The sequence below is a fragment of the Telmatherina bonti genome (genome assembly GCF_933228915.1).
Source record: "Telmatherina bonti genome assembly, chromosome: 6".
Taxonomy (NCBI): domain Eukaryota; kingdom Metazoa; phylum Chordata; class Actinopteri; order Atheriniformes; family Telmatherinidae; genus Telmatherina; species Telmatherina bonti.
The window spans coordinates 22,203,136-22,275,224 of NC_136624.1; the positions used below are offsets into that span (position 1 = coordinate 22,203,136).

At 39.8% G+C, this 72,089-nt stretch overlaps 2 protein-coding genes across 4 annotated transcripts in view; both read right to left on the reverse strand.

Annotated features, from left to right (window-relative positions):
- Positions 1–2,370, reverse strand: part of mybphb (myosin binding protein Hb) — a 19,541-nt gene extending 17,171 nt beyond the window's left edge. For 2 of the 3 annotated variants that reach the window (XM_079242298.1, XM_079242299.1), the window contains exons 1-4: positions 2,103–2,370; positions 383–448; positions 108–170; positions 1–8 (exon numbers count right to left, since the gene is read on the reverse strand). The exon at positions 1–8 is cut by the window's left edge and continues 127 nt beyond it. In XM_079242298.1, the coding sequence (XP_079098424.1) occupies positions 1–8; positions 108–170; positions 383–448; positions 2,103–2,298 (333 nt within the window). In that variant the 5' untranslated portion in view covers positions 2,299–2,370. The remainder of the gene's footprint in view (positions 9–107; positions 171–382; positions 449–2,102) is intronic. The other variant, XM_079242300.1, reaches the window with a different exon arrangement.
- A 3,200-nt stretch (positions 2,371–5,570) lies between these two features.
- On the reverse strand, positions 5,571–54,621 carry LOC306756909 (neuron navigator 1-like). Its single transcript, XM_079241842.1, is given in 30 exon segments — positions 5,571–5,958; positions 6,086–6,283; positions 6,429–6,547; positions 6,631–6,827; positions 7,009–7,080; positions 7,183–7,337; positions 7,443–7,678; positions 8,513–8,681; positions 9,010–9,105; positions 9,204–9,304; positions 9,550–9,748; positions 10,048–10,204; positions 10,334–10,503; positions 16,543–16,664; positions 16,765–16,876; positions 17,291–17,374; positions 19,501–19,578; positions 20,072–20,095; positions 20,512–20,564; positions 21,220–21,393; positions 21,902–22,062; positions 22,154–22,195; positions 22,792–23,205; positions 23,406–24,156; positions 26,445–26,745; positions 28,038–28,182; positions 45,582–45,941; positions 47,915–48,017; positions 53,639–54,335; positions 54,337–54,621. Coding segments are annotated over 30 exon segments (5,610 nt in total). The 5' UTR covers positions 54,373–54,621; the 3' UTR covers positions 5,571–5,874.
- Positions 54,622–72,089: the final 17,468 nt, after the last annotated feature.

Below are 72,089 nucleotides of genomic sequence, written 5' to 3' on the forward strand. Positions count from 1 at the left end.
TGTTGGCTCTAGAGATGTAAAAAAAAAGCCAGTAAATGAATTTAATCCACCAGAAAACATGTCACACTGATGTGTTCATTTAGAAAAATGCAATTTTTCTAATTTACCTTTAGGTGGAGGAGGTGTAGGTGGTTTCGGCTCCTCTGGTGCAGGTGCCTCAGCTGCTTCGCCTGATGCACAGATATTATAATTAAAGTTGGCACAATAATGAGCTTCAGCAACAATAATCCGGTTTTGTACCCCACAGGTCTCCCTTTCTGGGAACTCAGAATTTATACACATAACTGTAACTTCTGCCTTGTACCCAAATGAGAAAATCACTTCTGCTATCAGAGGGAGACAAGCGAACAGGAGAATGTTGTGCATATGCAGGTTCGTTTACCCTCAGCAGCAGGTGCTTCGCCGTCTGCAGCGGGAGCAGCTTCTTCTGTGGCTGGAGCAGCAGCAGCTATTATCAAATATTAGATGTTAATAAGTTATGCATTAAGCAGGTGGAACTAGTTCTGACAGATGATAATGTCTATGTTGACACTGCAGAATGTGTAATGTCACAAGAGTCAGCCGTGCTACTAGTTTTACCAAAAGATTATGGTTCAAATCTTAAAATATAAGGAAAGCAAATGACATTGCTTGGGAGAATTCTTTTTTACCATCAGCGGGAGCAGCTGGTGTTTCTTCTGCAGCAGGAGCAGCAGCTGATATTAAAGGTTAGAAAATATATATTAGCATAGCTAGCTTTAGTTTAAGAGGTGGATGGTTAAAGAGGTATTAATCCATTTGTTTGTTTGTTTTTAGGTGGTGGGGGTTTATACCATCAGCGGAGGCTTCAGCAGCAGCTGGTGTTTCTTCTGAAGCAGGAGCGACGGCTAGTTATTAGAAGTTAGACATTTATTAGTATTGCTAGCTTTTCCTTCAGTGGCAGGTACGTTAATATGTATACAAGGACTTTATTTTATACCATCAGCAGCAGCAGCAGCTGGTGCTTCTTCTCAGCCGCTGATATTAGAAGTCACATATGCATTAGTATAGCTGGCTTTCCCTCCAGAGACTAATAGCTTATTATTTATTCATGCATAGTATTATTTTATACCATCAGCAGTGACCTCAGCAGCAGCTGATGTCAGAGGTTAGAAGTTATTACTTATTAGTATAGCTAGCTTTCTGGAAGACATAATCAGCATACATGTTCATCTTTCATACCCTCAGCAGCTGATGTTAGACATTAGAATGTATTAATTATTAGTAGCTTTTGTTTTTTTGCTAGATATGAAGGGTTTAAAACGCATTCATTCACCCAGTAGTTGTTACTCATCGTACCCTCAGCAGGGCCCTCAGCAGCAGCAGCTGGTGTTTCCTCAGCAGCAGGTGCAGCAGCTAATGTTAAAGGTTAGAACATATTACAGAAGTTTAGCACATCTTGAAAATCTGCCAAACATTTTAAAAAATAAGTATAAGCAGTTAAATATGAAATGAAAAGTCAGACTAAGCGTGAGGAGGAGAGGTAGCTGTAAGATGTGCTGCGACACGAACAGCACCTCCATCAGAGCAGCTTATGCGTTAGAAACTGAAAACATGATTAAACATTAGAACAGCATGTAGTCTAGTCATTAGACAGCTTTAACAGCTGTTATAGGAGCTGGGCACCAGTTAATAGTGGGAGCACATTATCACAGTGAAGGCGTTTCAGGTGTGGTGATGTTTGCTTGGTATGCGTTAGTAGCCAGAAGTGCGTTCACACGTGGGTTTAAACCGCGTTAGTGGAAACTTGACAGATTATGATGGCAGCGCGTGAATCTCGGAGGTAAACTCGTGTTTCACCAAGTGTCTAAAGCACAAATCATGCCGTTTCAAGTTTGGCTTTATTGGCTAAGTATTCACACCGAGTGCGCACGTGCGTTAAGGTGGCCGCGTGCGTGACACGAACCAACCGAGATTTAATTAAGACTTTAAAATAAAATAAGATAAAATAAAATAAAATAAAATAAATAAATAAATAAAAATCCAAAATTCGTCCATCCCAAAATAAAATGAAAATGGACTTTAATGCCGGAATTAATCGATAGCAATTGACAGTGCACGCGCCGCTGCGCACGGGGCATTACCCTCTGCGGGTGCGGGGGCCTCTCCCTCAGCTGGGGCCGCTTCGCCCTCCGCCGGGGCGGCGGCGGCTTCGGCTGGGGGAGCTTCAGCGGGCGCCTCCTCAGCAGGAGTGGCCTCTACGGCGGGCTCAGCAGCCGGCTCCTCCTTGGCTGGTTCTTTCTTAGCCGCCTTCTTGATTGGGGCAGGTTTGGACGGCATGTTGGAGGTCGCAGCTAATTCCCAACTTAGTTAAAGTCCTTCAAACTGTATCCAATGCCATCATTCCTGTGGAGGAGTCAGGCTTATATACGGCTCAGCAGGCTCAGACACCGCCCCTAATGAAGTGAATGTAACAGATACTAAGCGCCATGGATGACTCGCACCACCGCGTCTGCTTCGCTCATTAACAGTGACTGTAAAATATTACCTTATCCACTGGATAAGATGGTCAGATTAAACAGTTAGCACGTTAACACATCAACGCTGTTAGGCAAGAAACAACAGAATAAATAGAACATGTATTTTATTAATTCCAACAAACAGTGATAAGTGGAGGAAAGCCTTCAGAGGCATGCCTTATCCAGGTATTGGACTGAACTCTGAAGAACTAAACCTTTATCCCAAGGATATATTTTCTTTCTCTCATGATTGTTGTCGCATCAAGAATGCTGACCTACAGTATTTACAGTCTTTACAATGATGCTCTGTACAAAATAGAGAAATTAAGTTTTACAAGGGATTCTTTACAAAGAAAGAAATATCAAATATTGAGTATTAAAAAGGAAAACATAATCTAGAATGATTTCCCCAAACAATATGTCAATGTTAACATTTTTTTGTCTCATCACACAAAGTTTACATGCATTTACAACACTGAAACCCTTAACATCTGCACATCAGTGACATTAGATACGGCATTATCTTTTTTTTTTTTCTTCGAAATCTTAGTTTAGTCCACAACAAGCTTTGCAAAAATATGACTACTCAGCAACTTGTATTGGCCTAAAACATCAGATTTAACTCTGCTTTGTTTATTAGATCACACAAAACAGCCAAGAACTGACTTCTGTGGAAATCATGCTGATTGAATTTGAAATCATCCTTTTCTGTAGTACCACTTACAGCTGGAGTAAAACTGCTTCTGTGGCCATTAATGTGGAAAAATAAATCAAACAGCTTATGTAATTTAACATTTATGAACCCTGTTTTCTATGCCGCACCAACTAAATCCCCTCTCTTTAAGGCCAAGTCCCGCCTGCTGAAACATGCTTCTACTTGTCTCGTGGTTTAGTTTGATCCAAATTGGGAACTCTGTTCAGATATCTGTTGATTGTTGACACCAGTAGAAGTTGCTGCATAGTCCTGATACACTAGTAAGCAAACACAGACCACAGCTACTACAGAGCAACAGGCACAACAACCAGGGAATGAGATGAAAAGCTGGAGCTGATGTCTTTAGTTAACCTGCGGAAACCGATGAGTGTGGCTAGTGATACAGTCCAATACCTGTAATATTTACAGTAATGAAGCCATTTGGCATTATATATTTTTTGCACTTGATGTCTTTTATCTACTATTCTTTTTAGTTTGTGGGTTATCACTCAGAGCTGCAGATCAGTCATGCGCATGAAGAACAATAACATCTGCAGCACTGATTACACGTTCTCATCAAGCTGTCATCAAAGTGGTCCAACATTCATTTACATGATTAACTTCATGTGAATTTTTGTCTGAACACGGAAATATTCAGATTTCTGGGATGATGAATTACTTCAACACCACTTGCACGACAACATACCATGTCTTTCATTTACTCTACAAAAATCTACAGAGCACCTTACACACTTTCAATGTATCTTAGGTTTTTTTAAAGTCTGTTCTTTAAAAACACTGTGTCTGCGTCATTTGCCTAAAAACGAATACTGTATGACACCGACATTGGTGTACGCGGCACAATGTCTCACGTGACTTTACTGTCTCTCAATCATGTCCTCATCACTTGAAAAACACCTCAGAACAAACTAACATACTATCTAAAACTGTCCTATTCCTGACAGAAATTACAAAACTTTTTGCTAAACCTACCCTGCACGACTAAATAACTCATTTTTCAGTCTTAAAACTTTTTTCTGTTTTTTTTTTTCTAAAGAGCACCATATATACCTAAATGATGATTAAAAAGCATGAGTGGCGAGAGACTGTTGAGTTTGTTTAGGAAGTGTGAACATTAGAGTCACTTTGCTCAGCCATTTCCAAAAGTGATTTGCAGTGGAACTTTGATAAGGCTTTTTTTAAAAGCACCAACTACACTCTGTAATATGGTTAAGTGTTTTATATACATTCATAGGTGAAATTAAACGCCTAACTTGACAGTCAATATGCATGATAAAAGTAAAGTATTTGGTTCAGTATATTAGATATTTGCACCAACCTATGCAACTGTAACATGGTCTGATCATCATACATACAGAATCAACACTGTTAAGAATACATACATCATATATACAGAATGTTAGGGGGAAAGATCTGAAACATATGTGCTCTATTTTAAATAGTGTTAGAGAGGAGCAATCTGAATCTGAATTTGATTCAGATTAGAGTCTGTTTAAATCAGATTGTGTTTTTGTTTAATTATCCCTGTGTAATAAGCATCTAATACCTGATTTGTGAGGCAACTATGGCGCCACTGTCTGTGTTAAAAGAAATAAAACTGAATCAAGTGCTTGGAAAAAGCGCAGCAAATAGTCATTAGCTCATGTCGCTGCCAAATAAGTTGTTTTAATCAAAAGAGTATGACAGCAAGTATAATTTTTCAACCAATAAACCATTAAAATAAAAAAGGAAATGGGAAAATACGAAAAAACATTTAAATCAAAATAGGTCTGCTCAGAAAAATCCTAGATACTGAAGTAAATAATCATGAAAGGTGGTGAATACTTAATTTCTGACTGAACAGTTTGGATGATTTTTATGAAAGCACCAGTAAAGTCTGCTTAAGTTGAGGTGATACTGACGTCTTTGTTCTTAAGGCATATTTGTTTTACCTGCTGGGGCTGTAAAGTTCAGGTTTGCATATGTGTAGGATGTAGCCTTCAAAGACTTTTACAGTAGCAATGTACCAAGAACATTACAATAAACAGTAGGGTCTGTTATGCTGTCATACTCTTTTCAAAGCAAGTTTAAAGTTAATTAAGAATAGCGCCATTTGATGGGGACTCAACATCCCATGATGCACTTGAGGAGAAAACAGGATGGACGGTGTGTGTTGTTGCAGAAATCCCCTGAAGTCAAAGTGCTGAGAGTATGGATTTTCATAGTAATCTGCTAGCACCAATCTAAGAGTACTGAGGGCTAAATGGTGGTATGTATATATATATATATATATATATATATATATATATATATATATATATATATATATATATATATATATATATATATATATATATATATATATATATATATATATATATATCTGTATATGACAGAATATAGGTTTATATTTCATCCTTGTGCAGAGACTTTGAAAGACTGACTCCATACATGTGCCATTCATTTTGGAGATGATTCTCTGCAAGGTCTATGGCTGAATGTGGCAGAGCTTTGACTGAAGGAGGCAATAATTTAAGTGGCTGCATCTGCATGTGTTCCAATAATTTGGAATTCATAGGGCATGCTTTCAACATCCAACAATATAAACTCCCCATAACCGTTTATGAGGGTCCATTTGCACCTGATTGTGCACTGCTTCAGCACAGTGAACAAAAAGAAAGGATGAAGTGCTAAGCTTTGTGTTCAAAGTTTGGGCAGGCTGGGATCCTCTTTGTCTGGAGACTCAATGTAATTGGCGGCCTCTTGCAGTTTTAAAAGCATTGCCATCTACAACAAAGAGGAAAGAGTTGAGAAATCAGTTGAGGTTTAGATAATGAATGACAGTAAAAAAATAGAAAAAAAATCTATATAAAAAAAAAAAAAGAAGCATAAATATCCTGATTGTCTCTCCTACCAGAGGATCTGATTCCATGGAGCTGGATGGGGTCTCCTTGTGAGGCCTTTCCTCACTGGGCTGACATGGGCTGCTGGAGCTGATGCTGGGAGGAGGTAGGTGGAACAGCTTTGCCTGGTCTTGCTGGGCAGATGGCCAAGGCAGGGTGCCCCTTACCCACTCCACTGGATCCTCCCAAACTGCCTTCTGGCCATGAACCTGAATAACATAACATTACTGCATTGCTGTAGTTCAACATGTTTTTGGTTGAATCATTGCTTACATGTCAAAATAATCTACAAAACCTTTGCTCAGAACTCATAAAACACTGAATGTCCTGATTACGGTTCGCCATGGATCTTACCTTGATGCCATCTTTGGCGCCTTCTTGCAGATATGGAATAATAGAGTGGTTCCAAAGATCAATGAACCATGACCGAAACTCATCCACTGTGACTGGACAGGACAGGAAAAAGCAAGGGCCTGAGGAGGAAGAGAAAAAAAGAGGAAAACACATCAGCCACACATTGGCCCTATAATTCAGCTTCATTCTGAAGTTTTCATACCAATGAGGAAGTCTGATGTGCTGTGCTTCTCAAGGAAGGTGTGCAAATGATACCACAGCTTGGGCACCCAGTCTAACACCCTGATGAGGTCTTCATTGGTCAAGTTCCTTTCATCCTCTGACTCCATCAGTTTCCTGTGCAAATACCGTACAAGGAAGCCATTGGCAGGTTCCACGTTGTTGGAGAATGTCACCATCCTGAAAAGAAAAAGAAGAAAATGGAGTCAAAACAGCCAGATGATTCTGCAAATCAGTGGACTCACATGGCTATGATGATTCTCTTCCTTTGTTAATGTGACAGTATATAGTAAAAGTCTAACAATATCCTTTAAATTTTACTGCAGCCATTTCACAGTCAAATGTTAGACTCACAACCAACCTGAAGCTAAGATGAAGGCTGTGGTTTGATGTCATCTTTACTGGTTGATTGCTTGTTCCAATAATGTAAGGACTGAATACAGAAACAAAACAACACAGTTTCAGTCAAATTTAACATTTATAGAGAGTACATGCATCTCTGTGGGTGGTTTCAGTTTGTCTTCAGCAGTTTTACCATTTGTGATATTTGCAGGTGAGAGCCCCATTAACCAGTTCACTGATGGAAACAGGATCATGAATGTCATCCAGAATAACTACCAGTGGGATTTCGGATGTACTGGTTTCCCGATCGATTTGATTGGCCAAATTAGAAAGATAAAGCTGCAGGTCCTGATGAATAATGGAAACAGTAACAGAAGTCAACAGAAGAAGACTGACACCATGTCAGGCCACCCTGATTTTATGTGATTTTTAATGAACTCCAGTTAGAATTACCTTGCATGACTGGCGGTGCATGTTGAAGGTGACCATGATGCCATCGGTGACTTCACGAGCGCTGCGGTCCACCAGGTACTCAGCCAGTCGGGAGGCAAGGTAAGACTTACCTGTCCCACTTGGCCCAGACAAGATGATACGACGGTGTTTGAGTAAAAGGCTGATGTAGTGCTGCATCATGGTTTTAGGAATGAGAGTTTCAAACACCAAGCTATCCACACACTTCTCTTTCAAACCTGAAAATAGTGAGTAGAAATGAAGAACAACTAGATGAAGAACTGCTAAATTAAACTAAGTTGATGGCTACTTGCTAACTAATTGTGCGAGACATATCAGTAATGGTGATAAAGTAAAGTTTTATACATAAGTTTTAAGCACCAAAAAGGAATGCTCTAAATATCTACACAGCAAAGAAGAGATAATACAAGCACGATGAACTTTGTTAAGATGTTTTGGAAACATCTTTCTGTCACCTCGCATGTCCTTCATAAGCCACACTGAGCTCAAGGTTCTCACTCTGCAAATAACTTTGCAACAAGTGTGGGAAATCTGTGCACTCCCCACCCCCCAGCTGCATAACTGCAATATGCTTAAACGTCTATGGGGCCCATGTGTCTGAGGCTGGCTGACCATCAGGGTCTGACAGCACTGAGATCATGTTACCTAGAGTCCTGCCTGGGCTGCCGCTGATTTCCCAGCTCTCCTAGCACTTCGCTCCATGCATTCCTCCATACAAAGTTGCAGGGGGAGAGACCAACAAACAACCCAAACGTACTTGTCGCACTGATTAGCTGACAAATATGAGGATTTGTTCTTGAGTTTTACAGTTACCACGGTTCAGCTGATCAAATGCAAAAAACTGACTTGGCTAATAACGGAATCAAAAGCATTCATACATGTGGACTGACATTTCCATTAAAATATTTGTGGTTTAGAACTGAATGATTTAAAAAATGCATCATACATTACTTAACTGACTGGAATAAAACAGGGTCTTTTGCGGACATTTTTATCATTAAAATAAATATATAAGACATTTTAATTGCACTAGGAAGAAAAGCTGTGCAGACCTTTCAGAGCCACTGTGATGCCGGTGGGACCTCGGGACATGCAGCGAGAGGGCTGTGTCTCAGGAGCTTCTCCTCCAAGCACTCTCTTAATGTGGCCCATACTGTAACTGTAAATAGAGTCTGCAGAAAGGCCCAGACTGGAAGTGGGGTCCACCTTGGCTATGTAGACCTGGGTTGAAATGGGGAAAAAAAAAAAACAAGTGATTTGGGTGCTTAAACAGACTTTTGCATTTGCATGTAGAACGTATTTTACAAGAATGAAGAAAAATAGTAAAATGATAATAAATGCTTCTTGTGGTGATTCTGAGCAAGTCACCGGCACAAATCCCCCTTAAAGACCTGTGTTTATTTACAAACTTCACATGCTGAACTAGGTACTGAACTCTGAATACCTGGAAAGTTTTGTTTAATGATTTTATAAAGGATCTACAAGCTAACTCAATGTTACAACTTAATCACACATGTGAGCTTGGAGTTGTCAGAAAGATATGTCTTACCTTGAAAGCCTGACTGACAGCTGAATCTAGCATCACCCAGTCCATCCTGCCATTTACCCTCACAGTCCCAATGAAAAAATCCTGCTGTTTAACCTCCTGTTGGAGCAAATTTATGAAGATAACAAGTGATACAGAAAAGCCAGGTATAAATGTTAAAAAAGACAAAGACAAAGGAAAAAAAACAGCATACTCACATCTTTGAAGACACGTAAATCTGTAACACAAACCACCACTCTAACACGATGATCATCTCGCTGTAATGAAAGGCTGAGTGACTCTGCAGGGTGGACTTCTGCTGAGGAGTAAATAAGAGATTATAGAAACAAAACAAAAGATGAAGGAGTATTGGTGACAAATATTGGATAAAGCAGGTATTTAGGTTTGATTTGATGATTTTTAGAAAAAGATGCTGAGAAAATGGTCATAAAAGTTCATTATTAAGAAGGCTTCAGCTGTAAATGAACACATTTCCATTCACATCTTACTTCCTGTCAACTATAATGTTATATTCACACCTCAATGTAAGAGAGTAAACTGTACCCGAGTTGCTCCCTTCACTCAGCCCTCTGCTGTAGCTTTTGGGCATGTGCATGGCTACTGACTGCCGGGGGGATGAACTTCCCAGAGCTGTGAGACCTGAGGACTGGGAGACAGAGCTGGAAGGTCCAGGGGATGGACATGGTGACAGACTTCCTGTCTTCAGCTGGTCATTCTCGGCCTTCAGGCTCTCTACTGTCTTCTGTGAGCAAAACCACAAACATCACTGCACTCTTGATTTGTCAAAAAGCTGTTGATATAACACAAGTGCATCCATTGTATTTAGAGATGCATGTTTGTGTTTTATTGCACCTAAGTCCATAAATGTAGGTAAAATTTGATGAAAAAGTCATTCAAATTAAAGAGAAATACAAGATCTCCTGGACTAAAATGAAACCATGTATCATAAATAAAAGTCATAAAAAAGACATTATAACCAAATAACCAAAACTACAGAAACTGAAGACCAGTTCCTTTCGTCTCAGCAGCAAAGACACATACCTGCATATTGGTCATGGCCTCCTGCAGCAGCTCCAGCTGATGTGCAGAGTTTAGAGCCTCCAGGCGGATGTCTGTCAGTTTGAGCTCCTTCTGCCAAAGTTCTGTACGCAGCTCTGTTACAACTTTATCATCTGCCATCTCATCCCCTTCACATAGACTGGAGACAATCAGTTAAAAAGACAATATCAGGAAACTAGAACAGGCACAGGGACATCTCATGTTATAAAGCCAATAGTGTGGTTCTGTAACTTGGTAGTGGAATGGGGATTGTTGAGGTGAGGTTTACCCCGATGATGATGCTGAGGATTTCATGGGCTGTTGAGGGTTCTCTCCAACAACATGGACCTTGGGGGAGGAGGGTGCTGAGGATTCTGGGGTGGCAATCTCCTCAATGTCAGCATACGGTCCAGACTTGGAGCCCTTCTTACTGAAAGCTTTGTTGAACGAGCTGCGAAGCTGTTCAAAGAAAATGAGTGAGGAACAGATTAAAGAAATGCATAAGTTAAAAAAAAAAAAAACACCTCCTCTATAAGATGAGCAATTCATTTTTGTTCGCTGACAAACTTATGGTAAGCAATGCAATGTGAAAGCTCTGTGAAGACACTTATTAAATTCTTAGTGCAAAGCATGCAGCCAGCATTATGAAGGTCCACTTATTTATAAGTACAGGCATAAAGTTTTTGAGGACGAACTCAGCTATGCCAAAAGCAAATCTTATATAATGCGGAGTTGGAATTTATTTAATCCAACAAAATTATCCTTAAAATGTACAAACTTTCTCTAAATTAATTTTCATGCAATATTAATTCATATACTGCAAAAATCTGTTATTATACATACAGAGTATTACATCATATTATATGTATAAAATAAGTATGACAATATGATCATACCATGGTACATGAGGTTTAATGAGTTTGGTAAACATGTGAAACAGAATGGGTCCCAAGTATGACTCATTAATTGCATGCATGGTGAAGAGTCAGGAGAGGATTTAGGTTTTGTTTACTGGGTTGACTGTTACTCACCTCAAAGACCTAAAAGAAAAGGGAGGGCAGCATGAGGGAAAACCCAGAGTCATACTTCATGAGAAACATGGAAATAGATAGTGGGACAGTAATTTACATGCAGGAAGATAAAGTAGGATGATGCAGATTTAACTCTAGACTTTTACACTGTATAGTACACAGTTATGTGTACTACCCTATCAGAATTTTAGGTACTTTTTTGACTAACGTCTAGAATTTGGGCCTTTAAAATCATTAATTTTCTCACTTTTTAAGCACCTTTTCTTAATCATCATTCTTCCTCTTTATTTCACACCAGCCTCGCAATCATCATTTCATTTTATACATTCTAAAATAGTGTTGCAATGGTACCAGTAGCCGACAGTACAGTGCATACATCAGTTTTAGGGCCACAGTACTGGTAAGTTTATTATTATCTTATCTGAAGAAGTCCGGTAGGTTGCATTTTTCCTGCTGCTATCTGTTCTCTTGACTATAATAGTGCTCAAGAAGAATTTTATCAAAATGTTTATGCTGGAAATGTTTGGGCATATCACTTGTTTCCTTTAGTGTAGGGGGCCATGTTTCAAAACATGTTTGCTGAAATAAATAAAACCGAAACAATCACAGATTAAAGATCTGAATGAAGTCGTGCATCTTCAAACCTCTGACTCTCAATCCCATAAAAGTCGTTCTCTTTCATAATATTTCGCTCGGTGTCTCACTATGGGATGCACGCCTCTGTGCAGCTCTCAGAAGCATTAATCTCATTATGCCAATCCTGATTGGCTGGTGAACGTGTCCGTCCGCATCAGGTAGTGCTATCTACCTTAAATAGACGGCACCGCCTCATTCAAACACCTCTTCTCACTCAGAGCATATCTCGCGCCTGGGCTAGCTAGCTAAACTGTCCGCAGATTCACCTTTTAGCTTCGGTCGCCGGGCGCTACCTTGCCTTTAGGCACATTTTATTGCTTCATTTGGTCACACCAGACCTTCTCCTGTGCTTCCTTGCCCCACCACAGCTCGGTCGTCACCATTTTTCAGCCTCACCACGGCGAAAAATAAAATTTACTGTTGAGCATTAGCACACCAGTTAACCACCTCAGTTCCCCGCTCGCTCAACAGCTCGCTGGGAATGGAGGCGAAGAACCCTCACACCAGAGGTGATGGAGACTCTGGGGCCCGTTCCTGCCGATGCGGGAATAAAATTTCGAGCAGAGACCCACACCGGTCTGCTCGTGCTGCCTGGGGCTGGAACACGCCCGGCTGGCAATAGATGTTCCGGGCTCGTGTCAACACTGTGCGGTGTTCACGGTAAAAAGTCTCCGCAGACGGCTAGCTCGCCAAGCTAGCCTCGCTGGACATGACCCTTATTTCACCTCCACCGACATTGCCATCGAAAGGGGAGGGTATGGCGGGTCCACTGTGGTAGGCCAGCGTCAGCTGGGGTTCCCAGCTCGACCTGGCCACAGACCCCCCGCAGGAGGAAGACGTCCTGGACCTCGACTATGGAGAAGATGAAGATGTCGCCTCGAGTCTCCTCATATCAGAGGACGAGGAGGAGGACGACAAGAGGAAATTTCCTCCCTGTTAAACAAAGGAGCGATCTGTGCTGTCAGTCCCGCACAATGTCAAAGCGGTTTTTACTCCAGGTATTTCCTGGTCCCCAAACGGGAGGGGACCAGAATTCGCCCGATCCTGGATCTACGCGCTCTGAACAGACACCTGAGGAAATACAAATTCTGGATGCTGACACATGCATCTCTGCTGCGCCTTGTTCGACAGAACGATTGGTTCACTTCTGTCGACCTAAAAGACGCGTATTTCCACATCCCAATTTATCCTCCCCACAGGAAGTACCTGAGGTTTGCCTTCCAGGGGATCTGTTACGAGTACCTGGTACTCCCTTTTGGCCTGTCTCTGAGTCCGCGAGTGTTCGTGCGACGCACAGAGGCGGCAATAGCCCCGCTCAGGCGGCAGGGCGTCCGCTTGGATACATACCTGGATGATTGGCTGCTTTTGGCACAATCAGAACAGGAAGCCAGGGCTCACACACAGATACTGGTGTGACACCTGTCGGACTTGGGTTTCAGGATAAACACGGAAAAGAGCATGCTGTCTCTGGTGCATAATCTTTCGGGGATTATCCCTAGACTCGGTGACTTTCACAGTGCGCCTCTCGACAGAGGCGGTGAGAGCTTTCAGGGCGTGCCTCGCGCTTTTTCGTCTAGACAAATCTGTTCAATTCAGATTATGTCTTCGATTACTCAGACTGATGGCATCTGCAATTCTTGTAGTCCGACTTGGCCGCCTCCACATGAGGGAGTTTCAGCTTTGGGTGGCCTCGTCCGGCCTAGACCCCGTGCGTCATGGCGCACGGAAAGTGCTGGTCACTCCGAGTTGCGTCAGGACTCTGCACCACTGGCGGGCTCCGTCGCTCCTGACCCGGGGAATGACTATGGGTCCAGTTCTGTCCAGGAAGGTGATCACCACTGACGCAAGCCTGACAGGCTGGGGAGGAATCCACGAAGGCCAGCCCGTGAGGGGGCTGTGGAGTGCGAACCTCCAGAAAACTCACATCAATTTTCTGGAGCTTTTGGCGGTGTTCCTCTCCCTGAAACACTTTCTTTGGTCGGACATCATGTTCTGGTCAGGACAGACAATACTATGGCGATAGCGTACATCTACATCTGACGCTCCCGTCAGCTACACATGCAAACTGATCCTCTGGAGCTGCGGCCGGTTTCTCTCCTTGAGAGCGACGCATGTACCGGGAGCTCTGAACACGGGCGGGGACCAGTTGTCCAGGGGCGCGCCGGTTTACGGGGAATGGACTCTGCACTCAGAGGTTGTGCAACAGATCTGGGTCCGTTACGGTCGGGCCACTGTGGATCTGTTCGCTTCCAGGGACAACGCGCAGTGCGCGATGTTTTTCTCCCTGCGCAGCATGGATGCTCCCCTGGGCATCGACGCGTTAGTGCACACCTGGCCGCCTGGTCTTCTTTATGCGTTCCCTCCCCTGGCACTGATACCTCCCACTCTGTCCAGAGTGAGAGAACAGGGTCACGACCTGATATTGATAGCTCCGCATTGGCCTGCGATACATTGGCTGGCAGAGATATATCAGCTGCTGCGCTTGCAGCCCTGGTAGCCCTGCTGCGCAGGGACCTGCTGCTGCAGGGGGGAGGGTCGGTCTTTCACCCACACCCAGAATGCCTGTGGGCTTGGCCCCTGAGTGGCACAACTTGTCAGCCGCGGGGCTCCCACAGCGCGTATTTTCCACTATACAGAGTGCGCGGGCCCCCTCCACTAGGTCATTGTATGACTGTAAATGGAGGGTGTTTGAGGAATGGTGCCGCAAGTACGGCCACATTCCTTTTCAGTGCTCGGTGGGGACGATCTTGTCATTTTTACAGGATCTGATTGACAAACGGAAAGCCTTCTCCACGGTTAAAGTGTATTTGGCAGCTATTGCTGCCTGCCACGTGGGGTTTGGAAAGCTGATGGCAAGCCAACATCCGCTGGTCTGCCGTTCAATGAAAGGAGCACGTAGGCTTCTTCCTGTGTCCAGACCAATGGTCCCGCCATGTGAATTGGCCGTGGTCTTGGATGGGCTGAAGGGTCCCCCTTTTGAGCCTCTGGAAGGAGCGGATTTGAAACACGTGTCTCTCAAGACAGTGTTGTTGCTGGCTTTGGCTTCAGCGAAACGGGTTAGCGACATCCATGCCCTTTCAGTGCATCCTTCGTGCGCTCAGTTTTTCCCAGGCGATGTGAGGGTAATTTTGAGACCCAACCCGGCCTTTGTGCCCAAGGTGGTGGGCTCCTGTTCCCCTATAGACTTGGTCGCCTTTGGTCTCTCCTCAGGAGAACAGAGGTCGTTATGTCCAGTTCGTGCAGTCCGCACTTACATGGATAAGACTAAGAGTTTCAGAAGGAGCGATCAATTGTTCGTGTCCTGGGTTAATCCTCATAAGGGACAGCCCGTCACGAAACAGCGCCTGTCCCACTGGATGGTTGAGGCAATCGCTCTGGCCTATACGAGTCAGGGTTTGCAGCCTCCTGGGGGCATGCGAGCACACTTGACTCGGGGCTTGGCCGCATCATGGGCCTTATTCAGGGGAGTTTCGGTTCAGGACATCTGTGCTGCAGCGAGTTGGTCCTCGCCTCTCACTTTTGTCTGCTTCTACATGTTGGATGTCTCCGCCCCGTGCTTAGCACACGCGGTTTTGACGTCCTGAGGACTCTTTCCTGTAGGTTGGTGGACACTGGATAAGCTTGTGTGGCAATACGGGAGCTACCACATCCCATAGTGAGACATCGAGCGAAATCTTATGAAAGAGAACTTTAGGTTATGTACATAACCCCGGTTCTCTGAGTATTTTGAGTGAGATGTCTCACCAGACAACCCTTCTTGCTTGGGCGAGTAAGAAGAGGTACTTATCTTGAATGAGGCGGTGCCGTCCGCATGAGCTATTTAAGGTAGATGGCACTACCTGATGCGGACGGACACGTTCACCAGCCAATCAGGATTGGCGTAATGAGATTAATGCTTCTGAGAGCTGCACAGAGGCGTGCATCCCATAGTGAGACATCTCACTCATATTACTCAGAGAACCGCTGTTATGTAAATAACCTAAAGTTTTCAGGTGTGTGCGATGCTGCTGCATCAAGAAAGAGGACCAAGCCTCTTCTGAGTGCTTTTGGATGCGAGAGGGGCATATGCTGCACAGGTGCAAATATAAAGTAAATAAAAGAGACCTGCTTTCATGTCAGTCTCCAAAACATCTCCAATAACATCAGAAAGAGTAGCTATATTTATAACTAGTCACTTTTGGGGAAAGAAGTCACTAGAGGGGTCTGAAGACTCGCAATATAGGATCTATAATTTGGCAACAGTGTATGAGCAACAACTCGCTGAAGCAATTATGCAGACCGCACCAGTGGGCGCACCATATCTGTCACACTCCCAATATGAATTGCCGTGCTGCGGAGGTTGGAAGCAACTGCGGTTCAGCTGGAATATGACGAACATGCACCTGTAGAAATTGGGTGCGATTCCCAGTGAGAGGAGCAAGGGGCTGGGGGCACAACAGTGATTGGAAAATGACAGAGGCGAGCTTTTGCCTGTGTGGAAAGGTGCACACACAGTAGCTTGTGGAGTAGTAAATAAAGCAGCTCCATAAAATCTATTGCAAAGCGGAAAACCTGCGGGACAGAAGGGTTGACTGTCCGAAATGACTGTGGCGAAATGAAAGTATTTTACAGTTGCATCTCTATTCTAAAAATATATGAAAAAACTTGATGATTTGAATTTTGACGTTAAAGTAACAACTTTTTCATTGCTGAAAAAGATGTAAGGAATAATTATTCCAGGCAAGTTTGATTTCCAGAAAAAACTTCTAAAGTTCACATTTCTTTAGGACATATTTATTACTTGTTTATGAATCTGTGTGGTCAGTATTTCTTTTTGCCCATGTTTCCTCACCCAGCCTTTCTTTTTCTTCTTCTTGGCATCCTGTTCCTTCAGACTTCCCATACTTGAATGGCTTGTGGTGCTGGTGAGGCTGGAAATGCTTTCTGAGGAGTTCTGGCGATTAATCAGCAGCTCTGAATACCAAAAGAGAAACAGGATAGCTATAATTACTGAGAGAAAATCTATTGCAAGTATCAATTACATTCCACAGTACATCCATAACACATTCTGTACCTTTAGGCGTGATGTCTGGATTACTGAGAGCACCTTGAATTATTTCCTGGGCTTCTGTATTTTTGGCTTTCAGATTATCAATGGTCTCCTTCAGTTCGGTGAGTTCAGAGTCCTGAAGAAGGGACACAATGTGCTTCCGTGTTAGTGCACAGAGTGAAACAAGATTCTCCTGAGCACTGGATTGTAGAGTGTCTAGAAAATTTCACTAAGGATGTCAGGTTGTGTTGAGTGGCTGACGACAACATGGATAATCTGGCTATGCAAACCTTTGACCCACGTATCATCTCCAGCATAACTATGTCAGCTCCAAGCCTCCATTTAACTGACAAATCTAACACAGAGCAGTTGAAATAATAGTTTATCACTGTCATACAAATGCTGTGTATGAAGCAGCACAGTTTTATTTAGAGTTTGCTTTATCAGTACGATACTGTTTTTGTGTCTGTTCATGTAAACAAGCGGACCTCAATGATGCTTTAAGTGAAAAAAAAAAAATCATTCAACCAAAATATCATCACCAAACTACCTTTTGTTCTGAGGAAACTGATAGTGTCTGCAGGCGTGCTGTCATCAGTGCCAGACTCTGCTCAAATGCTGCCACCAGATTGGCCTATAAAACAACAGAAACAGAGGTAAACAACCAAAAAGAGTGTGAGTCTGTCGTTTGAGCAAGGGACAGCAGACAGATATGAGTCATCTCAAACTGGTCTGCAGCCTCATTCACTTGCAGCATATCGACTTAATAGCTTTCTGCGTCAGCTGGAAGATGAAGGAAGGGTTGGAATAGTGAACAGCTGCGAATGATGTCAGAGTTGAAAGTGGACGTTTGTGTAATGGTGAGGCAGAGCAGTGGTGTGAAACTACCCTTGTCCCATCATGTTGCATGTTTTACTTATAGGTTAGACTTATTGCTGCTGACAACAGAAAGCAAAGGTTGTGTTTGTTTTTATTTACCACTAAAAGCATAACCACTAGATAATATGACTTAGATAATCATGCTGCCTAAGTGAAGGAAGTGAAATGTTCATATAAGAAAAAGGGATTTTGTTTTAATAATCCTTAATTATTCCAGTTAATTTTCTTTTGCAGATACTTTGTAAACCAAAACTGGGCTCAAACCTACCTATAAATTGGTGTCATATAAAATGACAATGTTTGTCCGATTATGACAAAAGTACAAGGACCCAAAATGTCTAAATGAAAATGCACTCAGCTATTTATCAAGAGCAGCAGACCTTAACTACAGTGATCCATTTTAACTTTTCTCTCTGTGTGCACAAATAACAGCTATAAGACATAGTCAGAAAATAGGGAAAAATTACAGGTTTTTTCTTACAATAACATATAAACACAGTTGTGTGTTATAATAGTGAATTAGTGGTCTTCATCAGGTCATACATCTCATCTAAAACATCTGTAGACAGCTTATGAGTCACTTCATTCTTCTACTTTTGTCAATGAAAGATCTTTTTGTTGGATCTTTTTCTTCATTATTTAATTGACAAATGTTTAAATCATGATACCACACAAAGACAAGTGAAAGAGAATATTTGCTTTCAGTACTGTTCTTGTATTAAATATTTTTGAGTAACTATGTGATCTTTTAGAGTTTAAAAATATTTATCTAAAATGAAAACATTACATTCCATACTTGGAACAGAAAACCACCACTTAGACGTGCTTTAGTGACAACCCAACTAATCATTTAATATTTCTGGGGAAGAAGGGAGAATGACTAGGAATTGTGATGAAAACTGAGTCTTGTAGGTATTTACGACATATCAGGGCCCAAATCAAATCAATTAAGTCTGATAACTTAAGTCTGATTTTGTTTGCTGATACAAAGGAAACATTACTATGACCTGAAGAAAATTGTACTAAAAATTGCTAAAATATTAATACATTATTAAAGTTATTGATAGTTTCAGCTCTGTTTCCTGTGATTTGGTTATGCAGCACCACATCACACCCCAAAACAAATGTTAGTGCTCATCACAGAATACTCTGAAGATAACACTAACAAACCTGTCCTAGCTGTTACGCCCAGCATCCAAGGGTGTAGGTCAGTGGGAGGCAGGCAGGGGGCAGCGGTGAGTCCAGCAGCCAATACAGCCAAAAGTGCAGAAGAGAGGGACAGTTGCGTTAGGTGGAGAGACAATCTCTTATCAAAGAAACAAACACACTCAAAGTTGGGTTTCATACACAGACTTAATATCATGAAAACACCTGGGCTATTGACAGCGAAAGCAGCAAGAAATTGTGCAAAAGACGACTGGTTGTCTATTAGATCAGGATCCATGGTTGTTACTGTTGCTACAGTCAAAAGTTGTGAAAGAGTGCCAATTCAAGCTGCTAGATTCATGCATCACAAGCTGCTCAGAAGCAGGGACAAAACGTTGGTAGGCAGAGCTGGTAGGAAGAGATGTGCAAGCTAGTAATTAGGTTTAACAGGAACATTGAGTTTTAAGCAAATACGAGAATACGTGTGTGAGAGAGTGACAACAGTTTTACACAGCCTGGAAAATTATTTCCACCACAAACAATTCCTAAAAGATTGTGCAGTTCATATAACAGACACAACATTTATAGATGGGCTTTTATCGTTGGTCAACAGCTTCATGACTTGCAAGTTCAAGTTGAAGTTGGCAAGGATTGCAGCAGACAAAATATATATTACTTCTCCAACTTAATAATAAATACAGAGAGAAAACTAAAGAAATTAAGATTCATACGCACATTGGCGGAAAGCTGCATGGTCAAGTTGGCCACCTTTTCCTGGGAGGATTCTAACTCATGCCTCAGTTTACGAATTTGCTGCAGAAAAATGGAAAAATAAGTCTAGTCAATATAAACATCCTTCTCTAAGTAGAAAAAAAAGGAAGAAGTATCAGATATTTATATAGATTTTGATGGTTAAAATGCAGTGATGGTCTGTGTTAAATGTATTCCTATGTTTTATTAATGGCAAGAAGTAGCAAGCAACAAAATATGAAGGTTACTGTACCATAACAGAAACAACAACAAGAAACAGTACATACATGTCTTATTCTTATTTTTGGGCATTTTACTCATGCACGGATTTCAATGCGGTCTGATGGCCTTTTTTAAATGTTAGACAGTGATGCTGAAGAACATAAGATATTAGAAATAAAATTATCCGAGTTATGAGGTCTGACAATAAAGACAAATGGTCCCTCTGGAGCACTGAAAATACCATCTAATGACTGGACACATTCCAACAGGTCTTACAGATGACACACAGGGTAGCCCAAAGGTGAGAATGAGACTAGTGGCGCAGCAGCCTTACCTCCCCTTGTATCCGTTCCTCATTCTTATGAAGGCATGGTGACAGTAAGAGGAATATGGTAGAAGATTAACGCTTTTGGCAGTCATAAAAACTACTCATCCACAACAAAGGTGGCATCACTGACATTTTACCCAAGTCTTTAGATGGAAACTTTGTAATAAAACAGCTGTCCAGATGTAATCTGAAAATTACAAATGGTTACCCAGTCTGTAATCCTGGGTCATAATGTGATTGTCGAATTAAACAGTGGGGGATCTTCACTGTTAAAAAAAAAAAAAAAAAAGCAGAACTGACTACAATTATATTAATCTGCTCTCTTTAAATGTATAGTAAAAATATCTTGATACAATGAAAGAAATAAACTGTATGTGAATGCTGGCACAAAGCTCTTAATGTATTCAAAAAGTCCTGCTCCACTGATTATAGATGTATTGACTCACTGAGGAGTAGTTGGATGAAGCGTTGGATGCCAAAGACAGCACAGAGCCATGTACTGAAACAGATGAAGAAACAATAAGACATCATTTTAAAGAAGTATTCAAGTTTGTCTGAGATATGTTGGAGACTTCAAAATAAAAACACAATACTTCAAAAATAGTTGCCCTCAAACAACAGTCATTTCTGCTCTGGCATCTAACTAATGAATGCTAAAAAAAAAAAACAAAAAAAAAAAAAACAAAAAACGGTGCAAACCTGGTAATGGTTTTTGGAAAAAACTTACTCCCTTAAATTAGTCAAATAATTAATAGCAAAAATACTCAGAGACATGACGGAAATGACTTTCTACACATGAAGCGAAATGCTGGATGTTTTGTTTTTTGTGCTTGTGAAAACAATACTGAAGGAAAAAATATATCAAAGTGTGCAATAAACAGGTGAATATTCATGTAATGTCGTTCATGGTGTAAAACATGTTAAAATGTTTGCCTTTCATCCGGACTAGTTTTATCTAAGCTTTAAATCCTAACTCAGCTCACTATCATTTTAAAATGGACACAGCAAGACTTCATCCGACTTTGAGCATGAGTAGAAATGTCTTTTTGACATTTTGCTACACTGATCGCGTGCTTTATTAGCAGGCTGCGATGTCTCATTCGAGGTCATGTTGGGATACTGTCCCTGCAGGGAGATGAAGCTAAAATGCTCACCGTCATCCCCCGTTTCACGGAAAGACCCTGACCGCATCATGGTTTTTGGCCGATCAGCCAGAGACATACTGCTCCCCAGGGGGGAAGATCCATAGAGATCGCAGGCTGTTTCACCAGCTGGGCCTGTGCTGTTAGAGCGGGATATCCGCGGGCTGCCACAGGAAATTGGGGCAACTATAATAAATAGAGGCAAAACTGTACGTTTCAGTGTCACACACCCTTCTATGAATACACAGAGCAAGCCTACAATCAGATATGCCAACTTTATTCTGATGACTGCGTGTAAGGCAACACTACGGTTCCACAACAGTCAAAGTGATAAATATAGCTGGACTTGTCCTCCTATTACCTCCATATTCTACATATTTCAGCCTTGAACTCAGGTCTAAATGAGTGCAGATGTGAGATTATCATATTCACAAGAAGTAGTCTGATACTCCACTATCTGGACATCATTTCATCACTCACTTGGCATAATCTATTTCTTGACAGGTTGTGTTTAAATTATTTAAACGTAAACACTTTGCTAGTATTTCCCCTCAGTATGAACTTAATATCTATGTGCACAGTAAAACTCAATGACAGGGATGGCTCATGACAGATCCCAAGTATAATAATTACTTCTAAAGATTAGACAGTGTTATTTTAGAACCTGGCTGCCAAGTAGCACAAGCACACTCACCCACATTGGTGAGAGGAGCTTTGCTGGAGGAGGGGTAAAGAGGGCGGGTGGGAGAAGGCAGCTGAGGGGGGGTATTGCTCTCTGTCATGCTCACTATAGTGTGAGAGTGGCGCCTTCCCGGTTTGCTACCATCACTGTCTGACAGACTTGATCCATACCGTCTGAAAATGAAAGGTCATTTAAAGGGATAACAGCAAGATTCCACTGAATGGTAACATCTTTAATAAACGCAGTAAATATACGGAGACTCACTCCAAGCCTTTCTTCGGTAAAGTATTCCGGTCTGTTTGTAAGCTGCAGAGAAGAGAGCAAAAACAAAATTACTGGAGAATAAACTTGGGTACATTTAAATCCTTTTCCTCATTCAGCCTGCTTTGTATACTTGGCACCTGACAAACCAGAGTGTGGGATTGCCTAACTAAACATTTATTTGGCAGGAAATAGTTTGGAGCACCTCCACCTCAACAAATAGCAATTCTGGGATGGATCCAGGCCTCTGTCTTAAAAAAGATCGCTCATGCTTTCTGTTACCAAAAAAATCCAAATAAAGTGGATGTTCAGTTGGCTGCAAACAGACCAAATATTTATGCTGATTCAGTCGGACATCATGTTCTATAAACAACTAATATTAGTTCATGAAAAGATAGGAGGTTATTTCTTTAATTTCTCATTTGTTGAGAAATGCACATTATTTGTTTCAGTATTGCTCTTCATCTTGTGAAAGCAGGAAGCACTCATGACCTACTTTTTTCTTTGCTGTTTTTTGTTATAAACAAAAAGTAGAGATGCAAGTAAATTTCCCTTAAAAAACAATTTTTCAAAAAATAATGTAACAGAAAAAATAACTTGTTAAACTTTCACACATTTTGGAAAATACTTTGGACACTTGCTTATCTGAGAGATTGAGAGAAGTCCGACTCCCGGACCCCCAGGTTCCTGTCCCCCTCTCTTCCTTGTCTTGAATGTCTGATGGGAGAAACTTTGAAGTGGAGGGTACGCTCATCTGGAGGGGTAAGGACTCCATGCTACGGTGCATGCCAGACCGCTTGGGATAGAGCACTGGTGAGCCGCTCAAACTCAGGCTCTCGCTGGCGTAGCTGGGGGAATCAATGTGGAGGACTGGCGCTGGGCTTGGAGTGAGGCGGGCGGCCGTGTGGGAGCCAGCCAAGTCTTGAAGCTTGGAATATGGTGGGACTTTGGGTGGAAGGTCATGGATGGTCACACAGGAATCAAGACTGTTTGAATTGACCTTGTCTAAGTGAGCCAAGCTTGGTGGGCGACCAAGAGATTTAGTGTTCAGCATCCTGGAAATAAGGCAACAAGATGTCAGAAAAACTGAAGCAGAACAATCCAAAAACATAATGTGAACAGGTACTTGTCGTTGAGGCAAGGAGGACATTAACATTGTATTTAACAACATATGTTAGCTACAGGCACAACTTCAAGTCAAAGAGATTTTATAGCTGTATTTGTAATTTGGGTGAGAACTACTGAAATGAGAGACCTTGGTGTTGTTGGAGAGGACAGCTCGGGGTATTTGCTGCTGCTGGTCCGTCTCAGGCCATGCAGTTTCACAGCAGACTCTCCTGTGGACTCACACTGACTGTTCTCTCTCTTCAGAGATGCACAGTCAGCACCCACAGCCTTGGCCTTGGCTCTTTCTTTTTCCTTCTCTCTGTCTGTCTGGTTCACCGGACCTGTACTTGGTCGATTAGTCATCTTACCACTGCCACTACAAGGCTCTTTAACCCTGGGGCCTGTGGAGGCTATAGATACTGGTTTCAAACTCATCAAACTTGAGTCGATAGTACTGCTGACAGGCCGAGTTGTTGGGCGACCAATCACACTGAGAGTGCTTGATTTGGCCGGCCGAGGCAAGCTGCGGTACTGAATGCTGTTTCGAGCGTTTGGCCCAAGAAAGCTCTGTTCACTGCTGGCATCAAAACTGTTCTTCCTGCCTAGGGGTGCTCCTCCTCCCACAGGCTTCACAGGGATGCCAGATGACTTGGGAGTTTTCCCCACAGTAGCAGAGCCACTGGAGATGGTGGTGCCCCCTGCTGTCAAAACAGTTGCAGTACCAGTGGCTGTTGGCTTCTTGTAGCCAAAGGAACCTCCAGCGGTGGGTTTGACTAAACCTGACGGGGGTCTGCGATGCTCTCCATGATGATCCCTGCCAGCATCTGAACGAGATCGCTGTAGACCAGCAGCTCGGATGGAAATTTTGGATTTGTCAAGTGGCTTCTCACTTTTAGGTGCTATATGAAAGACAAAACAATTTTTAATTTTTAAAACAATTAAGAACGATTAAAGTCAACATTAAACAGAGACAAAAAAAGACATATGTCATGCTATGACAATGATTTTTTTTCTCTCTTTTTCTTTTCATTGAGTATCATTAAGAAAATCAAATAACCATTTATTGGTGCGTTATGTTTCTTGTTAAAAAGGGGCCGATATTACAAGAAATTTTCTTTTTCCTGTTCCTTTTTGAGCATGGTGATCTGTATTATTTTGTTTTTGTACTGTAAAGTCTTGTTTTAGCTTTTGTGTGACCATGTGAGAAATAAAAATGCGTGAGTTTCTGCTCTTTTTGTGCATGAACTTTGCTGACTCTTCTTTTTAATAAAGTCATTATAAGAACAGAAGAAACTTTAAAAATATAAATGACTGGCTGATAACATGCTAATGTGCATGTGATCACAACATGCGGATTTATTTTTAGTTTAATGGTTCTACAAATCAGTAATGACATTTTTATGTTATCAACGTGTAACATTAACATCTGTGCATGTGTGCTCACCAGTTTAACCAACGAGTTTTCTACAAAAACTAATTTGCAGAGATACTATTTCCTGAATCTGACCGTAATACTGTCAAAGATGATTCAAAATGGTTTTAAGCAGTACAATTAAGCCAGTGCTGATTTTTGCCATCAAAAAAGAAATGACAGTATGTAAAGCTAAATCAACTTCCTACTTCAGCAGTTCTGTGGAAATATGTCTGAATGCAGATCAAACCACCAGTAATAACTGAGGACTGAACTTTGCCTCGAAACAACAGTCATTCTACTTTTTAAGAGTTTTTTACATGTTGAGTGTGACTCAATATGCTTAGACTTCATAAAAAAAAAAAAATGAAAAAAGGGTCAAAGGTATAAGGTATTTTCAATACATTAAAACAATTAATATGGGGCCTCATATAGTTTGGGGAGATACATAGTGAAAATAACAATAATTTCCTATATTTTCAATTGTTTTTACTTCTCCTTGTCCAACCAAATGACCACATATCAGCAAGGCAATGTTCATTCAGTCTGATTCATTACTGACCACAGCAGTTCAGCCTCTAACTTGCTGTTTCACAATACTGGAACAAGCTGCCAGTTGCTATCAAAGCAAGGGTGCTTCTGCCCATTTTTAGTTCCTTCAGTACTCATCTCTTCAAATAAAACACTTCCCAACTCCAAAACACTGACATCCCCAAAGCCTAAAGCAGGGTTTTACTGAAGCTTCAATATTGCCTTCCATTTGTAAGCTGCTTTGGAAAAAACATGTGCTAAATGCTTTTATATGCAAGTTTATTTTCAAAGCTCCTCTCTTTTCTGCCTCAGCCAGCTGTTGTCATTGTTTATGCTATTCAGTGAACTGCTCAGGTGTGTTGTTCAACGATTTCTGCCACAATTCATTTGCGATTTTAAATGAAAGTAAAGATGTAAAAGATTCACTTTAGCAGATCAGCTAAAGGAGGCTCTGATCCCAGTGAGAGACAGATCCAGGGCATTACTCAAACAGAGTCACTGCCAAATGTGCGTCAGAATAAATCTGAGGTAATACCCTTTAAATTAAGAGCAGACTTGATGTATGTTGTAAAGTCTGGAAGGAATTAAATACTAAAAGATAAGGGTGAAGCCACAGCTTTTTTTCCCTTTACCTTAGGAATGTTGAACATCAACTTTATTTAGAATAAACTAATCACTTTCAACTTCTTTTATAGTTAAACTTACTGTCAAATATAGTCAAATATCTAAAATTTATCCTGTGATGGCTGAGTATTTTTTATTAAGTGTAGACAAAACACAAACTTGGACATTATTTTTATCATATATGTTAAAAGATTAAATTTAGCAGAGAACTAAATTAAATTAAAAAGCCAACAATAATGTTAAATCAAATGGATGAAAAAGCAAACTCAGCTGCTGCAGATGTGCAGACTTTTCTGTGAGACAGTGGAAGACACATTAGTCTGGGTTTTGAACTTAGATTAATTTCATACAGTCTCTTTGAAACATTTTACTGTATAAATCTCAGCTTAACTCACGCTAACATATAAATCTCTGTATTCATCTTGACACCAAGCACAAATCTGTCTTGGCTATTCTGTAAACAGTCTGTTTTACGTTTAGCTTCCACATCAGTGAGATAATAAATGAGATGATGATGATAAATAAAAATTGATAGAACCAATTCCCATAAATATAAACAGCTGAAAGAAAGACCACAAAAAAGCCATGTATATCTCAAGTTGAAAAAATATTAGGTCTTGCCTGCAACTTTGAGCATGCTCTGTGAGGTATGGGTAATGGGAGACGTCACGCCCACAGGAGGATTTCTGCTTTTCTTCAAACTTCCTGGCTGACCCAAACTCTGAGGTTTCTTCAGTTCCCCTTTCAACCCGAAATCTTCACTGAGACTTGGAGGCTTCTTTCTCCATTTGCTTGGAGCTTCTGTTTTGAGACTTCCAGAGTCATAGCTGCAGCTGTCAAGCTTGTGGCTGGCCTTTCCATCCTCGCTGTACCAAGAAAGTCCACTTTCCACCAGGGAGCGCTTCTCTGCATCAGTACGGAGCTGCAGAGGGAGGAATGGAGAAAGGGAGGAGGCACAGAGTGGGTAACAATCAGATGTGGTCTGTGTTATCTATGGAAATTGATGTTCTCTATAATCTTTGTTCTATCTGTGCTGCATTTCAGTCGGAAATATGAAGCGATACACTGATATGCACCAAGGGGATTGTAGAAGCACACAGAAAAAGACAAACGAAGGGTTACACAAATATGCTTGTTGATTAACCACTTTCAAATTTAGAAAGACACATGAAATTAATAAAACGTTATGTCATTTTTGGGTGTGCAGTGGAAAATAAATTCACCGCTACATGTGTGACATCGTGTGGTGCCTTGTGGAGGTGGTGCTAAGGACAAAACTGAGCATGCTGCTTTTTGGCACATTAAGGGGATATAAAGCAGCAGATGGCTCATTAAGGAGTACTAATATTAATTTCTTTCAAGTGAAAAATGTACACACATAAAAGAAAAGAAAGAGGTTTGCAAACAAGAAAGTGAAATTTAAAACACACTTAATTCAATTTAAATTTTCCTCCGACATGAAGCACTAATTTAAGTTATAAAGAACCATATTTACCAGCTACAACAAATTGGCTGGAGCTGTGAGTATGTATCTTAACACCGTGAGGTGCAGGTTGGTACAGGATGGTTTGGCGCAGTTTCTTTCGGTAAACCCTAACCTATGTTGCACCGGGAGCAGATGACGTGTCAGGAAAGTTCACGCATCAGTTTGTTATACAGTGTTCACCAACATCTTTAAGTGCTTGCTGCAACAAGCCAAAGCTCCTGCCTGTCTGAAAACTCCCACATTAACACCTTCACAACTGTGTTAAATGCATCAGATTAACACATTTTTGTAGCTTTGAAGCTAGCATCACACCTATATGAAAGGCTTTCACCCATAAAGAGGTTGGTCTACTACCCACTTTACTCCTGTCCAGCATATTTTGTGACTTATCAGGTGTGTTCATGTGTGACACTTTAACAGCTGGATGTTGGTTTTACAGCCTTGTCTACCATATTGTTGGTTTTTGTGAAGCTTTTGATCTTTGCTGTTTCCACTATTTAGTGACTTGAGTTTACAGGTGTTTGATTGTTTGTGTTTAGAACCACCTCTGTTCTATATTTTGGTTGCCCTGCCCTTCCAATTGGGCCTGTATTGATTTCATTTTATTTTTCGGTGGGACAATAAAGTTGCCCAATACACTTTTTGGTCTGGCACATTTGTTTTATGTTGTGGCTCTTACCCCTAGACCGCTGGGTCGTAACACAGACCAATTAAGTATTTCAGCTCACCATAACGGAGGAGTTGCGTCTTGATCCCAAGGGTGTGCTTGGGAGGGAGTTAAGAGACGAGCTTGCATTGAACTCTTCTGAACTGAGGTTTTCCGAGCCATCACCATCACTGAGCCCACTGCTGATGGAGCTGCTCTCATCCCAACTGCAACAAGACAAAATGATGACTGAGGAAAAATGTGTCATCTACGAACTGAACATGCAAAAAGATGCAGAACCCTGTGTTTAAAGTAGGTAAAAAACAACATTTTAAAAAGATGCATCCATCTGTCTACTTCAGACTACCTCTGGAGATGACCACATGCTCAACAAGCAGGTGATTCCAACATGGCAGATGCTACTTTGATTGAGTTAACACATCAGAGCTCAAGACCATATGGTCATCAATCTTCAGGAGTGCTTCCCCCCCCCCCCCCCCCTTTTTTTTTATGGTTTATAAACTTATGCACTTAACAAAATTGAGTTTACAACTAAAAGTAGATGGGCTGGAATATTTAGAATATACTGACTACAGTGACAGGTGTGCAGTCAGTTTAAAAAAATGAATGACAATAAAAATAACCATAATAATGGTCATGAAAATAAACTGTTACACATAAAAGGTTGTTTAAACAGGGGACTTTATTATAATGTATTTTCCATGTAACTTTTGTCACCACAAGACCCATCTTTTTCACAAAACCTTGCATAGAGAATAAGACCTTTTAGCACTACAACTTATGTTGGAAGCTCCCTTCATGCAGTCATAATAAAAATGGTCAGCTTGGACTATAAAAATAGAACTTTCAACATAATTGAATAAATCAATGACAGCAGAGCAAGTATTTTTTTTAACATGGAGCAATAGACTTTAATCTTAAAATTGTAGCCCCAGGGGAAAATTGTCAGGACATGCTGATAAATTAGGTTTGACAAAAAAAAAATATGGTGTCTGACAGGATTTAAAATGTGGTCTGTTACTCAGAAGCCAAATGAGGGAAAGTAGAGTGACGGCCCCAAAAACAACCCACCACAAGCCTTTTATCCACCTGCAAATTAATTTTATGAGTCATGCTGAAACAGAAGCTGCCAGACTGGACCCCTTGTGTGAGGACAGCAGAGATGAGCATTCCCAGTACACCCATGAGAAATATGCTGAAAGTTGATTATTGTATGGAGTGTAATAGCAAGTGTATATCCCTTGTCAACCAGATAATCACAACTCTGTTTGAGATATTTTATACTTGGATTTGCTTGAAAAGAGCAACTGTACCTTGTCATGTTTAGAAATATGACACCTTTTTATAGCTAAATGAGGATCCGGCTGAGATTTTGTAAAATAATGTTCCCCATCATTACCATTGCAACCACAGATGTTAATAAAAAATTTTGTTGGCACACAGAAATGTGGCACAGTGGAAACAGTAAATTAATATTGCCTTTTAAAGCTGAGTCACTGCTTGAGCTGAATCAGATCTTTCCCCTCTCCTTGGTTTCTCCACTAAGCTGAAAATGCTCTTTGTGGGTATGAAGTCTGCAATTAGCAAAGACATGGAACATGGAATAGGACAGAAAAACACAGGGAGAAAAAATGTCTTCTACACGTTCAAAATTGGATATAATGACATGGCTGAAGTTGAGCGGTAGTCAGACTTGTAAAACACAGAAGCAGCCATCCATGAACTGGTTTAAGGTGTTAATTTTCTGCATTCTGCTACATAAAGCCAACATTTAGGCAAAGTGATTGCATGCACGACTGAAGCAGGGTTTCAAAAAGGATAAATGCTGGATTTTTCATTTTTAAAAGTTGACAAATGCTATCAACAGTCATATATGCTTTAAAATTTACACCAAGTGGAGATGTTTGTGGTAGGTTTAAACAATACATCCTCTGTTAGAGGCGACAGAGGGGCCATGAATACCCCACAGGGATGTCAGAGTATGAGGCTGGATGGTCTGTGGATATTACAAGCCAAGTTGTCTGCTCGCAGAGGTAAAAATCCAGACAAGGAGGGGATGGGAGTACACCAGTTTAGCGCATACTTCATACATAGGGTGGCAATTAACTTTTTTTTTTTTCCCTACTTTTGTGACACAACTCCAACATCTTCCTGGTTTGTGTGTTGCAACAGTGTGAAAGTGTTTGAGCAGGACAGGACATCCACATCTTTGTCCAGACTTTGTAGCAGACCCGACAACATCATAACGACACGCCAAGTGCTGTTTACAAATAAGGCTAAATGTAAAGCACTGAAACACACAACAAAAATAAATATAGAAAGAAATGCTGTTGTTCATTTGAAAGAGAACTAAATTTGTGAACAATGATTTTAACCAAAACGTGCTAAATACAGAGAGAAATACGTAATTCCACCGATATTATGAATTTTGTACCAATTAACTAACATTAAATTAACTTCATGCTTTTAATTTCCACATAAAATGTTTATTCATTCATTAAAGTAGACTATAAATGACTCCAGTTTAAATTGAGCGAAACCAGTCATTTCATCCTGAAGATGTGCCTTTCAGACAAAAGCTGCGTCATGTTTGGAATAATTAAAAACCATATTCTGGCGAAATGAAAGTCCGAAAACGCAAAATAAATATGAACACCATTCACTCTTTTTCAAATGTCGATAAATATGTAGGTTACAGTATAAAGAGTTACCTTGGTGCAAGAACCAAAGTCCGTATTCCTCGTGTCGCCGGCTGTAACGGAGACACTTTCCCGATCAATACGCGACCACTCATTTGTGACTTTTCCCGGTTCAATGTAAGCACAAGTTCCCCTATCAAACCGTACGAAAGCCGATTTAATCTCCTCCGCAGGACAAGATCTCTTGTCGCCCATTCAGTCAGCATTAAAGAGACATGATTGCCTTTCAGCTATCAGGCTACACTCCTCCCCAAAGAGAAAAAAACTGAGGAAAAAAAGCGAGAGAGAAAAAAAAAAAGATGACTGGACCAGCGGGACCCTGATATTACTCCGCGGGACGGTAGCCAACAGCTGCCCAGTTAAATGGTAACCATAGAAACTCCCCAATACTGATCCCTGAAGTAATCCCAAACTAACATAAGATTAATGAACCAATGTCTCTGTTTAACGTGTTATTTAAATGATGTCCCTTTCAACATCGCAAAGCCGTCTGATTACGTACTCTAAAACGTTCAAATAATCACATTTTTTATCACTAATAGTAATTTGCACTAGGCGAAAATGTACGCTAGCATCCTGCAGCGGTTCCCATAAAGTTTCAGGAGCAAAGCCAAAATGTCTCCTGTCGATGCAATGCAGTTAATTCATAGTACTTTTTAATCAGTACCAGCACTGGTATTGATACTTCTTGCCTAATAAAAGGAGCATTAGACTGTACAGTGTGCATTAATATCTTCATTGCAAGGGCAATAATATGGAATTTAAATAAAAATCAAGAACATTGTTAAATGAAAAAAATTCCTTTAAAACCATCATAAATTATGTTGATGAGTAAAAAAACAAAAATAAGATAAAATTAGTATTTTTAAAATGATAAAATAATCCAACCACAGAGTACTGTAAAATCATTCACATTTATTACATGCAAAATGACTAAATCAATACAACATGTAAAATTAATAAATATGAATAAAGCTTAATGTGCAATAACCTGCATTAAACCAGTAAAATTTAATATAAAAAAAACAAAAACAAAAAAAACCCTTAGCATTACTAATAGCAGCAGCAGCATGACATAATTACGGTACTATAATCATGTGACACAGAAGAAATACACTGAAAAGTGTATTGCTAGGCTTCACAAACAATTGTATTGCCCAAAACTCTCAGAAGTGAAACCAGAGTGGTATTGCAATACTCTAAAAAGTATCAACTCCAGAGTATCTAAACACCCATCTTCAGTCAAACTGATTAATATAAAAACATACATTAATAAAGTTTTTGTTTTAAATTCGACAGACATTAATTTGAAATGGGGCTGTTCAATGTGTCTTGATAAAATGCATATTTTAAAGAGACACACTCGCCTTTAAAAACACAAATGCCCATAAATTCCGCAGAAAGATGATGACTTAAAAAAAAAAAAAAAACGAAAATGACAGTCGCTCTGGCACAGTACTTTCTCATTTCTTTTACTGCTCACATGATGATAAACTATCACATATTTGAATTGCCTTTATTTAAATCCCATTTTATTTTTAAACCAATAACATATTAAAAATAAAACTTAAAATATATTGCAAATGCATACATAACAGTAAATGTCACAAGCAAAAGGTATGAATATTTCCATAACCTTAATTGGTCGAAATAATGCAAATGGCGATAAAACCACCATATTTTGTAGTTGCATGTGACTTGTCAACAAGTTATTAAATACACTGGCTGTCCCAAAAAAAAGGTCATTCACTAATATTTTTCAGACTACCTTTAGCTGTGACAACAGCATGAATTCGCTATGGCATTGCTTTGATAAGCTTCTGCATGACACAAGATTTATTTCAGTCCAGTGTTGCAATAATTTAAGATCTTGTACTGATGATGGGAGAGTCTGACCACTGCACAAAGCCTTCTCTCGTACATCCCAAAGTTCTCAATGGCATGTCTGGACCCTGTGGTGGCCAGTCCATAAGAAAAAATGATGTGCTCCCTGAACCACTTTTTTACAATTTGAGCCCAATGAACCCTGCCATTGTCATCTTGGAATATGCCCATGCAGTCAGGAAAGAAAAAATCCACTGATGGAATAATCTGGTCTTCAGTATACTCAGGTTGACATACTTTGGGCACATAATGTTACTAAACCTAGAATTGACCAGCTGTACAGACCCCCAGATCATAGACAGGCTTGTACAGTAGGCACTATGCATGATGACTGCATCCCTTCCGTTGCCTCTCTTCTTATCCCGATGCTCCCATTGGTCTGGAACAAGGTAAATCTGGACTCATCAGATCACATGGCCTTATTCCACTGCTTCTGTCTGAGGATGATGTTCTCACACTTGATTACAAGCAGGATGAAAAGGAAATTTCAGAGCTTCTCATATCGAGGTGAGGAAGAAATTGCCCAAGGCTATTCGAACATAAAACAGTTACTTCCGGGTTTTGCAGGAGCTGCTGGAAGAGGTCTCAGTCTCATGCAAATACCATCCTTTCAGTGGGAAGATTCCTATTCAGTGGACAGCCTGCTTGAACTTTGAGTACATGAAGAAATATGCTCTGCATTGAACCAATAGTTGCAGGCCACATGTCCCCCACCATGGCTGTCAATGACATTTTCATGGAGTCCCACACTGTCATTGAAAGTTGATCGTCTCCAGTTGGATTTGGCTGACAAGGGCCTACAAGGCTTCATCAAACGTCTCCTCCGTTCCCTCGGTTTACTGAGTTATGTGAGGACATGGCGACAAAGCCGAGCCGGCTCTTGACTACTGTGATCACGGACATTTCCCTGTTGGGGAAATCTATGGGGATGATGGTGTCGCAAAAACGAACCAGATGGCTCAACTTGGCAAACTTAGAGAGAAAAAAACAATATTTTGGACAAATGGCATATTCGGCACTGCGCTGGCTTTTATGCAGCAGTGTTATTAGGATGTCTTCCTGGGAGAGATGACCCTCCTCAGCAGGCCCCACGACAGAAGTTCTCTCAGGTTGTCAGTTTAGGATCCCTAAATGGCAGAAACCCCAGCCTATTCCTGTCACTATGCCAAGGTGGGAGGCCTGAGACAATGCTGAGTGGAGGTGATATTTCCATCCTGCCGCTTTTCTGACCTAAACATGTCATAGATATTTAATGCCTGTGACAAGACCTGCAGAAATTCTGCCAGAAAAAAACACAATGTATCACCTTTAACCCCAATCCACCAGTCACATTAGACTTCCTCTGACTCTTTATGATGAAGCACAGAAGTCCTGTTCACACCTCTTTAAACTGGTTTCATCAAGTATTTAGTTTACCAGCTAGCTTCACTCTGTTGATATTAATGATTTGGAAAACAGATAGTTTGAAACACCTTTGTGTGATATATAATATAATAGAAAGTGGTATTTGTGACATTCTAATACCATCATAAAAAGTCGGCTATAAAAAAACAGCAATGAACCTCAGGACCGGCATGAGTTCACATTTCTAAATGTTTCACCTTCATTTACATAAAGAGAGAAGTTTATCATGATGAATAGAACCAAGAAATTTTTAATCATTTCCTTCTGGGGCCTGAGTTGAAAAAACTTAGTTCAAGGTGAAGCCTAAATCACCAAGTGAAACCACAAACCCATAGATGACAGGAAGACCTCCAGTAGTGCATGGAAAGAAACCCGTTCTCACAGTTTGGCTGTGATTTTTGGTGATCTCAGCTCTGTAGACCACTGCAGGAGGTCATAGCTTTGTGGGCCTAGACATTTCCTGCACCCTGCTGATATCAGTCATAATCTGTTTTTTCAGTATTTCTCAGTCTTCATATTCACTTATACCAGACAACAAGCTTATTCAGTTTACTACTGTAGCAACCTTCCAAGGCCGAGTTAACCCCCGAATCAAATAAGAACTCAAGAAGTTCTTATCTGAGGACCACCACACATCTCCAAAACAGAGCTCAATGAAAGCCCAAAAAATCAGATCCATCTTAATCCGGGTAGACAGATCTCCACTTTAAACCAGGAACCCTGCTGGTTTTATCTTGTTCCTGGTAGGAAATGTCTACACAGACAGACTGTGACACCCTTTTGAAGTTGGACCCTGGTAAGAGCCTGTTGTCCATCACCCCAGGAGGTCCCTTTGTATCCACAGCACACAAAGACCAAATTCCAGAGCAGAACCTTTAAGCTCTGAATTCTAAACTGTATAAAATACTGGATGTATCCTCAGCACACCTGGATAAATGGACTCTTCTTCCTTTCTAAATTAATCCAAGACTTTAACTGTTTTTCAGATGTGAAATCCACAGAAGTTAGCAAGTTAGTTAATTTCTGTGATTCTTTGGATGGATCAGTGGCGCCATCTAGCAGACACCCTCGAACAGGTTGAGATAGGCATTTCAGGCTGATTAAATACACCGTGATTAACATTATATGCTGTTGTTATGAACGACTCTGACTCAAAGTAAGAACTTGTTGTGTGGAAATGATTTCTTGACCCACTAGGTCCGTGGAAAGTGAAAATCATCGATGAAGTGTATTGAAATGTCTTGATGAAATGTCTTGTACCTGTTAACAAACTTTTTCCCCTTTTGACAGCAGCAAAACTGTTTTAAGGTTCATGTTTATAAGGATCATTCATACTTCTTCTCATCTACAAATGGATTTTATAGACATGTTTTGAGGTTGGAAAAATGTTTAATTCCCCAAGAACTTAGTATTTTGACCAAACCCTCAGACCCCATGTCCTGACCCCTGCACTCTGATTGGATAATCTAAAGTCCGCCCCAGAGCGCTGGCAAATTTAACTGCGGGTCTTCCCGGAACTCGCTCTCTTTTGTCTTTTTTCTTGTCTCTTGTTTTTTCCACTCTTCCCTTTGGTCTTTTTTTCTGCTCTTGTTTTTCTCTCTCGTTTTCTTTGTTTCTCTCTTGTTTTTTTCTTTTCGTTTTCGTTTGATGTTTGCTTTAGTCGTGTTTTTGTCCGTCTGGCGTCATGTTCGTTTTTATTAAGTAAGCTCGCTCCTGCTTAACACCAGAAATCTCATCCAATTCTGGCTCAACAATTGTTTGCTTCTGACACACCATCGAAGCTGCTCTCCCAGCCCACAAAGACTGTGATCAGTAACGCACGGACAATCTGAACGTTACTGCTCCAGCTGATCCCAAGACTTTGCCGGCTCCTGTGACCCATGGGTTCTAATCGGAGTTGGATCCAGCTTCAGACGTCGAACCAGGCGGTTCCAGGCGAGCTCCTGACTTCTGTGGAGGTCCCCTTTGGACAAGTATCAGGATGACCACTGAATCCTTGCCCACTGGACCCAAGGTTTGGGTTCTCGACCACCAAGGCGGTGAAGTAAGGCCGACCCATTATTCCACTGTCTCTGATCCAGCTGGTGTCTTGGCAGAAGCTGCCCTTTTTAAATCCATTCCCCCGGTATCCGCCTGATAGTCTACCCTGACATAGTTAGTTAACTTCATTAGACTTGTCATCTTTCCAACCTTCCTAGTTGTGTAAGTTATGTAAGCTGCTTACATAACTTTACCTTTAATAATTTTATTTTACATTTTTGTTGTTGGCGAGGCTCGAGGTTCCATACTCTCTCTGTCGCTCGCTCACTCTCTCTCCCTATCTCTCATCTTGGCTAATTCAGTATTTGATGCTTGCTGACGCTATTTCTGGTTTACATTATTAATTTCATTTGTGCCTGATGATTTTAACCGGTGTGGTTTTTAATAAAGTGTGTTATATTTTCAGAAGTCGTGGTAGCATGATCGATCTTTAAGGAAGAGATTTGTTCCCTCTGACGAGAACTTACAGTAAGCGTACTTTGAGACTGATGGTTATCTGTTATTAGACAAATATCATTGTCATATTACAGTATTCCCTGCCTGACCGTATAACAAATTTAGGGCTGGGTGGTGCCCCGAGATCGTCCGCTTGTCTAAGGACACAGCAAATTAATAATTAAAACACCCACTGTCGCTCCGACATTGGATCCCAGGTTAACGTTAATGATAATACGCTACACTACAACTGCTTTAAATTTTATTTGGTCCAGCTGGATTAAGTGATAAGTCATCTCAAAGTTCTTTTAAAGATACAGTCCGATCAAATTATGTTCCACTTTCCTGTAATTAATTTATATTCCAATTAACTGGTTATATAATCCACCTTAGTCCAATTCATAATGATTGTCTTCATGCAACACAAATTCATTACAGGAAAACTAAAAGCTGAATGAATGAAGCTGAATTGTAATGAATGAATGTTCTGTTTTCACATTGTGACATTCAGTACTTTATAACAGAAAAACAGACTAATCTTGAGTCAAATTTTAGACAGTATTTTTATTAAACTTTTTTTTTTTTTTTTTTTTTTAGCTTTGAGTGTATGTTGCACATATAAAGACATTCCTCAAGTGAAAACCCAGCTGAGTAAGATGCTAGTTTGAAAAAAAAGTTGTGCCTGCCTCTACCGCTTTCCATATCTTCATTTTCAACCAGAGAGACTCTCTCCTTTCCCCTTCCTGCCTGCTGCTTCATTTGTTTTTCACAAAAACCACATAAACTTGAAACACCTGTTTATGTCAAAGCTTGATTTCCTAATTCTGAAAGATTAACACAGTTGTTTTTTTTCTTTTGGTCTGGAATGATGAGTGTTGTAAATTGTTTATAGAACTAAAAGTTTTACATTGCTCCCATCTCCTGTTTATCTGAGCCAGGCCACAGAGCTTCTAAACAATCCAACATCCACACAACCTTGAAGTCATGTTTGCAATCTATACTAACAGCTGACCTACACTGATAACCAAATGGCTTATGTTAAAAACCTCTGCTCTGGGTTTACTTGTGTCTTTTTGTTGTCCATACCCCCACTAGGGTTTGTCCTATTTATAAACTGTAAATGCTGTAAATGTAGAGCTCAGTGAAAAGGTCTAGTATTTACTGAGGCAGAGAAGTATTATGGTCTGACCTTTACAATCGTGGCTTTTGATCTTTCAGTGCTACATCTTGAGTATCAAACTGCAATGCATCTTGTTGGACTAACTAGTGAGAAGACATCAGAACTGTACAGAGATAAAAGAAAAGTGACAAATCTAATTTATGTAAAGACCAGTCCTCATTTATATCACACAAGTTGTTCAATATAAGATAATAAACAACACAAAGGGGTTAAAAAATATTCAAACAGTCCCATGGCAGAATAACATAACCTATGTGTGATAGCTGAAAATTAAATTCTAACCACTAACATCTAAATGTATCTGTAGATTAGCCTTCAAACTTATGGGAGGCTTTTATAAATGACTGGGTTTTTTAAAATTTTTTTAAAAATCTATTTAAATGTCGTCAGTAGTATGCATTGAAATATACTGCATCACATTGAAGTTTAGAGGCTGAAAGCTATGATGGATAAAAGTTTCTTACCACCATATTTGAAATATATAATATGTACCATAACCAAATGGATGACTCTTAAATCAGAAGTGCATTCCTTGTGAGACAGCAGTTTCCATGGAGTGTAATGACAATAGATTTCCAGCAGGAGGCACAATTATTTCAAACTGCTTGGCACAACTGCAATATCATGTACATACTGTTATTATGTATGTAAAAGAGGGACCACTTTCCATGAAAAAATTATTATATTTTGAACATTTTAATACAGAAGAAGAGCAACAAACTGGGAAATTACTTATGAAATACATCAGAGAACAGGGGCATATGCACTGATTCATGTCTATTTAAATATCTTCGATTTAAAAATAATTCAGAACAAGAAGTGGCATATCTCTGATCTTGCCAGTAACAGGCCTTTCAAGCCTGGCCAAAACGACACAAACAGGGTTGGAGAGCCTTCGTTTCAGAGCTGTAGTAAGTAAATGCATCTGAGAGACAATAGTGACCGACTTGGGCACTGTAGCTGCCCTATCTCTGCAGGGCCCAGGAAATTTGACTTGTCATCTGATTACTGGACTGGAAAACGCAGTCTTAGGAATCCTTGTGCCTTCAGATGCAATTTAAAATAAAACGGATGCACAGATCAACCGTTGCACATTGTGCCACAACTGCAGCCTGTTCGGGTACAATAATGTTGGATTCTGTCATAATCACATGAGAGATTTCTTTTTTTTTGGGTGGGTTCCTAATTTCTATACCAATTTTGAAAAAAAAAGAACACAAAGGCATAAAACCATGTAAAAACATGTGCTATATGATTCATTTTAAATATATTAGTGTGCAAAATATTTTCCACCTTGGGCTGAGTGTTAAACACTAGAAGAATCTAAACTGCACAGCCAGACGACCACATGCAGACATGATACAGGGATGATTCATACTCCCTGGGGGGCTTCTGTAATGGTCCATTATTCACAGGGTTGAGGACACTGGTGAAGGTGGAGGCACATTTGCTGTTGGGGGAGCCTTTTTGAGTCAGTATTACACTGACCTTGTTGGGAATTGAGAATTGCATATTGACCCCAGATGTGTTTTTAAGCAGCTGGTTGTGGGAGAGTGCGTGAGCTTTGTATCTGCTTAAAAGTAATACGATGCAAGACTAACAATTCAATAATAACATATAAATAGAGATGCTTAATTTAAACTCTATGGAACTTCTCAGGATTTAAAACTAGATGTTTATAATACATTTATGTCAATGAGCGCATATCTTTTCAGTGTTGTAATAGTATTTTGGGAGGGTTTTTATGTTTTGATGTGTGTTTATTGTTTATGTAGTGTTTTGTTGTGTATAAAAAAAGCAAAGTAAGAAATTTGTTGGAAATAGTTCTTTTTAACATTATTCCTTCTGTAGCAACCTCTGTGAAGCAAGTGCAGATTTTCAATAGACTTGGCTTTAAAAACAGCCTTCGAAATCATTCCTGTATTGCTACGTGGTAATCAAAGAAGCTCTTAGAAAACCACATCCCTCTTCCACTGAGTCTTTAAAGTACCGACCTGAAGTGGTATCCTCAGAAAACTGCAATTCCAGCAATGCTTGCGGAAAACTAGAGCAGCAAGCCCAAAGACCAAATTCTCTACAGATGGGTTGAAGTGGGTCAGAAAACTTGTGAAGCATCAATATCCAGGGACACACACGGACTACAGAAACATCCAACTCAGGCAGGAAAGGGAAATGAAAAACAGACTGCCGGCTGAACAGATCCAGAATCTGATGACTGCAGCAAACCCCTTTGTGCATTATAAAATGCTTTTGTTGATAGTTGCCATGAGTGAAGCTGCTAAGTGTTATGATATTTAGATAATTTCACACTGTGTATGCCGAGCCTTCAACAGATGCACTCAATAGAATGAGCAACGCTTTATTGCGGTTGCCATGGAAATGACACTGCCAGAGGAGCAAACAAAGCCAAGGACTTATCTACTTTATATAGAAACACAAGTAAAGATAGATATGACGTGTATTCTGCACTTGACAAGGTGCACATGTGTTTATGTGTTCTTTATTTGTGTACATTTTAAGAATAATGATAAAAAAAAACAACAACCCTCCATTCAATAGACTTATGATAAAAACAATCAAATCAACTGGTTGTCATGGCATTCTTTCATTTTCAACATATACTATTCATTTTCTGTGTGCATATCCCTGCTCTCTTTCTCTCCATCTCATACAAACCAGCAGCAGACACTCTCACCCACATCCTCCCGCATACATTCGCTCTGCAGTTACCTCACTGACACACAAGGCAGCCCATCACTGGGTCAGTAAAAGACGGTTGCCATGGCAGCACATCCCGAGCCACGTTGCCACATGACCATGATCGGTAGTGATGCTGCTGAACTGCACTCCTTTCTGTGCTCTGCATCACTGCCTGTATGCTGCTGTATAGAAACAAAAGCTTTGGTCCCTGCATGCCTACACACTCCCCTCGTTCTACTGAAAACAGGCCTGTTCTGCAGGACAATAGGAAGAGAGGAAGCCTACAGTTTATGTGGTTGCCTGTGTAATGTAGCACTTTAAGTAGCATGTGTTTTTTTTTTAAAACAAATTTACTATCTGAATAGCTCACAAAAAACATTTGCTCCATTTATCCCATTTTCTATCATATGTACTATATTCAACATTGTAAGTTCAAATTAGCACATAAGCAACATAATTCTTTTCTTTACAGTTCTTTCTTTACGGTGATGATTTTTAAGCAAGAACATAACAAAAAAATAAATGAAGTCATGATGTTTTTCATGCAGTTAAAGATCAGTGGATTGAATGGGTTTGTTTGTGTTATAGTAGCCAACTGTGTTGGGTGGGATTACTTCATTACCAGTACCTGTCTCTACAGTACTTATCTTCACCAAACTAGTCAGCATGTCTCATCATACCATTTCTGGTTGGTTCCTATTTTTCTATGTATAGACTATAAAAGATTGATGCTGTCATTGCAGAGCACCAAGCAGCTGTCACACTGAAATCCACCAGGCTGCTAGATGTGTAAACCAGGAGTTTCTCTATGTTTGTCATTTCATCTTAATGATGTATAAGAGATTCGTTTCACACTACATGAAGCACTTTGGGTTGTACTTGTATTTGAAAGATGCTGCATAAATAAATTTGAGTTGAGTTATTCGTGTGAGCTCAGCAGACCATGATTTGTAGTGAAATACAACATGACTGATGTAAATCAGTTTTCTGAATATAGCTATTTTAATTAAAATTTGCCCTGCAATGGACTGGCGACCTGTCCAGGGTGATCCTAAATTAGATAATTGGTTTAGAGAATATATAAATAACTAAATAAATGAATAAATAATTGCAATTTCAAAATACAAGTCAAACACAATGGCCATCCAGTAAAGAGCAGATATGAAAGAGTCTGTTTAATCTGGGTTTCAGCGTCAAGTATTTTTGCTGTTGAGTTTTGAGAGTGCAAGGAATGAAACGAGTTGTTTTATGGCTCAAATGTTAACTCTTCATTAAAGCAGAACTTCAAGTTTCCTGACACACTGCTTTCATCAACAATTTTTTAACTGCTACTGAGGGCCTTAGGCAAGAGTTTTAGGCAAACCGAAATTGTACGAACAAATGTCTTCACACTGCCAAGATGACACATAAATCTGTCATATGCAAAAACTGCATCCAGGCAAATGGGCCTCATGTGAAATTGCATATTCTACAAACATGAGTCGTGCATTCATCCCAAAGGCGATGTGGAATAATGGAAAAAATAAGCATTTATACCTGTGAACATCTGCATTAGCTATAGGAAAGCCAACCAGAACCACAGAACTTACACACACTGCAGTTGAGTGTCTGTAAAACATCGACCATAACTGACTGAAAACCACAAAAATGACACTGACTGCGGACATATTCATGATTTAAACAGCAGATTTGGAAAAAACAGCCACAGACTAACAATGTAATGCTATTACTGCTTCAGTCACAAATCAGCCACTTAGAGTATAGCCTATAATGAGATGATATCATGAGTGATGAATAAACTTTGCCAACATGGTGTGAAGAATGCAACCACAGGAAATGTTTATGATGCTTTATGAGGTCAAGGCAAAAAAAAAAAAAAAAGACACCTCAACATAGTGTGATCTGAAACAGTCACTCACTGAACTGTGGTAGCCAGCAAGAAAAAAACATTTAGTTATCCTTACAGTATGTTAACAATTTCTGCTGAAGATACCATAAGAAACTACTTCTTATTATACACTGCACATATTTTATGTTTTATTCAGATAGTAAGTATGTATGTATGGAATGTAATGACAACAAGATCTGATCTGCCAAAACGCATGTATGCAAATACATCCAATACCTTTTGCTTCTTTGTATCTTGGTCCCAAAGATTCTAGACCAGGGGTGGGCAACTCCAGCCCTTGAGGGCTGCAGTCATACAAGTGTTGGGAGTTTCCCAGCTGCAAAACACCTGATTCAAATCAATAGGTAAATAGCAGACTTGTGCGGAGTTTAATGACAAGCTTTGCACAAGTCTGCTAAATAACTCTGATGTGTGTCAGATGTCAACACTTGCAGGACCAGAGTTGCCCACTCCTCATCTAGACTTCTTGTAAGCTTTAAAGTGGTCTCCAGGTTTTCTGGAGGTCTCCCAAAGTTTTTCTTTGGATGCTTTGTTGCTTTTTCATTTATTTTTACTCTGTCTCTGTATCTGACCAGTTTCTAAAAAAATATGTGATCATCATAGTCATCATTACCCTTATTATTAATCATTCATGCATAAACGCTACCTCCATTGATAAGCCTGTGTTGTCTTTACATATACATTAACAGACAGATAAGCCAAGAACCAAGTTTTCTAGCATTATTTTAGGAAGGGAGAGCTTGCTAAGGACGACCTGTATAACTTTATAATGATGGTGGACAGATGCTTAATGATATCTGCAACTGTATTGTCAAACAGCAGATAAATATCTCATATTTAGTTTTACAAACATCTGATAGCAAATTAATAACAAACAGTATTATGCCCCTCTAATTTGGCTTTCAGTTTGTTTGACAATTCATCTATTCTTGGACAAGAAGGTACATAGAAGCATCACATTTCTACGTGAGCTTTATTTTTTAGATAACAATGCTTCCACCGACCGCAGATTCGTGTCTAACAATAACTATGTTACTGGTTCTTGGCAACAGTCTTTCGTGTACTCACGATAAACAAGTTTTTGTTAATTAGTTTTCATAATCAGAACACGCAATATTATAGTTCAGCAGCAAGTTGCTGAGTAAGGATGCTAATCCTCTCTGATTGAAAGATGGAGCTGATTACATGACAGATGCGGTACATTATGGTATCAGATTACACGTGATGAAGACACAGAGTGATTACCGTCATGGAGTACAAATTTACTGTAGCTTAAGATAGCCAGAGCTGTCTGGTGAGGAATAATCAATATCCATTACACAGCAGGTAGTGTGTGGCTGTTGACTTGTGTGAGACATACATGGGCTGATGAACAACATGCACATTGTAATTTCCAAATTAGACATCCATGTATTTCTAGGTTGCACAGTGCTTAGAGAATGTAAAACACAATGTATTTCTAAAGAACTACTGATTTACAAGACATTTCATCACATTAATTTCATGTAGATCATAATATTCAATCTTTTTCTGATAAGTGAAATGTATAACAAAATGTGAGACTGGGGCTCTGCTCAAAGGGAGCAGAAATTGCACCTCTCCTTACAGTTGATCTTCAGCTGGTTTCCATGGTTACCCTGGAGGAGCCTGATCTATTTTCAAGAGCTGGAAGCTAATGGTTCTCAATGAGCTGAACTGTAAGTGTGTTACAGGGGATGTAGTAAAAATGCAAATGTATCACAGACTTTACAGGAGAATACAGTAAGAGGGAAATTGGAGCTTGTGCCACTGCAGTTGCTTCAAAAGGCAGATTAGCTACTTATCTACACCAAAGGTTGCTGGTATGTTTATGAGTTAATTCTTGTTACAGAGACAGCAACCCAGTATTTCTGCAGTAGAATCAAGGATATTTTTCCACTAAAACAATGCTGCACAGTAACGCATAAAAACTTAGTAGTTTTAATTTACCATCCAAGAACAGGCATGCAAATTAATCCCGATTACGTGGAAATAATGTTCAACGTTATAGTGCTGGCAGGGACAAAAGCCTATGAAGAAGGAAAGTCTATTAAAATGGTTTCAGCATTCTTAGAGGATCAGATCACCTTGAAGGCATGACTGGATACAATTTGTTTTTGTGACCTTACAGACAGCTTGATGATCCGTTTAAAAAACAACAGCAACAAGATAATCAACTAGCATCTTAGCTGCCCATAGTGTTACAAATCAACTAGAAGCCCTTCTGCTCACCTTTCATATAACTTCAAAATAGCACATCTGGGCTGATGGAAAATACTGGGCAGATTTAAATGGATTTTGAGGTCATAAATGTTACGATGAGGAATAGAGCCATTTGACATAATCCCCTGTTTAATCCAGACCTTATCAGGCCTCTGCTGTCTGATTTTTTTCCCCCTCTTCCTTCCTGGTGTTTTACTCGTGGAACTTGTCATCCATGCAGATCAGCCACACTCCAACTTCAGATTTGACTGAAATTGGCCCAGTTTCATCACACACACATCTGATTTTTTTTTTCTTTTGCTCTAATTTGAACTTATCTAAAAAAAAAAAAGTGTGCCGTCTTTCCTTTTTCTCCGTAACTCTTCTTCGTAGTAAGAATGTGACCTGGCACGCACGCTCCCAAGCTGAGTTTAAATCCCTCTGCATGTGCTACAGCGATAAAGCTGCTACTCCACACTAGAGAACTGTCCTCAATTCTTTCTGTCTTTCTCTCAGAGAATCACATTCAGCTGTCAAGCTGGGAGAGGTAAGAAGCTAAAGAAAGTAAGGATGATAGTCAAAAGGGCAAATGAGAAAAAGCAAAATGATGAGAAAGTATGACTGGCAGCTTTTCCTGTGTTGAGATTATGGTCTTTAGAAGATGTAGGCACTGTTACAGCAGGCACAGGTGAGGGGATATTTACTGTGTAACCTCATGACTTTTTACTCGGTGAAAAAACTTCTATGACCTTTCGTAGTCAGCAAATGTGCAGATGGATGTGTGACTGCAAAGAATGCTGATTGAAGTGCTTTGATAAGCCTGCCAAGAAACGCACACCACCACAAAAAAGGAAATCTGTTGCGCTGCCAAAATGTTTCATTCACAAAAGTTTCTGCAACAAAGCAGAGAGTCAGTTGCATGTGATTATGGTCAGTTTTAATACACAGCAACCGGCAAAGCCTGCAGTCCCATCGGGACACCTATCCAGCTGGAGTAAAATGCATTTTGACAACAACTCCAAACTGACCTTGTCAAAACTACAGGATGGAGACCCAAAAGAGACCTGCATCTGTAGCCGCTGATTAGCTTTCGTTTTCATTGTAACGAGAGCTGAAACTCAGCACTTTTCTTACCCATTAGCCAGGTTGTCATCGTCATCATCTGGCAGGCTCTTTCCTTGAAGGTCGGTGTCGCTCAGGTAACCGGACTTGAGGTCGGCATCATCAACATCGAGGCCTTCGATGAGCTCAATGCGAGATGTGCTGCTTAGGCGACTGGAGCAGCGAGCAGGCATTGTGTGGGCCGCATACTGGGAAGCGCTCTTGCTGCTCTGGTATCCACCACCCGTGGAAGATGGGGCATCGCCAGCTTGAAGACGTGGACTGGACTGACCGTGGCGCCAGGAAAGAGGTGAGGAGCGATTGGACAGGCTGGATATGCTGCGTGCATTGGTATCATCGCTGTCATAGCCCACATTACTGCTGTCCAGGCAGCTACAGAGCGACAAATTTATTTTAGAAAATTAGTACAGAGTTTTGAATAGAACGGCACAGAAAATAAAAGTATGGATGAGCCAGGAGCAGATTTTACTTTCTTTGAATGGAAACCCACATTGAGTTGTTCTTGACCCACATACAATAGTTGTGTCATTTCATCATCAGGGAATAAAGCCTGAAGACTTTCCTCTCAGAACTTTCAGATAAATGCAAGATTGACCCGATATCTCTCTTAACATGGCTTATTGTTTTCCTCTCTCTGTCATATACATACACTCACAAACACCTGAAAATACACATAACAGAGCTAGTAAGTAAGTTCTTAATGGTTTGACTATGTTTAAATCTTCCTGCTCCCCTTTGAAAGTAGGTCAGGGTTAGAAATATCCAGCAAATGCCTGGGAGCATCTTCTGTGTCTGTGGATTGCATAACCAAATGAACTAAGTCACTCACATAAATATTGCAAAGCCCACAACCATTGGAGTATTTTTAACCATTGTTCATGGGTATTTATCTGGACAGCCTGAGAATTTTTTTCTTTGGGTTTTGTCATTATCTGGCTTTGCATTCATAAGTGTAGCATATCTAAAGGCAACATATTTAACAGCTGTAACAAAGAAATGGGTCAGAGATGTTCCATTGACTGGTTTACAGTAAATAAAATATAATGTGTAGCACCACTAAGTAGGGGTGATACCTATAAACTCCACTGGTCATAGTTTTAACCAGTTTGTTTCCTAACTAGAAACAAACCTTTAGAAAAACCCCAAGAAGAGGTCAAAGGAGAAAGCCCATCGTATCTGACTGGGATTTATTATGGAAAACACCTGTCAGTTTCACAAATTTACTGTGTCTCAGTGCAAACAGGATGCAGCTGGTGACTCAAATCATTTTAATCGTTGCTTGGTCAAACATGATTTGTGTTTTCTTCTAATGCACATTAAGCCTGAGACAGACAAAACATCTCAAGAGAGCAGATAATCTTTGTGCATTAGTGGATTTTTTCCACATTATTATATAATTCTTTTTTTTTTTTTAACTGAAACCTGGTTCATCAATGCTACATAAACTCCTGCAGGAGACGTGTGATTTTATATGTTTCTGCCATAAAGACAAAAAGATGAAACCTGACAAGATGTCAGTACAAGCCACAGACAATCAAAAGATTTCCATATTATGAAAGCAAGGATGGTGTGAGCTGAAGGATGGTATGAGTGGAGCAGCTGATGACCAGTTATTCATTATCTGACAAGACTATTCTTTAATTAAAGTCTCTAAAGCCCTTTTACCAGCAGTCAGATAAACAGGCATTTAATCCAATATGTCATTCTTCTTGAAAACACCCATCATGTCTCATTAGGGTTGTGTACAGCATTTTCATTTGAAACTGTCAAAAGCAAGCTCACAAACATACACCACACATATGAGGAAATCCTGTTATCTATCCTGTTAGACTCCTAAAATGAAATTGTTGAACTGCACATGAGCATAAGTTAAGATTTCATAGAAAAACGGTCACAAATAAGTTTAAAAGTAGTTACAAACAAAACAAAATCAGAGCTTGTTTTTGTTATACAGGATAGTAAATCCAGATGTTCAGATCATTTAAAGAAATCTTCTGCCCAGAATCGTTTTACAACTGAGTTGGCCAAATAAATTCACAGTGGGCCATGCTGATGCACAAAAAAAAACAACAACAAAATAAACAGATTCCTAAAATGAAGTCATGAGCGTGAAACAGAAAAGGCCCATTTACAAGGGATGGAAGCCAGATGTGCACCAGGTGGCAACTCCAAGCAGCCACAGGCCAAGTGTTTACACGACTGTGATATCCATCGATCCAGCAAACTCTCAGCTGCTTGTACAAGTTCAGAGAGTGTCTTTCTTAGGCAGGTGGGAAGCATTAGCAAGTCTTGATACCATCATGAAGCATCAGTAGAGTTACTAAATGAAGACGTTTTGGGCCTACCTGTGGCTTAATTGGGAGCCCCGCAGACTGGACATTGTATCTTCCAGATTCTGGCGGAGGTCGAGAACATTCTGCACAGTTCGTTTCCTCTGGGATTCCGGGTCTGTGGAACAGTCATGCAAAGCAAAGCATAAACATTTAACGGTTGTTTTTTCTGTCAGAGTTTTAAGGCACCTCCTGCACTTTACTGCCTACATGCATGTATTCCCACATGGATCATTTCAGTCTGGGCTGCTGTGATAGAGGTGTTTTGTGAGCACACAGCCATGCGTGTTCTCTACATGAAGTAGAAAAAGTTTACTCCATTGACTTATTGACATGGCAGCCTCAACACGCCCTCTCAACTGATGTGGTACATCCTAAAAATGAAATACTGACAGGTTATAACCCCGACTGCCCACCAGGGGGATTCTAGCAACACCCAGGATCTCTTATGTTTTCCTCGTGGGGAGTAGTTCTCTGACCTGCTGAGCATTATCTCAGAGCCATTCAACTGAAGTCGTAAAACTATCACCAAGCTGAAATGTTGCCAGAACAAATTCACTCTGCATCAGCTTATTTGGACCTAGCTGCATGTGGTGTGGTGTCACCGAGTTATGACCATGTCGAATCAATATTACACTGCGATTCGGATTGTTGTTGTGTCAGCTGCAGCAAATGAGAGAAACGTCCACGTGTCAAAACACAGGAATTTGGGAGTTTCCACCGCAGAATTAAACTCTTTCAATATCTGAACTGGAAAAGCGAAAAGACTTCAGGGGACCACGAGTCAAAAAATGTGCTGGCCTCATAACAGGCTGTTGAACCAATTCAGCAGTGGGTTCGGGAAGTATGAAGCAACAGTTTCATGAAAAAGAAATATCTTAGATACTCATGAATTTAGCTTTATAATTAAAAAAAATATATGAGGAATTTGTTAATCAATTTGCAATGATTTTTTTTTTTTTTTTTTTTACATACAATACAAAATGACATTACAGGAACATTACACGGCAGTCTTTTATAGAGGAAAGTCTGACTGGAATCATTTACCAAATTAAATATCAAAATAAATATCATCATTGCACTTAAAATATACTACAGAAGCATTTATTAAAGCAGAGAATTTAGTGATAAAATTACATTTGTGTGACCTATCCAGGGTGTTCTCCGCCTCTCGTCTGATAATGTCTAGACAGGCTCAAGTCCCCTACGACCCTGAATTCAACTAAGCAGTAAAGAAATTTAATGAATGAATTTTATGTGTGTGTTTGTCTTAATCAAGACAGGATTTATTCGGAAAATCTTCTGATTGGTTGAATTAATTAAGGCTTGCCTAGAGGTAACACTATGGGGCAGTGTTGCAAGTTTGTTGCTAAATGAAGCAAGTTTTCAGACTTTTCTAGTGACTTTTTCCTTCTTTTTTCTTTTCTTTTCTTTTTTTTTCAAAGAGAGACCAGCAAAAACTCTTTGTAACTTTTTGTGGCATTATCAGACTTCTGGAGACCCTGGGCATAGGTGCCCTAGGTGGTTGCCTAGGGCAACGACTGCCAGAAGGGGCGCTGAATTGCCGTTTAAAATGGAAAAAAAAAAAGAAGAAAGAATGTATTTATATTCCTTTCCACTATTTCCTTAATGATAGCTCAACAAAACTCAACAAACTAAAAAGCACTCCAATATTCTGTAATGATGAAAACTTCCCTGCCTTGTCTGACCTGCTGCTGCTGCAGGCTACAAGGTGAGAGAGTGGGGGTAAAGGGGTAGGGGGCACTAGCTTGATAATGATATTACGAATCGAAGATGTGGACACTACCTTTTTGTGTGTTTCCAACAACAATAAAATAATTTTTTTAAAAGTTTATAATGAAAAGACAATGCAAGCCATCAGGTGCTGCTCACAGAAAACAAAGGAAGGAAGAGAAGGGGAAAACAGGCCCAAAATAGAGGTAAGTCTGAGTTCATTAACATTAAGGAAGAGCGTTTTAACTTTTTACTTCGATATAACCTGTGGGCTAATGCTAGCTTAGATGCTATTGTACCTTAACCGGTCCAGCATTGGTGATGTCTGGTACCAAGGGATTAACAGAGAAAAACTGAGATTTTTTTTTATCAAAATGAAATAGGTTTTCAAAACCATTGCCAGTCCTCTAATAAACTTCCATGGACTTGTAGAATCAAAGTTAAAGGTCCTTATAATTTCTAAGGACTGAAAACAGACTGACTTCCTGTGATGTTACATACGTCACTGCTCACTTCAGGTAATGTAAATTCCATTGCAGTGGTCCCGAGAAAAAAAAATGTTAAAAAGAAATACCCCTTCCGTTGTGGATAATTGTGTTGTGACACTTCAGGGCCACCGTAAATATGTCCATCTTGGAATACTGGATATAAGAGACACATCTGTTTTGAGTATATCCTGTTTGAAGCATTCAGTGTTCCTGTGTAGCAGCTGGTGATATTCTGGAGCCCTGCATTGCAGTAATGCCTGTGTTAGAAAAGGAAAACTCAGACAGAATACCAAAGCAGATCCTGCAAATGATTACGGCTTCAGAAGGTGGTTCACATGCTGTTGAGGCAAACTAAGGCATGGTTATCTTCATTCCAGAAAACATACAACTCACACTATGAGTTACAATGCAAACAAAAATGGTCAGTATTACAGGTCCTGCATGTTGCACAAAATCACTGAGATGTTTTCAAAAACAGTCAAGATGTTTACTGACAGAACCAGCAACTATGAATTTTTATAAGTTCATAAAAAAGGTATGAGAGCAAACATGCACTGGAGACGTACGATCTATTTCTTTCCCAAATTCTATCAAGTACCAGTGGCATCAGAAGTTGAAGCAGAAAAGGACATTTACAAACGTACATTTCTTAAAGAGAGAGGCTGTTATTCAGCTTTAGGAATCCTACTTTTTGCATAAATTTGCCATGAGATTCTTGGAATAGAGACCAACTGATCTTTCACCATGAACGGAACAGTTCATTTCCGATGCAGTTTGTTGGAAACAGACTAGTGAACTATAATGACCCCACACAAAGGAGTTGCCATGTTTCCATTTAATTTTTTATTTTTTTTTTTGCAAAGTAAAAGCAAAGAAACAACAATTGCAATTTGCAGGTGTTTCCATTTGGAACATAAGCCTCAGTTCTCGTAAAATCTTATCCGTCTCACAAGATATTACAAGAATTGCGACTTATGCAAGGTAGCCACGTAGCGTTATTTTGGGTTGTTCTAGTTGCTGCGGAGCATTTGCTACAGCTTTTCAAAGCTTTTCTCCCTCATTTTGTTTCTAAAACTTGAAAATTTGCTTTTGTTTCTTTTATACATCTTTACCAGAAATGAACTGGTCACTGCTCCCACACTGTCACATACGAAGACACGTAATGGCGAAAAAAGTGTTTCCATTACACTTTTGTAATATGCGTCTGCATCAAAAAATCTGAAAAACAACCTCACGAGAGTGTAAAAACTTTTTAGGGATATTTGAGCCTTTTTTCAAAATGTAGTACTCAAATGGTATTTATCATTTTATCTTCATTTTATTCATTATGTAACAGTGAATATGTCTGACCCATGCTGACTATGACCACATCCTCACCCATTCACCTTCCACTGTCATGGCTGCAGGCCATTGTAATATTTGTGTTCATATGACTTGACAGCTCCCATTCAGTTATGATGAAATGAGGTTTGCTCATCATGTTTATGGCTACAAGAGTTGTCTGTGCCTTCCCTGAGTTTATTATCTTAATGATAAGGAAACAGTTTTTCAGGGTCCTTGTTCAGTCTGAAAACAATTTTAAGCTACTGAGTTGGAACATAACAACCCAGAAAACTGACAAAGATTAAGCTGATATTTCCACTCATCATCACACAAAATTAAGCAAAAAAAATCTTCCAACATTTTGATCCTAAACAAAGATTTTAACCTTATCCCTTAGTACAAAGATTAATGTTCCAGCGTTACAATGAGCCAAAGTTACATAGACAGTTTGATAACAAGCCCACTAAATTGGTCATTCTCAGTGTAGTGTTGTCTAATAAAGAGCCCTGCTATGCTCAGATGTAAAAGCATCTTTTTAGGGATAATGAGATGTGCTGTAGAACTGGCTCAACGTACAGTATTGACCATGCCTTAAATCTACTGAAAACAAAAAGCTCTATTTACAGTAGTAATAATCTGTTCAGTGTGGAAGCATAGGAAGGATTTGTTTGCATGTCTCTGTCTCTACCACAGATCCTTTTTTTTGACAGTATGTGCATTTTTCTCAGTATCTTACACATCAATGGACACCAGTGAATAGTGTTGCTATTTCTAAGTCTTTCCATCACAACCACTTTTTTTTTTTTTTTTTTTTTTTACTTTCAACAAACACTAAACACTTGACTTGAGACAAAGGCCCCCATAGGATATTAATTTTAAATTATGATAAGTAATTCAGGAAGATATTAAACCCGACATGGGAAAAAAGTGCACCAGCCAGTACTGCGCAGCTGAAAGGGATGTGGACAAGATTCTTAGCAATTTTGGGTTTGGTTCCACGCTCACTTCACACATAGGCTATTACAGTGTTGGTGCTGCCATCTGTCCTGTGTGCTTTACAGTTCTTATTTTCCTGCATGTTATATGTGACAAACATGAATGATGAAACAGGGATAGCAGATCAAATTGTCCCAGATGTCTTCATTAAAATGCAACAGGACACATTTTCTCCTGATGACATTAAGTGAATGTTAACATGTTCAAATAAATGGTGCAGTCTCTGCAAAGCAACAAGCTGGCTATAAGTCATCAGCAGAAATAAGGTCTTAACAGTAAAATGACTAAAGTACAAGTTGAAACACAACCTTTCCAGGAAACACTGGGTGGAATTCTGGACTTAAAAACTGGATGAATGCAAGCTTTAGTTTTAACTACTTAAAAGAGATAATGATCCTTTGTTCTGCCATGTGATTACTGCACATGCACCTAAATACCAAAAACTTGTGTATGTCCATTACATTCATTATGCCCATCCTTTTACTAAACCTAGCCTACGCCTCCAGCAAGAAAGCCATTTTCTTTGCCTTTGCCATCATAGTTGTACACAGGGTGTAAACCATCTGTCTGAGCTCTGCAGATGAATGGAGCTAGGAGGAGGATAAATGTGTGCTTCGATGGCTAGAAGGAACTCAATATGGCATGCTGTCATTCCTTGTCCTGGTTTTTGGAAGCATGCATGGAGCACAGGATGGAGGTCTGAGTGTGTCGGCAAATGTTCCAGCAATGACAGCTTTATAAAAGCGATCAATCTGCTGCTAATAATCCACAACCTCCCACAGGCTGCATGCAACGAACCGGTAATGTTGTGATGGCATGCAGGCACATTTCACATTATAACCCCCCACAGCATCAAACAGAGGTAAATACGTTCAGCTATATATGTGTGTGTGTGTATATACAACACAAATTGGTTGGCATGTTTCATATGTTCTGAAATATCATAACTGGGACTGCTTTCAGGTAAAATGTGAGAGGAGCAGCATGCTTTGCAAGTACAAGTATCTTTCTTTTGTGAAAAAAAAAAGAATTCTCTGTTCACTGAATCCATGTAGGGAGAATCTAGATCTGCAGCAGAAAGCAGGTGCTCCATGGTAGCAGCATCAAAGGGGGGCGTGGCATTGACTGTGCTAGCAGAGCTTTGGCTTGTAGCATCTCCTCAGTTATTCTGTAGGGTCTGAAGGTCTGCTGTACTTACCCAAAATCTGACTGAAGAGCAGCTGCTCCAGGTCGCCCAGGACAGTCACCACCAGCTCCGGGTCCACCTTCAGGAAGGGTTTATCTCCACCTTCCTCTCCTTGACCTTTGGAACTGGACTCACCCGTAGCTCCAGCAACAGTTTTCTTTGCATTGGCCTTCACTTTGCTTGAAAGGATCTCGTCATCTGACTTTCCATCCTCAGGTGCCTTGCTCAAAGGCTTCACTTCCGCGTAAGGACCACGAGGTATACGACTCTGCTTGCTCAGAGCAGAGGGAGCAGCCAGAGGGCTGAAGGGCTTGGGTTTGCCCTGAAACAGTGAATGTTCAGATTTGGAAAGGTTTCGAGAGAGGGGGGCACCCCCTCCGGCCCCGCTGCCACCCCCTGCGGTCTTTGGCTTGCTTGTCTTGCTCTGCCCTGCTCCAGGCTTGGCCATGTCATCACACCACTTTGGTTCATAAAGGTGTAGCTTCTTCTCAGCGTCAGTGAGTACAGCCAGGTTTGTCATAGACCGTTGCTTGCGGAGACTGGATGGCACTGGTAGCCGGCCCTCAGAGCTACCTGCCCGGTAAACCCTTAATTCGCCCCGCTGTGTGCTCTGGGGCACTCCAGACTTGGCCCTTTTAGCTGCCATACCAACTCCTTTGCCATCTGCTTGGCCGTATGCCTTGGTGCTATCCGTCCTTTCCATCTTAAAAATCTCCTTCTCTGCCTTTCACACTATTTCCAAGCATGCCTCCTGCATGATGCCATTGAAACAAAACATCAGGAGGGAGAAAACAGACTTGCCTTCTTAAATCCCTTTTTCCCTGCGTGAAAATGCTTCTTTCAAGGCAATCTTGCAGCCTTTCCTTTCTTCTCTCTGCCTCCTGTCTGCTCTTTTCCTGACGGGCTGCTGCAGCTGCTGCTGTTGCAGTGCTGCCCGGGCGCTTCCTCTCTCTCTCTTTCTCCTTCCCTTCTGTCCTCCTCTCCTCCGTTTTTTCCACTCTCCTCCCTTCTGCACAACCTCCTGCTGCCGAATGACAGCGGTGGCAGACGCAACAGCGCTCCCTCCTCCCCCTGCTTTCTGCTGCCTCTCCCTCGCCTCCGCCTTCATCCTCCCTCCTCCTCCTGTCATTTTTTGTTCATTTAAAGATGCTTTACTGTGTCTCAACAGAATATGCCCAATGCATAAAAACGACAAGCTTTTTTTTTTTTTTTTGTAAAAGGTGTAATCAGCCTTTTACACACCACGTTTTCCACCATCCTCTGATTCCTTTGTTCTTCCCCCTCCCCCATTCATATCCACTGTTCACTTTTCAATAATCTTGATGGATGAATTGTTGATGGATGAGTTATTAATATGAATATTAATATGAAGCAATATGCATTCAGATTTGTACTAAAGCATATATATATATATATATATATATATATATATATATATATATATATATATATATATATATATATATATATATATATATATATATATATATATATATATATATATATATATATAAAAAAGGGCTGCACGGTGGTGCAGTGGTTAGCACTGTGGCCTCACAGCAAGAAGGTTGCTGGTTCAATCCTTGGCTGGTTTGGTCAGTGGCCTTTCTGTGTGGAGTTTGCATGTTCTCCCCGTGTATGCGTGGGTTCTCTCCGGGTACTCCAGCTTCCTCCCACCATCCAAAGACATGCATGATAGGTTAATTGGTTACTCTAAATTGCCCCTAGGAGTGAGTGTGAGCATGAGTGTGGTTGTTCATCTCTCTGTGTGTGGCCCTGCGATGGACTGGCAAGCTGTCCAGGGTGTACCCTGCCTGTCGCCCAAAGCCAGCTGGGATAGGCTCCAGCTTCCCCGCGACCCTGAATTGGAATAAGCGGTTCGGAAAATGAATGAATGAATATATATATATGAATATATATATGTGTGTGTGTGTGTATGCCAAATAGATGATTTCATTTCAGCAGGCTGGGGAATATCTACATGTATAGGCAAGAAACACACCCAGAACACATACACATTTCCACACACATACTCAGGTACTATGATGCATCGAAAAATCCAGTCACATTAGCTTATGCTTGCTGAGACGAAAGTGATCATCTACTTAAAATATTCCACATAGCGTCTCAGGAGGATTCGGGTGGCTCTGCAGTCGTTTCATGCAGGGTTGCTCCATGGAAACCACCCTCTCTTTTTGGCTGCATATTATCTGCCCCAGGCGTCATTGCTTTGCACAAACAGCTGTATATCAAGGTTAATGTGGCAAACCCCTTATACTATTGTGTGGTCAGACCATATATTTTCTTAAAATATTTTAAAATCCAGTGATTTTATGTTTGGTTGCCCATATTAACAATTAAACACTCCTTTTCAACAAGCCAGCATATGTAAATAAGTCTAAGCTGCATGCTGCAAAAATCCCCTGAATGACTGAGCCGTTGGCTACAATGTCTTGAATGGACTTCTCTAACTCTCACAGTGTGTTTGCAACACACTCCGCTGCCCCTTTTATTAGCTTTTGGGGGCACTTGGAGCTACTCACAGACCAGAAATGCTAAGATCTGCCAATTAGCTTGTGGAAACAATACCAACAGTTGTTCCTCATCGTCATGAGGTTGCTTCCCAGCTGACTCCATATCTCTGATGGTGACCTTACTTTCGTCATGTAAAGAAGAGCTGGTTTGTTTCAGGATGAGAGGGACTCTTCATGAATAGAAGGAGAACAAATTCCTGCTAGTCTTACACATACTGGTTGTATCACAGTGACAGAACACTAGTTTCTGCCTTATAAAAAGCATTATTTTTGTGTTCATACCAATTTCTATCTTTTCTTATCTTAATAAAATGTGTCCAGGCTAATGCAAGTTTAAAGCAGAAGAAACGCACCAAGTTTCTTTTAAATGTTGTGCTTGTTTTGTACAACTTGCTGTTCTCAGGAGAGATGAAGGTGGAGCTAATTCACATTCTCCAGCTGGTCATCTGATTGACTGCTTTCGCAGCTGCCTGTTGTGAATTTCCCTTGTCAGCATTTTTAATCATTTTCGTGCTGCTCAGCTGCTATGACGCAATGGGCTCAACAACATTAGGGAGACCTCCACATGTGCTTTAAGGGGGAAAACCACAAAGAGGAACAATGTTACAAGCACAATGCTACCACTGTCCCAAATTCATTCTGCAGGATGGTAACAATACTAAACAGACAATGTTACTGTAGTGTTACAAGTCAAAATTCTGTCAGGTCTCAATAATTGTACAGCACTGAAGCTGAACAGTATAAACTCTTATTTACATACAAAAATTAATAGTTTAAATTTATTATATTAAAAACTCTTGATTGAAATTTCTTAATAGTTTTTCATGTATACTTTTGTTTTTTGCCAGCAGAGTAATGCTTAAATCTCTCTTGCTGGTTTACTGTTCTCTTATGGCATTGCTGAAGGAGTTGCAAATTCTTATTCATTTATTTATCATTTCCTTCTGGATTCCAGTAGTGCAACAAGTCTTCACTTCACTTTCACTTCCATCTCATTTATTTCATTTAAAAATTTAAAGCATTTTTCCTTGGCTAGCATTTATAGAGGTGTTTCTGTAAATAAGCCATAATAAAAATATTCATTTTTTTATTGATGACTACTGCAAAAGGTCTAGGACACTTGCCCATGGGCCTGTTTTAGGAAATAAACCACACCAGCTCTGATTCGTAGGACATTGAAACACTGTGTACCCTCTGACTTTTGCTAAAACTGTGTCTCTGATCACTTTTACTTGGTTGCAGATTGTCTAGTATTGTTTTCTATTTACACATGACTTTTATCAGGTCTTCTGGTCAGTTGTCTCACATATGGAAGCATAATGAATGTACAGCGACACAGTGGATGGGTCCAAAACTAGTCCAATTTCACAACTCAGTTTAAACAGGTTAACAAAAAATAACAAGCGTAGTTATCTGAGTTGATACTAGTATATTAACTTCTGTGTCATTAGGTTTTTACTATATGATCAGTTCCTTCTAAACAACCGTTTTAAATTTTTTTTTTTTTTTACTGGTAGGAAAAAGCACCTTATGACCATAAAAAACTAACTGAAATGTAAAACAGGTTTTACTGGGCTTTGACTGGATGCTGCACCTTCAGTAACAAGAATAACAAGGATTCTCTTGTTCAGTGGCTCAGTCTCAGCAGAGCCATGATTTCAAAATCATAGACAGTACACATTACTTAAGAAGAAGGAGAAATATAATCAGAATTCACAAGAAAGGTTTGAAGTTCTGAAGGATGCTGAAACTACTCACCTGTAAAAAAGAAACACTTGACAAAAATGTGCATCTACATTTGATGCATTGTCAATTTAATTTTACCACATAAAACTATGGTAAAGCAGTTTTATGCATAGCCAACAGTTAAAATCACATGATAATAAAATGCAAAAGTGTGTAAAAGCAGCTCTAACAAGATCTTTCTTCTGTCTGTAACCCGAGCAGCCGGAGGGTTGAAGACTCACGAGTCTTTGCATGCTTTTTTTATTTTACACTGAAGTTCCCTTCATGTGCCAAGCCAATGTGTTCATACTGGGCTCAAGCTGCATGAAAACAGCAAAGGTAAGTAAAAACATCTGTAAGTGATTAAACCTGATAACTTGATAAAACTTTTAAAAGGAGCATTTCACACCAGATATCCTGTTTGAGCCTTTGTGTTTTAGCTTTGTGGAACTGTAGATGCAACGAGTTTATATTTTGTCTTTCAGCTAGTTTGTAGTTGAAACTTGATGACAGCTTACTGTGAAAGATCTTTGCTCTGCAGTTAAAAACAGAATTTAAGCATCCCTTTGGTCTGCCCAGCAGAGGCCAGAGGAAGTCCCAGACAGGAGGTGAAAGATGATACTCCCATCAAACTATTCAGTCTTTTAGTCTGCATCTGTCCATCCTAGGTGGAGAAACATTCTGTTATTGGTCTCCCAGAGGAGACCGGCTACAGGATCTCATCCCTCGGCCATTTGCTTAATTAAAATATCACTTAGAGGTTTCTGTCATTAACCGATGCTGAGGTCATCAGCATCAATAAATACACCAGACATGTCAGTCAAAACATATCATGTGTGTAATTAAATATTTGAAAACGATGTTGCTATTTTATACAGAACTGCTGACAGAATAGCTGTTAAACCATATGTAACACAAGCCAAATGAGATTTTAATGAACTAATTATGCTATACATTACTTAAAATTTTACATAACATAACAAGTAGCATTTAGTGTTTCAGTGATTTATTGCAAAATTTGTGAAACTCCAAATCCTTTAAATAATTGATTATGGTTACATCAAATTTTCAAGAAGATTTATTATCTAAGATATCAACTGGAATAAAAAATAAATAAAATAAAAAAAACATGCAGAACGTCTTAGTGATTTCATATGGTTTACTAGAAGTATTTCTTCCTGCAGATCTTTTTGTTTCTTCTCATTTTTAGCCACGGTCTTTGGCCAGACACTATGTCGACATAACACTACACCAGCCAACTAGCTTGAGACTATGAGAACAATATACTGGACAGATAAGAGATATTGAATGAATTGAATTGAATTGAATTGAATTGAATTGAATTGAATTGAATTGAATTGAATTAAACAACAAAACACCTCAATATATCTCTCTTGGCTGTAAGTGAATAATTTTATCTGTGCAACAGCTGTATTTGTCCTGCTTTGCCTCCCATGAGGTTTTGTGGAGCAAGAGGTCATTTCTATCCCAGAACGAAAAACAGAATTCATTCGTCTGATTTCTTTTTCGTTATGGACCACGCTGCACATCTGACTTCCACATGATGTTGCAATGACAGCTGAGGGCTTTTCAGTCTCCCATGAGAACAAATTGAGAAAAGTGTCAAAGAAATGTATTTTTTTTCTAGTTAGTAAATCATTTAAAGTTTCCTGAAAAATGATGCTTCAACATTAAATAAAAAGAAATATTGATATTTTTATGATAAAACAAAAAAAAAACAATAGTTTAAAATATCCTATTTTCCCGTACAGTTAATGTAGCAATGCTTTAAATAGATGGACAGCAAGGACAGTCTGAAAGGCTAAGTACTAATATTCTACATCGCTTTCCTCTAATTTGTTAAGTATAAAATTTGTGGAAAAAAAAAAAAAGTATAAAGCCCAATTTTCACATCTACACTGATGTCACTCAGAGAATGAATCCAATGTTTATAACCTTACTTCTCATAAAACTCCACCTTATCCTTTACAATTATTTCAATATGAAATTTGGAATTAAGTACCTGGTTTACTTATGACAGAAACCTTTTTTTGTGTCAAGTGATTTAGCCCAGAGCTAACATGAGAGATACGTTGTTAGTTGACAGCTGGAATTCATACGAAACAATAAAGTTCCTGGATGAAAAACACCAATCAGTTCAAAACATAGTAATTCTGTTCAGTGACTAAAGCCATTATCACAGAGTCATCAACATCCCCACACCAGCTGAAATCAATATTCCTTATTTGTAGTCAAGATTTAACCTCGCTATGCCTCTAACTGGCTTTAATTGATTGGAGTGTTGTGGTTGCATCTGTAAACGTTATTTGCCCTCATCAAGAGACATTCTTTATGTTCCATAAAAGTAGTCAAATATGAAGTGTTGTGAAAAGTGTTGTATGTCTGTGCACAGCCTGTCCTGTTTGTATTTTATTCTCCAAGCATAAGCAAAAGCATTTGTGTGGCACTGACTTGTTGCAGATTTCAGGACAAACATAAAATTCAGCTTTTAATGCTTTACACAGCGATGACATGAAGAAATTTGAATGAATGCAGATCAGAATAAAATAAAATAAAAACCAGAAACTGCTGTATTAAGAGTACTGAGCTCTCAGCCGAAAGACTGTTTTCCCTCATGCACGTTAAAACCGAAATGAAGAACTTCAGGAAATCCTGATGCACATAACAGGTGGTGGACATGGTGTGAAACTGACGTTGCGAGTTGGCAGCCGACTCGGTGAAAACAACTGCCACGCTGAATTGAGTCCAGCGTCAACAGTCAGCCTTGTTAAAGTTTGGGTGCAACAGGAAGCAATGTAACAAAAATGTAACAACAGTGTTTTGCTGGCTGACCTCAGTGAACTGTCGGAGTCTGAGTTTTGTTTTATTAACTAAAAGGGATGACAACGGGAAGAGGAAAGAAAGTTTTTTTTAACAGCCAGAGGGTGGAGTGGAGAGTTCATGGACTGACTGAATGATAATCATCTGATATTACCTCATGTTATTCCTCACTTGTGGATTTAGAGCACTGCCTGCTAACGTCTTTGCTTCATAGACTCAAAAGATCTTTTTAAAGCTTTTCTTAAAAGATCTTTGAGTTTATTTCTATACTTTGAGGGAGGTTATGAGAGCAATGGGAAATCACATGCAACATTGTTTGTAAAGATCCCACATTGCACTTTTAGGGGATCTTTAGTTGTGAATGACTAAGGCAAGGAATTTCTTTGTTAATTATTTTTTAAGCTCCTTCTAATGATTATTTTCTCAAAATTATTAAAGCCAGAGGAAGACTTTTTATGTTAAAAAAACCTAAAGTTAAAAGGTTTTTTGTTCCACACACACTTTTTAGATCAGCAGCAGCTGCTTTAAGGTCTCTCTGGTACCTTATATTCCCATAATGGAAAGATCATAGGAAGCAAACTCACCTAAATCATCACAACAGACTTCCATTGAGTCAGAGGAGCAGTCACTCAAATCATCTAGGGTGGCATCTGTGTCCTCACTGACCTGAAACCTTAAGCAGATGACAAATAATTTAACAAAAAAAAAAACCAAAAAAAAAAAAACAGTAAAATTAAGTTTTAAACATAGATATGCTGCTGTGTGGCTGCATCACTTCCAACTGTGTCTATAAATAAACAGTCTTGTTATGTTTTCATCTTAATAGGGGAAACACTGCCCTCACCTGAACCTGAAGGGAGCAACAGCAGCCATGTTGATTTTTCCAGGCGCGCTCCCTCTACGTACCATGTTTATAGTCTGATAAGGACATTTCGATTTGTTACCAAGCCTGTCTTCTAGGGAAGCTCCCAGACCCTGGTTTGAGACACTCCTGAACTCCTTTTGGAAGTTCTCCAGCCCAGCCAAAGACACTCTGGATGTCTCATTCCCATTGGTTCCTTTAGTATAGAAGAGACGTCCTCGACCGTGGCCTGACTGAGCATTGGCTGACAGTCGGCGTAAGGCGTTACCTTCTTGTGAATTATCCACATTTCTTAGACGATACTTCCCAAAAGTCCAATTTTTGTTGGTGTTTCTCCTTAACTGCAGGTCTCTTAAAGCCTTCTGCGTCAGTGCACTGTTTCGGAGGTCTAAAGTGTCTTTCGAGCGTGGAACTTCCCTCTTTGGTATCTGAGGGCTGCTGTATGCAGAACACGTTCCATCAGTTCTTTCTGTAGATGCTGGACCTCTGTGAGAGTACATGCTAGTCTTGTGTTGCAGGAGGTGGTTCTTTAAAGCTGCACCTTTCAGCAGGTCTACAGAGCCCGAGGAAGCAGATGAGGAAGAATATGCAGCCTGTCGCTTGGTACAGTGCTGATACTGTACTGTCGGATTGGGGAGGCCGCCGTACTGTGGTTTGGAGTCCATCTTTGGGAGCGGCATCATGCTCTGAGGTAAAGGTGAACTCGAGCTGACATTTGCGTCACTCTGGCTCTGAGACATGACTTTGATGTCAGCTCTAGTGCTCATGGTTGATGACAGTCACTGAACTGAGATCTGGAAAAGACAACAGCAAAATAAATAAAATCAAATGTGGTGTGACAATTAAACTTTATTTCCCATTCTTCAGATGAAAACTACAAGCAGCTTTAGAGGATGATCGACAAAAAAACTGGACAGGTACAGTAAAAGGGAGGATTTATTGTAGCAGTCAATGTGCAAACTTTGCAAATGTCTCCATGTAGTACAGGGGTGTCCATCTCTGGTCCTCTGGGTCACAATACTGCAGGTTTTCCATGTATCTCTGCTCAGACACACCTGACTCAAATTAAAGAGTCATTGGGCAGAAATCCATTGGCTATTGGATTCATTTCATTTGAGTCATGTTGAAAGAGGAATACATAAAGGACTAACTTTGGGCACCCCTGTATGTAGTTTTGACAAACAATAACAGGTTTTCAATAGGTCTAGGTTTTCAATGCTTTGAGTAAAAGATATAATCAACTAAAATGGGAACCAACAAGAGAGACTGACCAAAATGAAATTTTAGTCCTTTTGTTTGAGAAAATTCTCCAACATTTCAACACGACTGAAAAAAAAAATCATATTGATGTGAACTTCATAAAATCTGAGAGCAAGCTAATTGAATTTTAGTTAAACTCTCCACAGGTCTTGCTTGTATAAGAGATTTCTGATCTCAATGTGACTTCCTAGTTAAATAAAGCTAAATAAATAAACAATAAATAAAGTCCCCAGAAAAAAAGGTTTGTGATACCCTCAGCTCCAAGCAATGTACTACTTTTTATAAAGTTACATATACAGAAAATAAAAAAAAAACCTTAAAACAGGCAACAACTAGTATTTAATGGTTTTTAATGCAACTGTATGTTTGTTAGTTGTCTTAAATCAACAAAATGCCCAATAATCAATCGTGCCATTTGAAAGCCACAAGTAGAATATTGATTCTTTCTTAAACCAGAGCACAACCCCTTAAACAAAATGCTCAATTAAATCCCCCACACCCACCGACCCACCCCACTGCCAGTGGTACCAGTAATACTTTCAAAGCTCTGAGGGTGTCCGTACACTTTGGTCTGGAAACCACCCACCTCCCTCCTCCCAGTGGACAAGTCTGTAATTGCAATATGTCTACACAAAGAAGGTGCACTGCCCTGTGTGTTGGTGTAAGAAGCTATAAAAATTAAGAGATTGAGAAAGAATAAGACGGGCATGTCTTTTTTTTTTTTCCAGACCATGGATGTCAGCAACAGGACTCAAGTTTTAAAGCTGCTGTGTGAAATATGACCAAAAACTTTGTGTTTCTACTAGGAAAATGTAAGCTTTGATATCTGCTGTAGAGCCCTCCTCTTAAAAAAGAAAAGTATTTAGTCACACCAGTATGCGGCGTTCCTATTTCCTAACAATCAGAGACTCTATTAAACCACATGTACTGCAGTCACTTCACAGGAAACTGGATGGAATCAAATCAGGCCTTCTGGTTGTTAGCAGGTATTGGCTTTAAATGTTTTATGGAAGACGTTGTTTTCAGACTTGTTTAAGCCACACATAAATACACACATACAAGATGTTATTGCTAATGTAAAAGCAACACTACATAATTTCAAAAGGAAGTGAAAAAACTAAAGGAAGACATTGGCAGGTAAAAAGCCAACATTAATTTGGCTTTTACTGGCTAGAGAGAACTTAAAGAAGAGGTGGGAGACAACATAGATGTCATATTAGCCTTCATTGGGGGCACCAAAGTATGAAAATACGCCAAAGGTCAATAGTCCTGCTCTATTAACACAATTAAATATTTTATAATGGTTTTATTGACAAAAAAAAATTAAAGAAAAAATAAAGAAAAATACACAATGCAGAGTTTATCCTGACTGATCCAATACTCCACAATAAGAAGAAACTCTAAAGACTGCCAGCTGCTTTGGAGTAAAACAAAGCAAAAGTTTAAAACATTATTATCCTCAGAGTTTGAACTAAAGGCATACACAAGACAAAAAGAATCTAGACGATGTGTGCAATGCAAACTGGCTCCAACAGTGTTATCAGTGGGATACATTTCTGGAAGTTTTCATTTAGTGCTGATGCAGTCCACTGAATGAGGTGCAAATCTAATATTTGAAGAACAGAGAGCATCGTTAAAACAAATATCTTTCTGTTAAACTCCATGTCAAGGGGCATGTTATCTCTCTCATGCAAGTTAGTGATTTTAAAAGCAGTGCTCCATTTCTGTGAATCTGACTAAAGTCATTTTGACTTATAAGAATCAAATGAAAGGATAATTGAATGAAGTGTGTGGTGTTGTGGGACTGCTGAAGCCCCCACTGTTATCTGCTTGGCGCTGCTGTGCTGCCTGCTGGCCGTGATGGGGACAGCCATTGTTGGCATGGCCTGAAAGGAGCAGTCCTCCTGCTGCACATGCCAAGTGGTGTCAGTCTGTCACTGGTCCTCACAGCACGTTTCACACTAGAGGTTGTGGGTAAAGGACCCAGAATACATTAGGCAAAGCTGTTGAAACATATGCTGCCTTTTGATTGATTTTGTGTTTGGTTGATTTTTTTTGTTTCCTTCTTAAAACATATTTTTTAAACAGTAAATGATTAAATATTTAAATTCACAGTTAAAGCTTTGGATTTATTTAATCTTAAGATTTTTCTTTTTTTTTTTTTAACGGCCTATAATCAGTCTTGTCACTGCTCTACTTAAAAGTGCAACTGAAGGTCATGTAGACATCATCACATGCACGTTTTTGATCTGGATGTTTGTCCTGTTGGAGGAATTTGATCTGGTGACTAGTCTGGATTTTAAATCCTCAGGTTTCTTTGATGCTGTAATTGATATATAATGTTATAACGCTCCTTCACCTCAAACCATCTTCTCCTCTTTTGTCTTTCACTCCCTCGTGCTTACAATCAGTCAGATGGTCATGTGGAGTGAGACTTTGTCTCCATGAAGCAGACGCTCTGGAATGTGCAGCTGTTTTGCAGCATTTTCTGCAATATAAATCTCAAATGAAAGCTTGTTGCACCACGAAGGGTACAGTGAAGATGGAGTTCACAGACTACCAGTTATGAGGCTGCATACCAAAATCTGCATAGGATGGCATGCACACACACAGACACACACATTGTTGATTTGACTTTGTGAATTTAGAAAATATCATACTTAAGGTAAATATTTTTCTGAGAATAGAAAGAAAGTTCAGATTATACTAATAAATAAATGTCAAAAAGGTCGGAAGGGTTGGTGGTAAAAAGTTACAGACTTTAAAATGAGAGCTTTTAGGCTAATTTGGGTTTGTTGTTTACTTATTTTTTTAAGACTTTATTTATTTTTGTTTTTATTTCTTCCTAAATAACTGAAGAAGATAATGTAAAAACCATTCATACAGTACATTGTGCTTGTCTTGATTTTCTAGCAGTGTAACATGACATATAGCTATAGTAAGGTTGGATTATATGGGGGGTGGTGTGGTATTTTGTTTTTTCTTTTTTGTTGTCTTTTTATTGTTTTTTGTTGTTTTATTTTTCCGTTTTCTATATGACTAATACTTAATTATATAAAAACTGTCCTCAACAGGTAATCTATTAAGGATATTTCAGTTTTAGTTCTTTTATTTTTCTTTTTAACTTGTCTTGTCCAGATTTAAACAAGCAGAATGATGGTCTGGCTGCTGTGCTCTGCTGAGAAAAGTTACTTTACCAAAATGAGCTTGATAGATATAAATGATCTCCTTGATAATCTGAATTTCTAATTTATTTTGAATACATGTTTGTTTTAAGGAATTTACATTGTGTTGCTGGACCAACCTGGAGGGGGCAGAAAATGGGTGGAAAGAAGAAATAGACAAAAAGACAAGACAAAGCTACACCAAATAGAGAACAATGCTGTCTAACCACAGATTCTAGATAATCTGCTACAACTGTACAGAAACACTGGTGTAAGATGAGAAAACAGTCAGCAACAAATAAGAGATAATAACTAATAACTGAAGAAAATGTCTGTGCTCACTTATCCCATAAGGGCTCACTATGACAAATAGGATACAGGTTTTTAGACATATTTGGTAAAACACTGCTCAAAATCCTGTTTAACACAATCTGACTCTTGTTTTCTGCCCCTGAATGGACACCAGGAGAATGTTGCCGTATCACAAGGTAATGAATGGTAAATTTCCCTAAAAGATAGTTAATTTTTTTTGGTTTTACATTTTGATAAAAATAACTTTTCTTCCCATTATTTCATGGGTCAGGTCTCAAAGAGTTAACCAACAAAGTTTTGTATGTAAAGGAATAAATATAAATAACGGTCATATTCGAGCAAAGCATTATTTATTTACACATAAAACCAAGAAAAATCCAAAAAGACCTGTTAGTGTAAACAGTTATACAAATCTGATATGTTTCTTCACCTTACCTGAAGAAATCAATTCCCAACATTGGTAAACCTTCAGAAAACAAAGACGAAAAGGAGACAGTGTGGTGCAGTGCAGCTAACTTGATCTTGAAAGATGAGCAACACTTAACAGCATGATGTAGCTTACAATAACACAATTTAGCCCCACATGCCATTTCAAGGGGAGGGGGGGAATCGATGGTAGAAGACAATCCAGTGAGGAGACTAAAGCAGAACAACCATCTTCAGCTCTCCTGACACTCCAGTTTTTCCTTTCCACCCCGAGCTCACCCACACATCTCACCTATTATGACCAGACTTATTAGTGACTCGTATTTCAGTCTGTGGTGACATCATGCATAGTTTTCCAACATGGTGCTCATGTTTCTGTCGGTTTCTCCTCTTTTCTGTTGTTATACATGCCATCATCAAACCAGACAGCTGGCAAGGAGCTAAAACGGCCTCATTCCTAAAACCTATAATCAAGCCTGAGGCTTAAACTAAACATACATCTTCAGAAAGACATGTCTGTTCAGAATCACTTTGCACTGGCAAAGTCTTGTGACTGCTCAGAAAAACCCATGAAGCTGTGCCAGAGTGTCAAATCATATATTCAGAGGATAAAAAGCTAAATTATACAAATCCACTTTGGAAAGTCAAATATAGATACACAAATAATTATGCAGTCAACATGAAAGAACCTAAAATCTTAATGTATAATTATGTTTTCATCTGGTTCTAATATCGCCTAGTAAAGCTGCACCTAATTACCACAAAAACAGCTGTTACAGCTTAACTTTGTATTTCTGGACACGTGCTCTGTCTGTTCTTAAACTGTTTTCTACAATGTAGCTCAGCACCTAAAGATAACTTCATGGGTGCAACCTTATATTATCTGCATAATTCAATTCTCTCAGGACAGCCCCGCTAACTTGTTTTACATGAGGCCTGATCTAGTTTTTATACATAGCACAAAGGCCTAGATTCTCGGTCTTCACATTCCCTCCTGTGTCCTAGCTTTGTCAGGGAGGAATTCTGTTGGGAGACAGACAAACTGAGGTCAGCTCGGAGTGTTTAACAACACACAAGGGTACAAATGAACATGCAATTTATGGACTGGTCTCCAAACATTTTGCCTGGCACACAACTACTGTTTGTTAAACACCAGAGCAGTGACTTTCACCCGCTCTCCACCCTGGTTTACACCCGCTCTAAGACAACTCAGTCAATGATGTAAGCTGGAACGCCTCTACAGGAAAATTGGTTTAACTGTTCCTCAAAAAATGTATCACAACCATATTACCCACTATAAGGACTGCTGCAAACACACCAAATCCACCTATGTGCCAGTTTAATCAATTGCAATGAAGACGACACTAAGGCTCTCTTCTCTGTCCTAAAAGCTATCACCCAACCACCTGACTCACTTCTTCCACACATAGCCTCCTCTGCATTCTGTGACAGTTTGATTTATTTTTCACCTCCAAAATCCAGAATATCCTCAACAGCTCGTTCCGAAGATCTCTCACAATCCACCACCAATATTTCCCCCTCTGCCTCTTTCCCTCTCCCTTTCTGCGTTCATTCTTCCCCTTGTCACAGCCATTGCTAAACTAATAAGAAAATCACAACCTTGTCAAAGCATCTGCAACCTCACTGGCACCTCTGATTACGCACATCATTCACTCCTCCCTCACTACTAGACTGGTTCCCTCATTGTTAAAAACAGTTGTCATCACCCCTATGCTTAAGAAACCTGGTTTGGATTCCAACAATTTCAACAACTTCCATCCCATCTCCAATCTCACATTTACTTAAAAAATCCTGGAAAAGTAGTTGCATCTCAGCTCTAAGTTCATCTATCCCACAACAATCAATCTGAACATTTTCAATCTGGTTTCTGCCCACTCTATAGAACTGAATAAGTGTTACTCAAAATCACAAATGACTTCCTCCTGGCAGCTGATTTCAGTCTTCTATCTATCCTGATCCTCCTCGATCTGAGCGCAGCCTTTGACACCCACATCCCCTTCAGCTGTGTCAAATTGTACCTCTCCGGCCGCACTCAGTTCATCCAATTGAAAACATCCACCTCCAGGTCACTTCCAATCACCACAGGTGTGCCCCTGGGCTCTGTCCTGGGGCGTCTGCTGTTCATCATTTACCTCCTGCCCCTCGGTTATATCTTTAGAAAACATCACATACATTTTCATTGCTATGCAAATGAGCTTAGCATACCAGCTCTACCATTCTACCAAGGCGAACTCCACCCTCCCACCATCCTCCCTCACAGATTTTCTCCAAGAGATTGTGTCCTGGTTCACCTCAAATTTTATTCAACTAAACAACTGCAAAACAGAAATGCTATTAATAGGCACCAAATCCACCCTCTCCCCCTCTTGTCAGGTAGAGTCTGGGTGTCATCCTCGACAGCACTCTTTCTTTTACATCACATATCAACAACAAAACCCAGTCAGCATACTTTCACCTCCGCAGCATCAACCACCTCTGCCCCTCTTGCTCTCACAGGGAACAGAGCATTCAGCTGCTCTGCCCCACATCTCTGGAATCACTCCCCCCCAACCCCCGTAACTCTGATTCCATACAATTGTTGAAATCCAAACTCAAAACCATGGACTGTATATAAAAAGATGGACGGAGCCTCCGTGACATCAACCATAGGTTTCTGAAGAGCTGATTTAAAGCTTGGTGAGCAGTTCCTATCATTGCCTCTTGGCAGGGGCATGCATGTCATTTCGCCTGGAAAATACAAAAATGGGCAAAGAGGTAGAGCTGAGAGGGGGGGGGGCTGCACTGTTCACCGCCGTAGGTTGCTGCTTGCTTAAAACACATCTGTTCAAACTGGCATGCTCTGTAACATTTCACACTGTCTATGATTATTAGGGTCCAAGCTATACGAAGTATAGATCAGGCTTTATTGTTTTCCAAATGTTTATTCTCGTTTTAAGCACAACTCACTCAGATTTGACCCCCTTAGCTCCTGTAAAGTTGTGAAACTTGGCACACACCACAAGCCTGCCGAAAATAGCAATATTCTATGGTCCGCATACACTTCAATGCAAAAATGGCTCTACAGCGCCCCCTAGAAACAAAAAAAAAAAATCCACCATAGAATTGCGTCAAAAATGTTTACTTTGACGTAGGACAACAAAATTCAGCACACATGTCTAACACCTCAAGACAAGCAAAATGTCAAAAGTCAAAGTCAATGAAACACATGTTGCCATGGCAACGGGGTGTCCGCCATCTTGGCGTTCATAGCCATTTTTTTATTCAGTTTTTTCCATTTTGGCACATTGTATTTGAACGAACAAGTCTGAGGGGATTCATGCGATTGACTTTTAATTCAGCTAGAAGCTTTGTGACAAGATTTGGATCAAAAGTTATTCAAGTCTTTCAAATAGGAGGCAGCGTGCTACCGTGGCAACCCATGGAAAAAAGCCTTCTCGCCATGAAACAGTTTACTTATAACTCTGCAGAAATACATGCAATCTGCACCAAAATTGAAAGCATTCATACTGATTAGGCCCTTAACACATTGTACTGTGCATGACTCCATTCTGGGCATCTCCTTGTTCTGGGCATATACAAGCAGGAGGAAGCCCCTGTGTGCGATGGATTAAAAGAGAGAGCCCAGCTATGATTGACATTAGAGACACATTATTGGAAATAAAAGTGAATGTACACCGTGTGTGTGTGTGTGTGTGTGTGTGTGTGTGTGTGTGTGTGTGTGTGTGTGTGTGTGTGTGTAATAGATAACTATAAAGAATGTGTAATGTCGAAGCTTGTGTATTTGTGTATTATGTATTTTCATCACTCACATTTTACTTGTGATGCCTGATCATCATGAAAGATTAGCATCAATCTAATGCAAACAATGCGTTCATTTAAAGCTCACTGTACTTTTTGTTCCATGTAAGATTGTAAGATAAAAGCAGGCATCAAGGCAAGTAAGTTAATCTGTTCACTGATTACAGGGATTTATCCTTCATAAGGCACTTTAAGTGATTAATGTGGTCAGTAATGGCATAATTTTAAAAACCCTGAACACCACTTCAGCTGTAGTCCTGATTGCTGTTGAAAAACTTAATGCGAATGATAAATAAGGCCATTTTAAGAAAAAAACATTCACAAAGGACTTAATCATGGAAAACTCCTGATTTTCAGATGTAAAGCACTCAAGCTTTGTGTACTCCTAATCACTGTGGAGAAACATGTGTGACTAATTTCCTTTTACTTCATTTTAACCTTTGATTCCTTGATAGTTTACAAAGCTCAAGTTTAAATTACAGAGATGATATTCCTGATACAGTCTGATGATCTTTTTAATCATTCCAATTTTATATTTTTCCCCTATGTAACTAAATTATACTAACCAATTGGCCATAGTTAAGGATTCTGTGTGGATTCACTAGATGTGCTCAAACACACTAACATCTGTGAGATGTGTTTGAAAGAGGAAGAAAAAGTTGTTCTGTAAACAGTCACTTGTTAGCTGTAACCGTGCTGACAAAAAACTAGCAATTAGCTTTTCCTGAGTTTCAGTTCTACTACTCTTGATACAGCTCCTTACAAAGACCTCCATTAATTCACACTGCCCCTTACTTTATCATCCAGCCACATAAATATCTTAACCACACCTGCATTTGATCCATCACAGAAAGTCAATATTCTGACATTTTAACAGGTAAACATAAAAAAAAGAAAGAAAGAAAATGCCAAGGAAGCGCTACCCTTAGAACAAAAGCAATCGGAAAAATGGAACAAACACAAACACACACACACACAAGTCAATTCTTATAATTATTATACTGAAATAAATGAGAAGCAACAACACTAGATTTTTTGGGTCTTACAGTAGATATTTAAAGAAAAAAATAGTGGGAAACACAGCCTGTGTGAACCATATTTCAACATATTAATCTGGTACCTGTGGGGATTCAAAAGTGGTTTCAAGTCCTCAGGAATTAAATCCTGACTGTGTGTCTTACAACGTGTATTTAAGCTTGATTGTATTAGCCAAATTTGTGTGTGATTTGCTTGGTTTTTTGATGAAAACAAACTGAGCTTCATGTTAACTATCCCTACAACAACCCTTTACTGTCATCCCATCTTGTCAATATTAAAAGAGTAACCAAATCAAAACAGCAATTGATTAGAGGCCTGTTGTCAAGCCACATCTGAAAAGCATTTTCTATCAGTTATACAGTTTTTAAGCTTTTCTTTGAGAAGAAACAAGCACATGTAATGGTTTACTTGTTTAAACATGCCTAAAATTTGGCTCTACACCAGTTAAAATCAACATTTTACACTTGCAGAGTTTTAAACCT